The sequence below is a fragment of the Bidens hawaiensis genome, unplaced genomic scaffold (assembly GCF_021521415.1).
Source record: "Bidens hawaiensis isolate Kalapana, Puna unplaced genomic scaffold, B.hawaiensis_p1.1 tig00018965_1, whole genome shotgun sequence".
In the NCBI taxonomy this organism is placed as follows: domain Eukaryota; kingdom Viridiplantae; phylum Streptophyta; class Magnoliopsida; order Asterales; family Asteraceae; genus Bidens; species Bidens hawaiensis.
Window position 1 is genome coordinate 356,701 of NW_027492882.1, and position 72,089 is coordinate 428,789.

Consider the following 72,089-nt stretch of genomic DNA (forward strand, 5'->3'; position numbering starts at 1 on the left):
GGGAATCCCTCAATAGATGGACCGCTAGGGGCTCCGTCCGTCCAGACTCGTGGCCGGCTCGGGCTACCTTTAGCCATTGGGGGCCACGTACGAAGTATCCGGCGTTACTTAGTTGGTCGCTCAAAAAAAAAAATCAGTCAAGATATAAATCTAGATGTAAGATATTAATATCTAAATGAACTAGAAAAGGCATACGAAAACACGATTTATCAGATGTTAACTATTTTCGAACATATTTGAGGTCCAAAAATCTCCTAAACCAATGACTTAACCAAATCCAAGCTCAAATTCACCAAAAACTCGATCAAAATCCGAAGTGTATGATCTGAAAACCATAAAAAGTTGAGCCGAAATCTGTGATACCATTTGTAGATGCTCTAGATGAATCTCACAACTTTACCTGGATCAATCCGTGTTATTGGTTAGCGAAAATCACCAACAACACTCGGATTTCGGATCTTAGTTTGTAAAAATAAAATAGAGAAAAGGTGAAGTTGGGAAAGAACTTCTTTTATTTCTAAGAAAGTTGTTTTGTTGAGTTGTTTGGAAAAGTGGGTAAAGTGATCCTTTTATGGGGTCTACATTTCTTCAAAGTTTACATTTTTATCATACAAAATAAACGTATCGCGTACGTAATATATCGACTAAAAGCAAACTAAAAGACATACACAACCCAAAGAGCATTCTCATCCAACCCTCATTTAATATGAGGGGTGTTTTTATAATTTAGAGAGTGATTCGGGTGTTGTGAGTGAAGAGTTTTTATATTTTAGAAAAATTAGTGATTTTTCTGTATATTTTAAAAGTTACTGTTCACCTCCTATAATTTTTTAATATATTTTGAAAGTGGTTGTGAGTGAAGGAAAGATAAAATTTAATGATAAAAAGGTATAAAATGTATTATTTAATTGAAATAAAGAAAGAAAATATAATAAGTTTTAGTATAATTTTTAGTTTAGGGATAAAGGATGAAATGAGAATGCTATAATAGTAATATAGAATATTGGCCATAAAGTTATCCAACAAAACACTTAAACAAAGAAAGTCACAAACAAAGGTTAGTTCTTACCACGTACCCTTCTCAATTCTCGAAGCTCTTCCTTACACAAGGAAACAAAAAAAAAACTCAAAAGGTCTTGATATAAACCAAGATGCAGAATGTGCAGGGTTCCACCAAGCCACTCCTAACCAAACATCACCATAAAATCGAAGCCCTCACCAGAAAATCGAGACCCGCATATGAAACTACCTGTAAATCGGAAAAAAATGAGGTAGACCCAGCTTCACCATTGACGATTTGTTTCAGATCTGAAACATGGTGGCCCGCAATTTGAGTTTCGTTTTCAGACCTTCATCTTCATCTCGTGAGTTGGTCCTTGATGATTGTTGTTTGCTGTTTTGGGGCCGTCGAGGTTCTTCATAGAAGAACGCTTATTCGTTTTGTCGGACATGATGTCAAGAGATACCAAACGTTGTTCCAGCAACGTATCATTCTTTGCTTCGCACTGGACTGCGACAATCGACACCGGCCGCCTCATCGCTCTACCACTATTGCTGCTGCTGCTGCCACCACTGCTACCACCACCACCGCCGCCGCCGCCGCCGCCACCTTCTATCTTTGTATCTTTTTTCTGTCGACGACGGGTGGCGGATGCGGTGGTGAAAATGGACGGAGGTGGCGGGAGGTTGGTGTTCGGAGATGACTGAAGGTAGATGTTTGGAGGTGATACAGTGAAGGCTTGGGTGATCGGAGGAGGTGGCTAGAGGTGTATAAAATGGGAAGAAAAGATACAACACTCTTGATACATGGCAAAATAATGAAAAAGGAACAGTAGGAAAGGACATGTACATATGCATATGTAAAATGTAAATCATACACAACTTCAAGTGTTGCGCGGTTTGTGATCATTTAACGTAAACTAGCTGGTTTACCCGCGCTTCGTGGCGCGGGCATGCAATTGCGATTATTGGGGCGTGTTACACGCCATGCAATTGCGATTATTAGTACGTGTTATCGACTCATTGTGTTACATATCCCAACAAACACTCCAGCCCATTTTGCAATAATTACTCATCTTTAGTTGTTAATTAAACAAGAAAGTTTCCAGATGCAATAAAAGTAGCTCTCTCTGTGAAAAAAATAAAAATAAAAAAATAACCTCTGTAACTGATTCAGCTAGCAAATTTTAAAATAGGTTTCATATGGCTTAAAACTTTAAATTGATGCATATTTAACTAATTTCAAAGTCTACAAACTTTGCTATCAACTTAACATTTAGTAGCATAAAACTCTCATCAAACAACCAAGACGGAAAACATATTCTGAAATATAAATATCGTTCCCCGTTTTTCGGTCTGGACTCCGTCAATAGCATCCGGTGAGGCAGGCGTCGCCGCCATAAAACAGCCGGCAACGCCCGTTTGTTTGTTTCTGTTTCTAGAGCCCACCCTTTGTTCCTCTTCTCTCTCTAGATTTAGCCACAGACCCAGCAGCACCTATAACCTCGCCGGAGGGGTGGACAAATACAGGGAGAAGCTTAAAGATTAGAAAAAGAAGTGAGAGAAAGAGACATGAGTAAAAGACAGTTTAACAACAGCGGGCAAGACATGTGCTTTATGTACTTGTAACTCATGCTTAAAAATCTGTAGCAGTAGAATAGGAATGTTATGTGAGTACCAGAATCTTCGCAATTAATATAATTAGCCACAACTTCCGGTTAAGGTAATAGTAAACATACTTGACTCTTACCAACCATCAAATATTGTGGCATAAAAACACAAATTGCAAAAGTAATATTGAATTGCCAATGAACGGTATTCCAAATTTTAGTTGCTAATTGCTATAAGCATCCCAAAGCGAAAAATATAGCAAATTCCGTAACTTAGGAATCATGAGCATATCAAAATTCTTTAGACGATTCCATCTATAAAAGCTTTGCTAATAAAACAGATAATAACTCAAATCAAATAATGGGTGTTAAATTTACAACATCAATTTTAAAAACGATAATGGTTGTTTCCAGAAAGAACCGTATCTTATTTTTAAAAAAACATTTGTGGGAATAAGCAGACTTGCAAAAGCTCCAAGCAAAAACAGTTCAAATAATGACCTGCTTCCAGGGACGGATATATATGGAAAGTGGGTGGTTCTTCAGAACCACCCGAGTTTCGAAATAATAGTGTACTTTTATATAGAAAACACTATAAGAAGCACCTTTTAAATTAGGAAGAAACCACTTAAAACTCAAATATAAGTGCTAGTCTAGTGGTAAATTAGGAAGAAACCACTTGGTTTTGTAATTGTGAGGTTGTGAGTTCGATCCAATTTTGAAGCAATTTTTTTGAACTTATTTTTTTAATTAAAGCCTTATGTGTTTCAATTTAGGGTTTTTAAGTTTTAAAACCCATTACAATACAGCCGTCGCTGCCTCTCTTTCTCTCTAGACTCATGCACACAGGTCACAGCCACCGCCGCTAGCCCCCTGGCCCTCTCTTTTTCCAGCCATCCACACGTCCACACTCCATACAGCTCCTTCCTTCAGCCTTCTACTCTTCCTCAAACTCAAAGCTTGAATACTCCCACTTTGAAGGTATGTTCACATTCATTTGCTGTTAAATATGCTAATTACTTGTTTTTGTTAATTGTTTTTTATATTGTTAGTTGTTAAATTTAGTTTTAATTTCTTAGTTTCTTAGTTTTTATGAACCATTGAACCTTGGATCATCATCTTCAAGTAGTAAACCGTCAAAAATAAATTTGGATGATCTTCCATGGGATCCTTTCGAAAGGCAACAAATTTCATCTTATCACCCAAGTCAAAAAGATGAAATTAGACGGACATATCTACTTAGAGGTCTTTTATTATTTTATTGTATTCTTATTGCGTAATGAACTTTGTCATCGAACCGACCCGAACCTCAAACCAACCCGAAACTTTTTTATACCCGACTCTATGAAATTGAATCATCTATAAGTAGTGCACCACCCGAAAATAATTCCTGGATCCGCCACTGCCTGCTTCCATACCAAAGCTGGCCCGTACTAAACATATATAAACTAGTTTTATACCCGTCCGATGGACGGGGTGTTTTATTGTCATAATGGTGTAAGTTTTTTTCTTACATTCTAAACGAAAAATATATGTAAAATCAACGTACAACTTAATTAAGTAACGAGTACAAGAAAAGTTAGACTACACTAACAAACCATTCCAACCACCATGTCTTGCATAATATTCATTCATGTCTGCTACATACATCTTGCTACATAAAAAGTTTAAATATAACATAAATGAACTTATTGTGAAAAAACAAACACAAAGCATGCATATGAACTTACCTACTCCACATAACACTATTATCATTCAGTCATTTGTACTCAAAACTATTTTCTTAGAACCCCAAAGAGCAGGATGCATGCCTCCCTTATCCCACAATTTTAAAACAAAAAAAATTAAGTTTTAATAGCATGTAACATGAATTATATTCTATAAATGGTGGAAAATATGAAGTCATCATTCACAGTTTCACAGTGAGAAAATGATACAACCTGCATTCATGTGAGCTCTGTCATTATCTCAAAAACATCAAATGTGCCGAATAAATATATTTTAACCTAGTAGGGTTGGGTATTCAAAGTTGTAAAAAGTTTATTTTGAGTGCATACAAGATCCTAGATCGTTTTATTTGATAAGGGTTCAAGCGGGTCAACCCAACCCTATCCATTTCAACGTTTACTTAGCAATGACACACATAATCAATTCCAACTTGTAGCATTCATTTTCATATGGATTGAGCCCAAATTGAGTGTTTAACCCCAGATTTAAACAAATTTCCAGTAAAGTACCTGGATATAATTAATTGCTTTTACTCTTATATACACCTTTCACTTTTTGGTAAATTTGACCAAAATGAAAAATATTATCTACTTATAATGAGTTATTATCCTCTTATACTAGTTAACTCTAAAAACAGAACTCATCGGTGAAGGGAATCCATCCATTAATGTAACTGAATGAAATTTAAAATTAAAACTAAAGAACAAAATGAATCAAGTACTTTAAATAGGATTAAATTATCAAAGATAACCTGTCGTCATGTATACCTGATGTGCTAAAACTAGTTATTAATTTATTTACTAAAATATGCTAATGTAGAAACTAAGTAATAATTCTACTCTTAAACTTAACTAAAACTACTATCCGGAAACTGTACCGGTCGACTCTAGTACAATAAGTCCGGATATCGACTCTATAGACTCTTTAAATTACGTAAACTAACTAATTAGACTCCACTGACTGACACGACTATTTATTTATATTATTTAAGGGGGTTTTTATTAAAATTACGAAAATTAAACCATTATTAAAACTAATTAAGAAAAGACAAGTAAATTAAACAAAAGTTAATTAAGTGGATTTAAATCAGATGATGATGAAAAACCACCTAGGCTAGAATCCCCTAAGTTGCAGTTAATCAATTAATCGAGAAATATTTGTTATGAAACCGGGATCGTAAAATAAACACTTAAAAGTAAACCCAAACAGGACCCCTGACCCTTTCTCAAGAAGACACCAATGGGTTCTAATAAGTTTTAAAGCAAACCAGTTTTAAATATTAGACTTCCTTACGATCACCTAATTAATTATAAACAAGTACCTTTATGTGAAATCCCACTTTAGAGCGCGAAAATCAAAGGTAATTTAATATATTCAATTGACTCGATAAACAAAGTTGACCAATCAAACGCAGACGGAGTCCTTACGAAGAACTAAATCTAGCAATCTTAATCAATAAAGATCTATCAATAATCTATCACCTTACGGCTATTTAGGTTAACAACACACTTAGGTTTATTTGATTAATTATAATTATTCCTATGATTTTATTGCAATTTAATCATAAACTAGTCAAAAACACACAATAGTTGACCTATCAACAACCTATTATATGACAGACAATCACCAAGGAAACCGTGGAATAATAAAACTCATCAAGTAACCCTAAGCACACATATGCATCAATTAAATATAATCAAACTCTTTATTGATTCATAAAACCATAACGCAAAATAAATCCCAATCAAAATCAAATGTTTAATGAAGGTTCATCATAAGTCTAGGCAGTCTATAACGTTTAGCATAGCATCGGAAAATCAAACAAAATAAACATAAAAGAAATCACGGTGAAAAACAATATAAATGAAAGATTAAAGGTGATAAAACCCTTAGTCTTCGTTGTTGATCAAGTAGCACCTCACCGGTTGATTCCTTGCCTTCAAAACCGTCAAATTATGCAATCCTAAGCTCCAAGAAACTCCAAATTCGGCCGGTGGTTGAAGTGTATTTTCAGGTTTAAGGTTAAGGGTGTTAATATAGTGTTCTGAGCCCAAAATAACCTGAAATTCGTGGAATATTCTGGAAAGTAGCCTCCTCGTGCTGTGGGGCTAGGTATGGCACCCCTGGTTGCGTGGTGTGGCTTACTCTTTTTGTTCAGGTTCAATTGCTGGACTTGTCCGGTTCAATCCTAGTTTGTTCTGGTTCAATCCTGATTCGTCCCGTTCTTTGTTTTAGCTCATTTGATCTTGTTTTCCGCCCTTTTCAACCACGTTCAACTCCCAAAACCTATATAAGACAAATATGTTAGTAGTGTACAAATTCTTAATAAAAACGTACAAAAACTAATAAAATATTATATTAAATATATAAGGAAATATATATATTTATCATTATATCAATACCCAAGTCATGTTACAACCAAATATAATATCCCAATCGGCTCCATGCATAACTTGATATATTTTAATGTCATTAAATGGTTAAATGAAAAGATTACCTTTATTTCAGTAAAATGATGCAACATCAATATGTAAGATGTTAACAGCATAAGTACCTTACTAGCTTGAATCTTTTCAAATTTCCTGACCACCCGAGTCATTACCTGATCATCATTAAATCCCATCGATGTACCAGGGTAAGTGGTAAAGGTTGTGAGTTGTAGACACAAAGTTCCATAAACTATATAATTTGTGAAGAAAGTTGAATCCTACCCAAAATCCTTTGAACTAACAATTGCTCAGCAGTTATAAGGGCTAGAAGCCTTCCATATACATATTCATTATTCACCTGATTGCTTCCATAAACTATCAAAACCCCAATTACAACTGATCCAAAATAACACACATGCATTATATATATATATATAGTATAAAAGAGAATGTTGGTGCCACAAAGTTTCTATTTTGATAAACTTTTGTTTTAGTATATAATAGATAGTTTCCACTTATAAAATAACTTGACTTCTAGCATGTTGGTTGTGTGAGGATGTTCTTATGTCTAACGTGGTTTGCTACCCAAGTTCAAATCTTTGCAATGGGAAATGGTTGTTATTGCTTGTTTAAATATCTTTTTTTTTATTATTTTGCTAAGTTCAATTTGGTAGGTCATGTGTGTTGTGTATACCTTTTTTTTATTTTTTATTTTTGTTTTAGTTATGGTAACGCAACGAACATGACGGAAACTGACTAAATTTGTTTAGACTCGCCGCCTCAACACCCAGGATCAACAGCGCCCAGGTTTTACAAAGACCGAGTTTTACCGACCGATGCTATGCCCATAAAGCACGTAACTGAAATCGCCTTAATTCGCGTCGACTTACAAATTCAACGCTCGGGATTGACAACACTTGAGTTTTACCACTGTTCGAGTTTGCCCCGCGCAACGCGATGGTAAAACACTAGTTTATTAATAATTTTAGCATATGAGAAGGATTAGGGCTTACAATCTTAAGGGAAAAAACCATTTTCATGAACAATCCATCCTGTAAGAAGCGACACAAAAAAATAAAAAAATAAAAAAAGAAAGAAATAATACTGATATTAGTTAGTAATTTCCAGTTCAATCATTATATATCCTAAAATGAATCTCGTAATTAGGCTAGAACTAATCTAATACAACTAAACCTTATCAAATATCTTATCAAAAACAAAGAAAGAGCAATACATTAGATATATGAGAAGGACGGTAAAGAGAGAGAAGCAAGATGAAACATGGTCCAACAACAACTGACTAAAGAAAATACAACATGACACGCGTTTTATGACAGAAGGAAGACAACATCCTATGCAAATGGTACAAAGCTGTAACCACATAGTACAACCAATGATCCACGTGTTACAATACCTTATGCAGCCAGCCTCCCGATATTGGGAAATGTAAATATATAAATATGCAAGCAAAGAAAAATATGTACAAATAGTGTTTATGTAAAAGTTGTTTAAAAAATGATATGGTTTCGAGGGTTGTTATAAAAATGGTGTAACCATTGTTTCAAATCACGGACTGGCTATTTTCTCTATGAACATGTCATATGAGTATTTCAGAATACAATACTTTTGATAAAAATAAGGTAAACTGTGGTTTGAAACCATGGATTGCATCAAAAAATTAAACCTAATACCACTTCTAATTGTGTGGTGGTATTGTTAATCAAGCCGTGGTTTTAAACCATGGTTTGACCCTTTTCTTTTATATTTTAAATGATGATAAGTATATATGATCAAATGTGATTTTTTTTTGGTGTTTTGATTTTAATCAAACCGTGGTTTCAAACCAAGGTTTGATTTATCATAAAGTATCACAAGTGAAAATACTAAATTAAATTCGAGAAGGAAGAAAAAAAAACCTTGGTTCAAAACCAAGGGTTGATTAAAAAAAATTACACATGAACGTATATACTTATCGGCATTTGACGCAAGTACCCGATTGGAACATTTGGCGGTATCTTAGTGGTTGACTTTATTTTGTTTTTATGTTTTTTTGTCTTTTTTTCCTAATACACCGACCAACTGCCAATTTTGTTTTTATTTTATAGTTGCGGTACCGTAACGAACATGATGAAAAACGACCTAATTTGCGCTAGGTCACCACGTTTTGCTTTAGTTCCAATATCATAACAAACGCATCAAAAACCGACCAAATGCCAAATTTAATTTTGTTTTTATTTGTTTTATTGTGTTGTAGTTCTGGTACCGTAATAAACTTGATGGAGACTGACCAAATTTGCAAAGACTCAACCAGGAATAACAACTGTCAGGTTTACCAATGGCCGAGTTTTACCGCCCGACGCCACCCGATTGGTCTGCCTCAATATTTTTTGTTTTGTTTTTAGTTTTAGTTCTGATACCATAACGTGCATGTAACCAAAACTGACCAAGTTCGCGTCGATTTACCGCCTCAGCGTCCGGCACCGATAATGCTTGAGTTTTACCACTGCACGGGTTTTACTGACATGCTATTGCGCCGAGTGAAAATACTAGTTTAAAAAATAAAAGATTTAAAAGGTCAAACCGTGGTTTCAAGACACGGTTTGACTAGCAAAACCACCACACAGTTGGAAGTGGTATTAGGTTTAACATTTTGATGCAATCCATGGTTTCAAACCACGGCTTGCCTTATTTTAATCAAAAGTATTATTTTCTGAATACCCATGTGACGCGTACATATAGAAATTAGCCAAACCATGGTTTCAAACCACGGTTACACCATTTTTATAACAACCCTCAAAACCATACTGTTTTTTAAATAACTTTTGTATAAACACCATTTGTAAAAAATTTTTCCAAGAAAATCAACCGGCTTATATATATGAAAAAGGCTAAAATTGCCAATCTATGAATACACAATGGCCATGCTCAAGTGGAAGGTTGAAATTGCCACAACTATATATACACAATGCTCATGCTAAGTGAAACTATTATAGTAGTATGTTTAGTAAAACAGTCCCACCTAGAGGCCTATAAACCCATCTTTAAGCTCAAATCATTTTGCCATTTTCTTAAAATCATTGCACATGTTTACTAGTCACAAAAGCATTAATGATACATTTATATTTATGAAAATAAAGTTCGAATTATTAACAAACATGCATGATTGTTGCTGTTTGCTGATGCAATCGTTACTTTTAAAATATATGTTAAAGAAACATGATTTAGATCTCTAAATTGTTTATGAAGCTAGGTATTAGATCAATTTCTTATCAGAAAAAACATTCTTTTCTACATAATTTCATACATTCATGATAAAAAGCAAATTCAGCAATGCCATGGAGAAATAAACAAGGAAAAAAAATATTTGCTACATATTATTCTATTAATGACTAGGCACGCTAACTTTATATGGCTTCTCTTCCTCTCTTCATCTTACTAACGCTTACCATGACGGCAACGTGTATCTTGTCCATGGTCTCCTCAGCAAACATGAAAAGCTTTTGTCTCCATTGCTTCTTCAGCACCAAAACTACAATAACACCCAAAACCTTGTTGCAAAACCACATGCTATGTCCACATAAAACCACACCTTGTTAGGCTTATCAGTTGCTTCTTATATATTCTTGGCAATTGCGGTTGGGTTTTCATGATTGGAGAAACTCTTTGTCAATGGAGCCGTACATGGACCCACCAATGCATGAAGTGCAGTTAACTCTGTAGATATTTCTCCGACAAGTTTATTGTTTGAAATGTCTATGCTTAAGACAAGTTCCAGCGTTTTCTCAACACCTTTCTGTAACATCCCGAAATTTTCATATTTATTTTGGACTAAAAATGTCAACTTTGAAAATTGAAGGATTAAAAATATTCTTAAAACAAGTAATGAGAAATAAAAATGAGTTAAGAAAAATAAGACATTTCATGTTAAAAAAGTAAGAAAAGCCATCCCATATGGAAAAATGGAAGAAAGGGGAAGCATTCCACATGGGTATAAATAGGAAAGAAAACTTTCATCCCACATGGAAAGGAGGAAGAAAAAGGAAGCTTTTTATTAGAAAAGGAGTTTCCATAATAATATTCTTATGTGGTTAACCACTCTCCATAGTCCTAGAGGAGGGTGCGAAGTACCCTACGCGAACGCGCACGGACACGGACTCGGGGCGATGGGTGTAATTTGGCATTTTGATGCTTTAGTATTTTTGGATAGTACAAGGACTGAAAATGAAAATATGCATTTTCCTTCCTTTGCGCTATGTGAACGGATCGGATTTCAAGTCTTCGCGCTACGCGAAAGAAAAAAATAATATTAACCGACATTAAGCGTCTTCTCGCTACGCGAAGTACCGAGATATGGTTTCTTCGCGCTAAGCAAAGAACTTATTGTGCATGCATGACACGTGGCAACACATGGCGACACGTGGCAAGCCGTCTGTTGACTTAGCAATCATTATGGCGGTTCGCATCGCGCCAACGTCCAGAACATTTGTCCTTCGCGCTACGCGTAGGAGCAGAAACTTGCTATAAACAGGAAGGCGTACGACACTTTCCAAATTCACACCAATCACATCATGCTCACATGTTTAGCATTGTTTTGCGTGCTCGGTTCTTATAGTACGTGCCAAGCCCTAAGGTTCCGATGATTTAAGCCTCAATACGCGATAGAGAGTAGAAGTACTGCCTGCAAAAACTTAGGTATATAAACTCCGAATACCCGTATAAGGTAGGGGTTTTGCTTAAGTTATTATTTTATTATTATTTGATATGGCTTAGACCAGAGTCAGGGGTATAGCCCAAACCTTGATCATAAATATGTTTACAAAAGCTTTATACATACAAAGGTTATAGCTAAATTAATGTTTCTTTATAATTAAGCAACATAAGCTTTTACATACAAGATGAGATAGACAAGTATAGTTTTTGCACAATTAAGAAACATTATATGCAGGAGATATAGCTGACATTTATGTTTCTTCATGATTAAAAAAACATAGGATTTTACATATAAAGATTATAGTCATTTAATGTTTCTTCTTAAAGAAACCTATCAATAGATGTTCCTTCATGAAGAAGAAACTCAGCACACGATTTGTAAATAAATGGAAAGACTACATGGGTCTAAATAGTTTATTCAAACAAATAATCAGTCAAGGTTTAAAGCTATCAAAACCAGACTAAAGGTCTGTAGCTGGATCAAGAGACGATTCGAATAATTATACAAACCTATTTTATGATAGGTCAATCATCATTCATTTACAAAGGTTTCAAACGAGATCACCACATCATTTAGTAAATACAATCACATGTTAATACGTTAAACCTTTTACAGTCAGTCATTAAGATAAACGGGTTGCTTATCTAAACAAGTCAGTCAAATGTTTATATGAGATTACGTGATCTCTAAATTTAACGGATTACGTGATCCCTAAGTTACAAGTAAGAAAATAAAAGCAACTCAGACCGAGTACATATGTGTCTGGATCCAAACATATATATTTAGCCTATCAATCAAGGCTAGGTGGTCATAGGCTAGCAGTCATAGCAAAAGTTCTCCAATGGGCATTAGTTCTTGGAGAACCATAATTGTGTGTGTATGGCAAGTGGCACAAGTTCCCAGAAATAAGAGACGTTTCTGCTGAATTTGTTCAAGAAAACTATCTTGTCAGTCAAAGATTTTATAAATGTTTTACAGTCAACGATTCACCAGCATATCGCTGACGTATTTTCCCCACATTACAGGAAAGCAAGTATAATACAGATAGCAAGGAATAAGAGTCATTCATGGAGTTAGATGCTCGCTTATGGAGATAGTTAAGTTTTTAATAATGAAAATATTGAAATCAAGATTTAATAAGGTTTGCAAATCAACTACTATTATCCAATAAATTTTCAAAATAAATTAATATTTTATTTTAACCAAAGACTTCCGCTAATAACCCGCAGCTCTGATATATTTACAAAAAAATGTACCAACTAACGGATGTCACGCCCAAGCCCTAAGTCGGGGTGTGACACTTTCATTTCCTGAGTCACCGCGTACTTAGAACTTCTAGGTCAACCATCAGGAGAGCTAGCCACACCATACAATTCTCCTAGACACCAAGGGATGGTTCGTGTTAAATTGTTGTGTGCAACATCCAAAATTTGAAGTTATACATTTTTACACAGAGATCGAGGAATTCCTCCAGTGAAGTAATTTCTATGTAACCTGAAAACAAACAACATACTTTCTTTTTCACCAATCCATTCTGGTATTTTTTCCGCTTGAATACATTATTACCCAAATCTAAGAACATTAATGCACTTAAATTACAAATTTCTTGAGGAAGCTCGCTACTCAATTTATTTTCATTCAAGTGTAACCATGACAATGTGGAAGTTGGCCCTATAAAACTTGGAATGACGCCACTCAGTCCATTTGAACTTAGCAACGGGAAATTCAACCTTTGCATATTCCTAAGACATTTGGGAATATTTCATGTTAACCTATTTTTAGAAAGATAAAGATATTCCAAATCTATCCTCGTACACAATGACCATGGAATCGACTCATTGAAAAAGTTATTTTGCAGATGCAGTTACGGTTGATTTTAAAAATCACCAAAACCAATACAAGGTCTCCTGCCATGAACGTTGATTAAAGGTCTACTAAGGTTGTTATTAGAGAGATCCAAGGAACAGATGATGGCTAACTTTTGCAACCATGTGGGTAGAGGTCCTGAAATGTTTGCATGAGACAAGTCTAATTCATCAAGTTTCCTTTGATTTCGAAGCCACGTTGGAAATCTACTTGCAAGATTGCAAGAGCTAAGATCAACAGTGATCAACTGGAATGGAGGCAGCCACTCACATGAAAAGTTGAATGCCAACTTACTATTAGAAGCTGCATTCAAGTCATTCAACATCAAAAGTTTAGTAAATGAGCTTCAAAGTATTACAAGAGACATCAAGAGACGAAGTTTGGAGAGTTGACCAATTGAAATCGGAAGTGCCCCACTAAAGAAATTTGAAGACACTAAAATGATTCTAATGAAACAAGTCTTCCTATAGATTCCGGTATTGAACAAATCAAACAATTAAAAGAAAAGGTCAAATTTTATAAGTTTTCCAGGCAATGTTAATGGCACATGTTAAGTCGCTTTTATGTAAATCTAATACTTGTAATAATCTTAATCTTCCTAGAGATTCGGTTATAAAACCCATTAACTTGTTACGAGATAAATACAAACCTCTTAAATTGTCCATTCTTCAAAATGTACCATTTAAACTCCTAGCTAAATCCAAACTTTCCTATCATATTGGGAGCATTGCAATGTGTTTAATGGGGAGCCAATAGATTCCCTTAGAAACAAATTTGAAGGTGAAAGAGTGAAAAGATGTATATTTTCCATTAACTTCATACAATACTTATACATAAAATTACAACTAAAATTAAGGAACCAATTATGGAGAGAATAACTCATTTACAAAAATAAATCTAACTCACTTTGGTCAACATAATTTGAATTTTAAATTTTCATTTTTGGTGCCTGTTACCCCCTTCAAGCGAACAGGTAGGGTTCGAATACGAAGCTTTGCACGGAAGCGCTCGAAAAAAGGTCTCAGTAAACTTTTGGTGAAAATATCAGCTACCTGGAGCGTGGTAGGAACAAACTTGGTGTGTAAACGACCCGCGGAAACCAATTCTCTGATGAAATGATAGTCAATATCAATGTGTTTTGCTCGTTTGTGTGATACGGGATTTTGACTTAGAAATAAAGCACTCTTGTTGTCACATAGCAGAGTTGGTCTATCGGGCGGTAAAGCATGCAATTCTCGTAAAAGATGCGTTAGCCAAATGATTTCAGCTGCCGTGTTTGCCATAGCCCGATATTCAGATTCACAGCTTGAACGAGCAACCGTAGGTTGTTTCTTCGCACTCCACGATACTAAGTTTCCTCCCAAGTAAATAGAGTAGCCATAGGTGGATCGTCTTGTTTCAATACATCGAGCCTAGTCGGCATCGGAATATCCAATTAAAGATGTTTTAATGGGGCGATCGAATGTTAGACCGTAGGATAAGGTACCTTTGACATAACAAAGAATACGTTTGACGAGATGAAAATGAGCGGTGGTGGGATTTTGAAGAAATTGGCTAGCTTGGTTTACCGCATATGAGAGATCCGGTCTCGTGATGGTAAGGTATTGAAGAGCCCTTACTAGTGAATGATATAGAGTGGGATCATGGAACGGTGTACCGGATGAGGTGAAGGTGTCGGTGGTGGTAAGGGGTGTTGAGACTGGTTTAGAATCAAGATGACCTGTTCGAGATGACTTCAAGTCCCAGAAAATAGTTTAATGTGCCCAAATCCTTTATCTTGAATTCTTTATTTAAACGACCAGCAATAACAGTTTGATTGTTTCCGGTAATGATTATATCATCTATATAAACAAGTAGATATATTAACACCATATCAGTTTTGTAAATGAACAAGGAGGGGTCGGCTCGGATGCAAATGAAACCGAGAGCCACAAGGAATTCGCTTAACCATTGAAACCAAGCCCTTGGTGCTTGTTTAAGCCCATATAATGCACGGTTTAGGCGACAAACATGATTCGGGAATCTCGGGTCGATAAAACCCGACGGTTGTTCCATATAGACGGTTTCATTTAAGTAACCGTTTAAAAAAGCATTGTTGACATCGAGTTGTCAAAGTTGCCAATTATATATAGTGGCAAGACTAAGAACCACACGAATAGTAGATGCCTTGACAACCGGACTAAAGGTGTGGGAGAAGTCGAGACCGGGAATTTGAGTAAAACCTTGTGCAACTAGGCGAGCTTTGTAACGATCAAGCGAACCATCGGCTTTGTATTTGATCCTATAGATCCATTTTGAGCCAACCACATTGGATTTAATGGGACGTTTTACGAGATCCCATGTATTGTTGTTGCGAAGCGCGGTTAGTTCGTCATTCATTGCCGTTACCCAGTTGGAATTTTTTGATGCGATTTTATTGCCCTTTGGAATATGGATGGTGAATAAGGCATAATGTAGGTGATTAGACGATAGATAGGATAGATCCAACAAAGTGGCGTGTTTTGTAAATACCAAATTTAGATCTTGTATTCATATGATGAGTAGAGTTATTAGGTAGAGGTTGTGATGATGTAGGAATGGTAGTGGATGAGATTGTGGGGCTTGAGAGGGTGAGACGGAAGACATAGGGGAATTTGGTTGGGTATTGATGGTGGTTGGGCTTGGGTTGGGGATGGAAGGAGATGATGTTGGGCTGATGGAATTTATTGGGCTTGTAGGATGAATGGAATGTTCTTCTGGAGTTTGAGTTTGTGGAGATGGGGCTGAGTTTTGATAGGAGTCATCTAGGCAAAGTTTGCAAGGTTGAGATGATGCCTTTGAAGTGGGAATTTGGGACGTAGGCTGCAATGATGGTTCTGGAGATGGAATTGAGTCATCAAAGTTGGAAAAAAGTAGTTTTACTTCGTCAACCGGTGGTACGACACCGGAAAAAGGATAGGTATCTTCATCAAATTTGGAATGACGAGTCATGTACACTTGAGAGGTATTTGGATCGAGACATCGATAACCTTTGTATTTTGGGCTGTAGCCGATGAATATGCAAGGAGCACTTCTAGGGGAGAGTTTACGTTTCGTGTAGTCTCGAAGATATGGAAACAACCGAAGACTCGGAAATTGGAGTAGGATGGTGGTTGGTGAAAAATTAATTCAAAAGGGGATTTATTATCAAGAAGAGGTGTCGGTAGGTGATTTATAATGAAAATGGCTGAAGTAAAGGCATCAAGCCATAACTTAGCCGGTGCATGAGCATTAAACATCATGGCTAGACCCGTTACGGTTATGTGACGGTGTTTGCGTTCGGCCTGACCGTTTTGTTGAGGTGTATGTGGGCATGATAATCTATGAAAAATTCCATGTTGTTGGAAAAGATTTTGTATGCGATTATTGGTAAATTCCGTACCACCATCGCTTTGGAAAACTTTGACATTTGTTGTGTATTGATTTTGAACAAAGTTTTGGAATGTGACAAGTATATTGTAGAAATCCGTTTTAAATTTTAACGGGTAAAACCACATAAAACGTGAGAAATCATCTGCAAATATAACATAGTATAAATAACCATCCGTAGGAGGGATTGGTGCGGGACCCCAAAGATCACAATGAATCAAATCCAAAACATGGGATGATTTTTTAGTATCATCAATACATGGCAAATGGTGAGCTTTAGAAAGTTCACATGACGAACATAAACCCGGTTGGGTAATAAAGAAGTAACATGCAATTGTCCATGTTTACTTAAAGTAGAAATAACATCAAATGAAACATGGCCCAAACGGCTATGCCATTTATTAAACGAAGCACGAAGATGTGGAGCAACGAGGGACTTGTGAATTTGGGAGAGGACATAAAATCCATTTTCACAAGTGCCACTAGCGAGTACCGCTGTCGTTTTTCGATCCTGAATGTGAAAGAAGGTATTAGAAAACAAAACATCGACAGGTGAATTATTAGTTAATCTACTGACCGATAGTAGATTTTTTGTTAATTAGGAACAACAAGGACGTTATGTAAAGGAATATTTATTGAGAGTTGTGTTACCAATTTTGGTAACCGGTAGTGATTGACCATTATCAAAGGTAACACGAGTATTACCCGTGTCGGTGTGAGATTCGGCAAGGCCATCCGTGGATCGGAGCATGTGAGCCGTGGCACTCGAGTCTGCTGTCCAATCCGGGTTAATTGCACATTGAGCATGGAAGGCATGGGCGAGATTAGCATCTAAAGGTGTTGCTCGCTGAGCATAAGTGGCCAGATCTAGACATGCGCTCGCATAGTGGCCATCCTTTCTGCATAGTTGGCAGTGAGGTGGTCGGCGGTTGTTGATGGCACGTCCCCGACCCGATGAGGAACCACGAAAACGACCAGAAGAAGGGCCACGGTTGTTTGATTCACGATTGGTTTTGAGGAGTGTGTGAACCGATTTGTGTGGGCTGAAAAAGCGGCTTGCGGGGTGGCTTGGGTGTTTAGGGTTTGAAGGAATAGTTCGTGATTTTCCGCTTGGTCAAGAATGTCACGAAAAGGAGGTGCCAGACGAACCATGCGTTGGGCAGTGGAAAAATTTTCAAAGGTGGAACCAAGTCCACAAAGAAATGAGTGCCGTTTGTCTTCATCGGTGACAAAATGACCGATTGCAGCGAGTTGATCACATATCATTTTGAATTTACGGCCATAGTCTGACACAGTGGAATTTCCCTTTTGCAACTGACGAAGGGAATCCCGGAGTGTGTGCATTCGTTCAATAGAGCAGTGGCTATATGCATGCCCAAGAGCCTGCCATACTTGATGAGCAGAGGTTTGACCTATAGCTTCGGCCATGGCTTCTTCGGTGAGAGTCGAGTGTAGGAGTAAAATGACTCGTTGCTCACCTTCTTTCCAGATAGGAAACTCTAGGTTAGGGACGGTTTTACCGTCGTCTGCAGTAATAGTGGCCGGAGGTTCGGATTTGGAACCATCAATGTGGTGAAGAAGGTTGAGATAGGAGATTATTGGATAAACTTGGTTTTTCCAATAGAGATAGTTTGAAGAAGATAGCTTGAGTGGTATGAGATAGAGGAGGGCGTGGAGGGGAGTGGCGGTGGTGAAATCAAGATTAGGGCCGGCCATTGAAATAAACAGAGAGCTTTAGGATCTCTGGCTCTATACCATGAAAGAGTGAAAAGATGTATATTTTCCATTAACTTCATACAATACTTATACATAGAATTACAACTAAAATTAAGGAACAAATTATGGAGAGAATAACTCATTTACAAAAATAAATCTAACTAACTTTGCTCAACATAATTTGACTTTTAAATTTTCATTTTTGGTGCATGTTAGAAGGCACACTCAATTTCTCTAGATTCCCACATCCACGACGTGCCTATAGTGATTATAAGAAAGGTCAAGTTATAGAAGGCTAGGCATAAATGGAACAGATGAATTCAAAACGCTACTAGAAAGGTTAATGATTCGTAGGGAAATTTCCATAGGAAGACATTTTTTCTAAGATCTAAGTGTCGGATGTTAGAAATTAAGGCTAGTGAAGTTATGATGAGTATGAGATAGATGGGCCTCTTTTAGGTTACATGATGAGAAATGAAGCTATGACAAAGAAGGGATCATGCTAAGAAAGTTTGCAAGGTTCCATGTGAGACTATGATTAACGGATGAAAGATCTAGGGATTGTAAGGATTCCATGTTTAAAAACAGGGAGGAAGTTGGCCTTCGAAAGAATTAGAGATAAGATCTAGATGTCTAATTTTGGAAAGTGTAGTGCTCCGGTTACAAAGAAGACCAAGATCTGAATTGACAAGATCACACTTTGACAAACGTAACTCTTTCAACGAAGGAATCATATAAAACACCATATTAAGGTTTTTCGCTCCACTAAGACTATCAGATGTGGAAGCCGCACTGCCGCTCAATGGCTGACATGGCTAGCGGCGCCGCCGGACAACACTGCCCCTCCATTCTTGGTGTCGCTCAGCAGTGAACTTTGTGTTGAAATTTCCCCGATGAGAATGCCGCTGAATTTGAAGATTATATATATATATATATATATATATATATATATATATATATATGGGGTAAGGATCCTAAGAGAACCATTGGCAAATTGAGAATTTTGAGAACCATTTTGGACCACTAAAAAAACCCTCTAAAAAATATTAAAACAAAAATTATAAAACAAACAAAACCGAAAAGTTTAAAAAAGTAAAAAAACCAAAATTCTTATATTTCATTCCGGTTTCATTAAAAAAAACCGATTTTTTTTTAATTCGTATTATACCTATACACATATGTATACTTTCATTTAATCTCTAGTTACGTAATATACACATATGTACATTATCATTTACCTTAAATTATATATATGTGTATAGGAAAAAACATGTGTGTACATATTATACATATATGTATAATAAAAAAAACCGATTTTTTTTTCTTTTTAATTCGTATTATACCTATACACATATGTATACTTTCATTTAATCTCTAGTTATGTAATGTACACATATGTACATTATCATTTACCTTAAATTATACATATGTGTATAGGAAAAAAACATGTGTGTACATATATGTACATATTATACATATATGTATATGTATAATTTAGCTAAATTGAGAATTTTTTTTCTTTTTTTTAGAAACCGGGATGATAAATAAGAACTTTGGTTTTTTTATTTTTGTGTTTTTATTTTGTTTTATGATATTTTTTTATTTTTGGGTTTTTTTGTGGTTTAAAATGGTTCTCATAGTTCTCAATTCCCAAAAAGTTTTCACATGATCCTGATCCTGATCCTATATATATATATATATATATATATATATATATATATTTAAAACAAGTATTATTAATTTGATAAAGAAATTGTTACTGGTTGAATAGTCTTCGTGGAGATGGAGAAAGATGAGGAAAATGCTAGGTTTTTTTTTTAAGCAGATGGGCTTGAATCTTTTATATAAATAAAAGAAGTGGGCTTCAACCTTCCAAGTAAATAAAACAAGTGGACTTTTGAGACGTACGCGGTTGAACTCTCTTAGCTATATATTACTTATTTTATTAGTTGCAAATCAACATTTTTTATATTTATTAGCTATAAATCAATATTTTTAGTTCATTGGTTGGTAATATGTTAAATTATAATTTAATTTTAGTTATATAAATATTATTATTTTATTTAAAAAAGGAGTGAAGTGATGAATTGATAAATTGGTGACCATTTCCTTAATGCTATGGAAGAGAGTAGAATGGAGTGTGGTATGATGTAGCGCTGACATGACGTACAATAGAAAGTAAAAAGGCATCCATACCATATAGTCTAAGAGGCACATAACCGAAATCAAGATACTCAGGCGATGAAAGACCAAAAATCCATGCCATATCATGTACCTCGAATGAGTTGGCATTGAAGTCAAGCTTCTTTAAATTAGAAAGATTTCCAATGTGGAGGAATAATACCTAAGAATTGTGCTAGAGAAAGATTGAGGTATCTTAGTTGCTTCAAGGATCCAATGAACTTAGGGATCAGGCTATCTTGAAAATCATTCCCACTCAAGTCCAACTCCGTAACTCTCCCAAAGAGGTGCTCCCCTTGTTACTAAGTAGTCATCACCACCAAAAAGATAAGCTCTTAGACTAAGACTGACAACATTTTTAGTGACATCATCACATTCACACATGACTCTTTCCCAGCTGCAACAATCGTCGCTAACCCATGATGACAACATATCATAGGAATCTGTGACACTGTCTTTGAACTTGAGAAGAGCTAGTCGCTCGTGCTCAAAGCAAGACAAACAAGTGTTTATTGCTGCAACCAAATAAATAGTTATAAAAATGAGGTAGAGCCCCAAACCCCACTTACTCCCCGTTATTCAGCCTAGAACTCACTAAAAAGGATGTAGTTCATTTAATTATATATCCATAAATGATGAGAAACGTGTTGTTATTGAAGACTTGGAAGTCAGTTCGGCCATTGGTATTCACAAACATGTTTTCATTTCACATAATTTGTTCTTTTTTTTGTTTTATGTTTACATTTATATTTATAACAAATACAAATTGATACGGAATGCAATGCTTCCACCTTCCCGCTTTTTTTTTTTGTGTTTACATTTATAATAAACTAGTTTTTCAACCGCGCGTTGGACCAGATAGGTCGATAAAACTTGAACGGTGGTAAAACCCAAGCGTTGTTGGTTTCAAACGTTGAGCTGGTAAATCAACGCGAATTCGGTCTGTTTCAGTGATGTGCATTATTGTACTGGTTCTCGTGCGGAAGCACGGGCTCTTCCCTTAAAAGTAAAAAAAAAAAACTAAAAAAGAGAAGAAATAAAATAATAAAATCAGCATTGTGAGTGACACGCTTGAACTTGGATTGCAAATGTTGAACATGATCCTCAGACTATGTTAACAACTCCTATTTCTAATTAAAGAAAAACTAATTAAAATAATCAAAAATAAGAATTGTGATAGCAAAGTTCTCTTTTATACTTATTAGATAATATGAATTGATATGGAATGCAATGCAATGTTTTCAAACAGGCATTAGTATTTTTAAAAATTTTCACATATGGTCTAATGTATTAATTAAGTTTGACTATTTTTAAACGGCGTCCTAGTGTCCTACGGTTTGTATGAAATGAAAGTTTGTGAACAAATTATGCTTTAAAACTTATACATGAAGTTAATAACACGGTATTAGCTCATGCATTTAATACGAGTATATAACTTTTCAATCAAGAGTTGTTTTTTCCTATGTTTACTATATTATTGCTTCTATAATATATGATTGTTTATTGGATTACATCGAAACAGAAGGCAAGCGGGCAACAAGCTGCGCCGCTACCCCTCAGAAGAACATTTATTACTGTGATTGATAATATGATAGAGTTAAAAGAGTTTATGAAGATAATCCATGGATCATGCTTTTAAACAGTCCGGGTTTCTTCGACTGAAATCACTAAAAGGTAAACGTGGTTTCATTTGCCTTGGCATAACGAAACTTGGTTATATAATATACCAAATGATATTCATAGTTCCGACCAAAACATTTTATTTCAAGTATATACACGTTATATAATATACATGATTTATTGTAAGTATAAATGGTATATGATATATTTCTTTTAGTGTTATTCGTGTGTGAGAACCCCAATGGCCCACCTTAAAATTGGTGTTAAGCCCCCATTGCCCATATTAAAAAAATTCTTGGGTTCGTCACCGGCAGGTATACTTGACTGGTTTTTGGGCGGGCATGAGGTTGTGATTATCTAAACTCGTACAAAACCCTTCATCCCTAGGAAGAATAGAGAGAAAAATTTACTTAAGTATAATAGTAATAATAATAAAGGGAAAATTTGAAGTATTTTTATCGTTCTTGTAACCGTTAGAATCGACAAATATAGTTAAAATTGTATTGACATATACAATCACGATACATTTTTTTAGAACATATATCGACTTCCTTGTGTTTAGGCTATTGCACTCTCCAAATTTGGAGAGTCTCGTTGCCTTACTCTGGCTAGACTATGTTGTTTTTAACTAGGTCCACGCTGATTTCAGAGTTTGGCTTGGGCGTTCCCCGGGAAACCATACCGCCGGCTGCCAATTGACAATCGTTGTGCCGCCATAAAAGCATTACTCTCTAGCGTAATACAGGGTGGGACGAAAATCCAGGAGGGCTTAGGATTCGAACTGACAACCTTGCATAAGGCCTAACACAAATCCTTCATTGCCATAATCCACCAAAGTAAATATGGCAACAATATTGAATCAGAACCATAGAACTTGCCCGCTGTTCATCTAGAGAGTGAAATAGTTTCTCGTATCAATTAAGTAATTACTAAAAAAATTGGAAATGTTCTGCTGCACATATAGCATTTGTAGGGGATTAAAAGTCGCTGTACTAAACATGACATGATTATACACACGGGGAAACTAAATGTATGTATTAATAAACCCCAAGTGACAAATGTCTTACGTATATAAAATCTTGATAGCATTAATAAAATGAAAAATATGCATTGATGATATAGATGTAAATTACTTGATCTATATAGCTTTTCTTCCTCTCTTCATCTTGTTAATTTTTACCATGACTATAACGTGTATCTTATCCATGGTCTTCTCAGCAAACACGAAAAGCTTATGCCTCCACTGTTTCTTCCACACCAAAACTGTAATGACACCCCAAAATCCAGTTGCAAAACCACACATTAAGTCTACATAAAACCATACCTTGTTCGGCTCATCAGCTGCTTCATATTTGTTCTTGGACATTGTGGTTGGGTCTTCAGGATCAGAGCAATTATTAGGCAATGGAGTCCCACATAGATATTTGTTTCCGGCATATATTGATGGATCGATAAGGGTCTGCAATTGAGTTGTAGGTTCCCAGCCGGATCTACACGAGATATCGCGTTCTACGTAGGTGCGGAATCCCTACGTAAGACGTTACGAGTATAGAAAACAATACGAGCTAACACACGATACGATAACCAAACACACGTTGTATTCCAACCGTAAACACGTGATACTATGATCACTGGATACAAAACTCTCTGACTCGAATACACAAACTCTTAATCTATTTCGAATAAGCCGTAACAGACATCTTATATAGACACGACAACTTCGCCTGGTATGTTCAGGCGAAGTTGTCCCTAACTTCGCTTGTCTAACAAGTTCGCCCATATAAGCGAACTTGTTAGTAACTTCACTTACATACAAAACTCAAATCTAACTAACACGATTACAGACACTCGACACTGAACTACTGACATCATGCACCAACAGACTCCCCCTTGGCAGTAGCTTCATCTCTTTAGCTTCAAACACGTGTCTTGTAATCTTCAATCTTCTATCTTCAAGCATGCACTCCTTCTCGAACACAAACCGAAACAACTCTTTGATATTTCCTCACTTTGTCTTTCCAAGCAGGAATATAAAATATCTTCTTGTCATTCAACACATGCAAATAAGCTTGCGATAAGTTTACCAAGTGCATCGGATCGTACACTCTAAGCAGCTCTTGTTCATCTTCGTCTTCCATCACTGCCTCAGCTGTCTCACAATCTACAAACCACCACTTCAGGTCTTTAAGCAAATCCTTGGGCATTAGCTTCATCGGTACTTCTTTCAAACACCGGATCGGTTTATACTTCATAATCATCCAAGGCTTTCCATCAGCTCTCAAACCTCTATCCTTGTCTTTAACAAGTTTTCCCTTTTGTGGCTTCAACAGCTCAAATTTCTTCTTTTTTATACTCTCTTTTCACACAATTTTCCCAATGACTCTAGCCATATTATCGTCACTTCTGTTTATCAATCCCAATCTGGCTAAGTCTTTCACTTCACATTCTGGCAGTGTATTCAACGATCTTAACATCCTTCTAAAGTAATGAACACCGTCATACCTTTTAATCACGAAGAGCCTCAACTGCTCATCATATATCCAGCATATAATCCCTTTCTTCGCTTCAGCATAACCTTTAATGTTGTAACTCTTCTTAAACATTGTAGGGACCGTCGGTTTCTTCGTTTTGACGAACCACTGAGCATAGCCTTCCTTCCACCTAGGCTGCTCTTCCCATTCAGACTCATCATTCCCAATCTGTTGACTCATATCTACGTTCTCGACTTGCGGTATCTCATGCTCCACATTCTCCTCTACTATCTCTCCCTCTTCTATCTCTGTATCCATCACAATCTCTTCACCAATCTTCTCTATCACATCACTCGGTAGTACATCATCATCATCACCAACCAAAACATCATCCATCTCCTCTAAGTCCACCACCACCACATCATCACCACCAGCTGCAGTTGTCGACTCCCCCTGAGTTGTGGAAGTTCCAAGAGCTTGATCAGTTCTTGGCAACTCACCACCTGCATCTTTCGATGCATTGGGATCATCGTCTCTATCATTTCGTCTCTTGGTCCTCAACTCGTCGCCTTTACAGCTCGTCTCCCCCTGAGATGCCAAGAACTCCTTGAAAGCATATATGATTTTTCCATGTTGTATCAGCAGGGACGACTGCATCTGATTCTCTGTAACTAGGCGCTGAATAGCCTGGGTCTGGATAAGATTAATCCTTGACTGCTCTACCACGACCCGTTCCAGTGCTGCTATTCGTTCTGAGTCTGATAGGGTTGCATCGAAATCGAACCTCATATGCGATAAATCGTGAGTGTACTGAGGAGGGATTTTCGATGTCACCGGGACCTCAGAAGTAGAAATAGACGTAACCGCAGGTGGTATCGTCACCGATAGCCCTGCAGTGGCCACAACAGTCGACTCTATAAATTGTGCCACGACCTCCGATGGAGTAACGGTCGGAGGCGGCAATGAAACGATCTCAGGAGTCGAAAGTTGGAAGGTAGTGGGTGGGAGGCCAAAAGTAGACGAGGCAGCCACCACGGGAACACCCGTAGCGCTTGGCCTTGTAACCTGTAGTGATGAGGGAACCATTGTCATACCGGATAGTGCTGGTGGAGTGAAACGTACCACCCTAGAGCTCTCACCGGCTCCTGATCCTGCACCTATCCGTTCCCTTCTTGACCTCCGGATCAACTGTTGTACCTCTTCCTCATAATCAGACTCGCTATCATCAACAGTTCTCTTTCTCTTCCCATGTAGTCTTTCTCGAGTTACCATAATCCTTCTTGCCTCTGCCACTTCATCATCAGAATCTGAGCCAGCTACCGTTGTAGCTGCCCTAGTAACATTCACAGTCGAAGCACGTTCAACCGGGACCTGTACGATTTCCTCTGGATCCACCCGATCCATATCAAAGAAGCCTTGACCACCAAATTCTGCATCAAGGTCCACGTTCTCCTCCGGTGACACAACAGGAGCAGCAGGTATAGCTTGAGGTGCTCCTGCCTGTTGTGGTGCCGGGTCCCTAAACTCGTCCCCTCGAGCAGGCACATACCCCGGGTTGATCAAGTACCCAAAGAGTGGAGTATGTCGAGGACGGAGCTCAGGTTTGCTCCTCGCACTGGAGGATCTACATTGGGCGAAGATCCGTTTGTTCACACTCTCAACGTATCGGATCGGACGGCGCTGAGGAAGCGTTGGAGCAACATGATTCAAGATCATTTGTACGAATCTTGGGTACATGATGAATCGCTCACGCGCCATCGCTCTTCTTTGACGATCAATCTCATAAAAGACCATCCGACAGAGCAGTCATCGCTGACTGCATGGTCGCGCCCATGCCATCAGTGCCCGCCTTTCTCCCTGACATGCAAACGATCATAACATGCATGAGAAAGCGCCACTGGTCAAGTAAAAAGCCTTTCCTCCTCTGCGTATCCCCCAAGGGACCAGAGTATCCCATCCTCAAAATCGCTCCATCACGGAAAGGAGCTACAAACTATGTTGGGTCATCCTTTGTTTCATTCCCAAATCGTAAAGCCGCCCGGATTTGTTCAGAAGAGAACTGAACAATCTGATTGTTGACTGTTGCGCGCATCACCGGGGGCTCGACTCTACAGTCGTATTCCACTGTCTGCCAGAAATCCTCAATATTGGGCAAGGATATTGGCAGAGTTGTTGTAATCGCGTGGAATATCCTCGAGCGAAAAAGAAATGTGATGATTTCGCGGAAATCATCAACTCCGCTCGCCTCCGGGTCTAATGTTATGTACTTGTTGTGACCCGGGAAGAACTGTCTCTGGTTATCACCTCCGTCATCACCGCCTGCACCACCTGCTCCAGCAACAGCAGCCATATCTGCAACAAACAGGTTAAGTTAGATAAACGTCAAAGCGAATCACAAGTTTGTCTGTTACCATGAGCGAAGTTGTGATCAATTCTGTATAGGCGAAGTTAAAGGTGAGGCGAAGTTGGGAAACAACTTCGCTTCAACTTGAACTTCGTCTGATAATAGTTAAGTAAAATGGTCCAGGCGAAGTTACTGATAACTTTGCCTAATCACAACATCGCCTCATAAATTGTTTCAAAATCAATAATCAGGCGAAGTTAAACCTCAGGCGAAGTTACGGATAACTTCGCCTAAACTGTAACTTCGCCGAATTTGAATCGGCAACAGTTAGGGATTTTGAACGACGTGTAGATGATGATTTCGGAGATCGAGGACTCCGAAAAACATGATTTTACGAAGTTTTAGACGTTCAAGTAGTTTACTATCACGTAAAAACAAGTTTGAAATCGGGTGTTTAAGGTTTCAAAAGACGAGGTCGAGAATCGAGTCGAAACGACCGATGATTTACCTCAATAGACAATGATAATATGATAATCGAACCCTACACACCTTGAATATGATTTGAATCGAAGTAAGGTTAAACACAGAAGATCGAGAAAAACTGATCGATAAGTTCGCTTAGGTTGACAGAGAGTAAGTTCGCTGGTTTTTGGAAAATAATAAACTGTTTGACCTTAAAACTTCTTTATATAGGGTCAATTATATAGGGTCAAAGTTAGTACAGGCGAAGTTATTGATAACTTCGCCTATTCCAGGCGAAGTTATGAACAAGTTCGTTTGTATTTACAAAACAAACCCCTACACTTTTAACAATTTTCAATAAAGTTTTAAAAAGATCCTTTAAAGCGTTAAATGATACGATCAAGACCAAGTAACCAGGTATAAAATCAAACAATTACAAAAGTAACAAAAATTTGAAAAATTAAAGTACACGGGATCAAATTTCAGTCTCGACAGGGACTACCATGTTTTAGAAAAGATCCGAACAGGAATCATACTAATTTCGTGACTGTCACACAGATCCGTGTTCAGCTGAATTATGACATAAAGAAACAGGTTGTAAGCAGGTAATCTACTTAAAATGGTTTTCATTGTTTCTGTTATACGAGTTAGGTTCAATTAAGCTCAAAACTTAAGTGGGCAACAACTCAAAGATTATGATGCCTCCTATCTATTCTCAAGGCGTATTTGGCTTTCCCCAAGTCACCCCGAATTGACCTCGACCCGTAGTGTCTGATTAAGTAGTAATTACTCTTTGATCTTAGACTCTGTTTCCCGTTCACCTTCTTGTGTCTTGATTGATAATCATTATCATTATGAACTCTAGAATTTTTTTTTTAACTAACATGTATATACACAACTTCAAGTAGAAAATAACTGCAAGTCCCGAATCTGGATCACTGCAGCGTCTTGACACGCTATCTTCACGGGAATCAGAACACTCACGGGCTCGTGTATGACTGGGTAATCGCTTTTCTGCCTATCATTCGGAAAGATATGTATGAAGACATGCACAACTCTTAAAGAGTTTCCACATAAAATCGAGTAGATTTAGTTAGTATCACTTCTACTTTTACGCACCATAAAAAGCTACCATGACATACAATGACTGTTCTAAAGTCTTTTAGGCCTAATAAATTCACTAGTTAAGCACACAGAATCAGTATATCTATCATTTTCCAAGGTTGGATCAATTTTCTGTTAATCATAGTAAAGTAACTTCTTACGAAGTAGTAGACTTGAAAAATAATTTCATTTCCCGAAAAGAAAAAATTTTAACATCAATCGCCCCGACCAAATCAAAGTCTTCAGGTGAACGGCTATCCCGAAGATCCAATGGATCAGCTGGACCGACCACATACTAGTATGTGTCCTTCTAACTAAGTATGATCGACTGATTTTCAGCGAAAGAATGAAAACACATCATAAACCGCCCCGGTCACTTTCAGTCATCTGGTTAATGGCTATCCTCATATTCTACAAGTAGAAATGAGGACCAAACATATCCGAAGATATGTCCTTCAAACTAAGGCAACCGACATAATTCTAAGCGATAGTGACGTTTTTTTTTATTTTTAAACACAAACATATGACATGGTTACTCGGGATTGATCATCCCATTCAGCTCAACAAGGTTTTGAAATCTAGTTTTGTCAAACGCTTTCGTGAACAAGTCAGCGAAATTATCTAACGTGTCAACCTTTTCGAGCTCAATCAGCTTCTTCTCAGCACAATCCCGTATAAAATGATGACGTATGTCAATATGTTTAGTTTTACTGTGCTTCACGGGATTGTTAGTTACTTAGATAGCAGCAGTGTTATCAATGCAAATAGGAGTAAGTGAGAAATTCAGACCATAATCGCGCAACTGTTGTTGAATCCAAAGAACCTGGGAGCAGCAGTTGGATGCTGCCATGTATTCTGCTTCACAGGTTGAAATTGCGACTGAGGTCTGCTTCTTGCATTGCCACGACACTAGTCTGCCACCAAGAAACTGACATCCACCAGTTGTAGACTTCCGACTCTGATTGCACCCTCCATAATCAGAATCTGTGTAAGCGACTAGCTCCAAGTCTCCTCCTCTCGAGTACCACAACCCCAGCTTCGGCTTCCCTTTAAGATACCGCAGTATCCTCTTCGCACCCTTCAAATGAGATTCTTTTGGGTTTGCCTGAAAGCGTGCACAAAGACAAACAGCAAACATTATATCAGGCCTAGAAGCAGTTAAGTACATTAAAGAACCTATAATAGCCCGATATTGGGTTGGGTCCACGTCTGCATCGTTATCTGAATCAGCACCCAATTTGTGATTGACGCAGACCGGAGTATCATATGGAGTGCTGTCCTCCATCTTGAAGCGTTTGAGAACATCATGTACATACTTCGTCTGATGAATGAACATCCCATCTTTCCTCTGATCAACCTGCAATCCTAAAAAGAAGGTTAGTTCACCCATAGCACTCATTTCAAATCTCTTCTTCATGACGGCCTCAAACTCCTGTCACATGGCGACCTTTGATGCAGCAAGATAATGTCGTCCACGTAGACTTGCACCAGCAGAAAGTCGCTACCCTTTCTCTTGAAGAACAATGTGCTATCAATTTTACCTCTTTCAAACTCATTCTCAAGCAAGTAATATAATAAGGTTGAATACCAGGCACGAGGTGCCTGATGTAGTCCATACAACGCTTTACTTAGCTTGTACACGTGATCGGGAAAGTCAGGGTCAGGAAAACCCGGAGGTTGCTCAACATACACAACCTCGTCGACTTTACCGTTTAGGAACGCACTCTTCACATCCAACTGAAAAACCTTCATCTCCTTATGAGCAGCAAATGCCAAAAACAGCCAAATGGCTTCCAATCTTGCCACAGGAGCAAACACCTCATTGTAATCAATCCCCTCTTGTTGATTAAAGCCTTTAACAACCAGCCTCGCCTTGTTTCTGATGACAATCCCTTTCTCATCTCTCTTACATTTGAAGACCCATTTCGTGCCAATCGCATGCACATTTCTTGGTTTTGTGACCAAGTTCCATACTTCCATTTTCTTAAACTGAGCTAACTCTTCTTGCATGGCTTCGACCCACGAGCTGTCCTTAAGAGCCATTTGATAGTTCTTTGGTTCAATCTGGCTGATAAAGCAGGTGTACAAGCACTCGTTGATTATGCCTGATTCTTTAATGCTTGTGTAAACACAGGTGTGCTCATTCAAGCTTTGTTTTGTTTGTACACCGGCGGACAGATCACCTATCACATTCTCCAAATGATGATCTTTGTGAATTCTCGTAGTCGGAACCGAACTGACATTCAGATTATCTTCCAATTTCGAAGATAACTCATCAATGGGTGATTGATGTTGAGAGTGAAACGGATTGATGAATTCCTCTTCAGTAGAGGCAGCAGGGTATTGATAGCATTTGACGAGGAAGGCTGCCATTCATCATACTGTGGTCGTTGCACCAAAGTGTCTTCCTCATCGCATATCATCTTCGTAGCAATTCTTTCCTCAACTTCTGCAAAATCCAAATAAGGTATGTTAAAAGATTTAAAGAGTCTATCATAGTCGAAAACCCCAGCGGGTCCCGAGCTTGGTTTTGGTGATTTGTAACTTGTGATATCAGTGTTACACACCACCTCAACCTTGCTGTTCGATGTATTAAAGACCCGTCTGTTGGGAGTCCCAACAACGTATCCGACTAAGATTCCTTTGTCGGCTACTTCACCAAATTTAGAATTGGTCTTTAATATCGAACATGGGGACCCGAATGGTTCAAGACCACTCAGGTTTGGCTTTCTCCCATGCATAAGTTCATAACAGGTTTTATTTAATCTTTTAACAGTTAACACTCTATTAAGGATATAACAGGCTGTAGCAACAGCTTCAGCCCAGAACACCACGGGAAGTTTCGAATCAGCCAGCATGGTTCTGGCTCCTTCAATTAAGGTTCTGTTCTTCCTCTCATCCACTCCATTTTGTTGCGGTGTATACGGTGCGCTGTATTGGTGTTCTATCCCCTTTTGTAAGCAGAAGATCTCCATCTCATAGTTCTTGAACTCAGTTCCATTGTCACTCCTGATGAATTTAACCCGTTTCCCCATGATATTCTCAACCTTGGTAATTAAATTCTTTACCATCTGCACTGTTTCATCCTTTGACTTCAGGAATATACCCAGGAATATCGAGAGAAATCATCAGTGATCACCAAGCAATACGATGTTCCTCCTAGACTTCTTACATTCACGGGACCGAAGAGATCCATGTGAAGTAATTCTAGGGTACTGACAATTGAATTGACATTCTTGGTGTGATGGGATTTCTTGTGTTGCTTTCCCTTTTTGCATGATAAACATTTGTCTTCAAAGTTGAAATTCTTCAAGGGAACACCCAACACAAGCCCATTTTTGACAAGGTAGTTCATTTTCCGAAGATGAATGTGCCCCATTCTCCTATGCCACAACTCGGACTCCGATTCAGTCGCTTTTGACAGAAGACACGATTCTTCTGTGGCCATCTCAGTCGATCTCATTTCTATGATATACGTATTCTTCACTCTTGGAGCCTTCATAACAATCCAATCCTCTGGTATCTTAAAACCAGAATACAACACAATCGCTTCATTCTTTGTAAAATGTACGGTGTAGTCTTTGTCACAAATCTGCGAAACACTCAGCAGATTGTGCTTCAGTTCTTCAACAAAATTTACTTTCTCCAAAGTCATCTTTCCATTCGACACTGTCCCTATTCCTGTAATCCTTCCACCGCTCTCTCCTGCGAAACTCACCCTTCCTCCTTGAACAGGTTTCAAGTCGTGTAACAATTTTTTGTTACCCGTCATGTGCCGGGAACAGCCGCTATCCACAACCCATTGATTGTTGGCAGCCCTGTTCAACTGTTCCTGCACGATTAAAGCAGATGATTAAAATCTGGGGACCCAAGACCGATTGGTCTTGGGTCGATACATTCCGTACCTTGGCTGTCCAAAGTTAGTATCATAATAATTTCTGTGAGTCCTAACAGGATACCTTCTTGTGGATTGACTATGAGGCCATCCAAACCTTCGTGAATTAAAAGAATTATTACTTAAGGTTTGGTTATTAGCAGTGTAAAACTGAAATCTATTTTTTTGAAAACCTGAATTAGTCCATTTTCTGAAATTTGATGGGTTTTCATTTTTACCATTATATTGATTACCGTTAGTTCTTTTCTCAGATTTTGAAGTCCTCACACATCTGAATTTCTGCTTCAGAGGGCAATCAGCAACAAGGTGTCCTATTTGATTACATCTAAAACAACTCCTGTGTTCAATTTTCTTATCAATAGTTGTCTTTGATGTTGAGGCTGTATTACTGCCCGTTTGTCTCACATATGGTGGGACATACGGGTTTAGTGGAGACTTCTTTTCAGGTGTTTTATTTTTCTCTCCACTTTTCGGTAATACTTCCTCTTGTTTTGTCTCACACGAACCAGAGGACTTGTCTGAGTTAGATGAGACAGTACTCGGAGCAGAAATCTTAACACTTGCAACAGGCTTACTAACTTCTGGTTCTTTAGTAGTAACTTGAACTGGAACTGTCTGACCATAGTCAACATCGAAAGATTTCTGATTACTAGGGTCATAATTATAATTATGATTGAAAGGTGGTGGAACTTCATGATAACCAATTCCTCCCCTTTTTGGGGAACCTTGATCACTAACGAGGTGATCAAGTATAGCGGTGGAATTTCTGAATTTCTCAAGTTTCCTGTTTAGTTCCACCACTCTCACCTGATGATCAGCTATCTGTTTATCCCTTTCAGCTATTAGTTTGGTTTTTTCTTCTAGAACCTCATAGCTAAGATCAATCACTTGAATTTTTTCAGCAAGCTTTGCTTTAAGACTTTTAATATCTTTCTCACTAGCTTTAATTTTTACTTTGTAACTATTTTCTCTAGCTTTAGTGAAATGATGATCTTCTTTTAAAGTTTTAAATTGCGCATCCAAACTAACAAACTGATCAGTTATAGTTGTCAGTTGTTCAGACAGATGTTCACACTTAGTACAAGGGAGTTCGGTACTTACCTCAGAGAGCTGGTCTGCTACATCTGCCATGTAAGCCTCATTTTCGCCAGTTCCTTTCTCACTATCTGCAGTTTCGATTTTTGCCAAATTGGCCTGTTCAAATACTTTTTCAACATGCAGATTCCAGTTATACTCCTCATTCTGTCTGGAAATCATGGCTCTATAGTCATTACCACTACCACTTTGCTGTGTAGATCTGTTTTGACTGCGTTCTACACGTTAATTTTTGCATTCTTTTGCAAAGTGGCCATTCTGCTGACAGTTGTAACAGCGTACCTTCGACTTATCAAACCCTGGCCTCTCTCCGACAAACTTCCTGCTAGTCTTCTTCATTAACCTCTTCACCCTTCTGACAATCATAGCCATCTGCCACTGCAGATCCATCTCCTCCAGATCATCAGCATCGATCTGATCATAGTCTTCATCCAAAATTGCAGGATCAACAATCTTACCCTGAATGTAGTTCTCATACGAAGCAATAAAGGATGCATAGAGAGCAAACTGCTGTTCAGCAGATTTAATACTCATTGGCATCTTTGAGTAGTTGTTGTTTGACACACTTGGGGAAAAACTACTCTTGGTCGCTTGAGGTTGAGAAGCATTTGATCCTCCAGCTACAAAGCACACATCACCGTTCATGTTGAGAGATACATGTCCCTCATGTGTTGAGCTCGCGCCTGACTCTCCCTTAGAGTAATAAGCAGATAATTCAGTTTTCGAACTTGATCCAGAGTTAACCTTTGCACCATACATACCCGGATCTTGAACCTGATCGGTAGGTGTCTCCTTTCGTACCATGTTCAGTTCAAATGTTCTTAGCTTGTTAACTGCTGTCTCCAGGTCATAGTCAGCAAAGTCTTTATATTCTCTCATCAACACAGTATACATCTCCCATTTTGGTGGGAGAGCATCAAGAAGCTTTTCAACTATCTCATCTTCTTTGTAAGCAATTGAATAGTTGCTGAGTTCAGTCATCAGATGATAATATCTAGTGATGATATCATCAAGTGATTCATTTTTCAGATACTTGAAGACCGAGAATTGGGTTTTTAGAAGTTTAATTTTCGATGCACGGATTCCCACATTGCCCTCAAACCGGTTCTCAAGTGCTTCTCAAAGCTCTCTAGCAGTTTTATACTTTCGGAAGGTGTGAAGTATCTCTTGTGAAAGAGCCATTGTAATTGCTGCATGAGCTTTGCTTTCTGCCTCATACATTTTCTTCTCCTCTTCTTCCATCACTTTGTATTTCTTGATCTGATCACGACCCTCATACTCAGCAGTAGGTGGAATGTAACCATCTTGTATGCACACCCACATCTTGGCATCTTGATACTTGACATATTGTTCAAAACGATCTTTCCACGCTACATAATCAGTTTTCTTAAGCATCTTAGGTGCTTTTGTAGCCGAACCCGCTTCTACTTCCATCTTTACCAGTTCAGTAATGTTTATCGAAGACATCTTTCTCAAAACTCAAAGAAATCCGAAAATCAAAAATTTATTTTCAAACAGCACTGTAGGCGAAGTTGTGGATAACTTCGCTTAAAACTTAACTTCACGTGAATTTGTAACTTCGCTTACTTTCTTAAATTCGCCGGATTGGCGAACTTGAGAATAACTTCGCTTAAGTTGAGCGAACTTGGGAGGTAGGCGAAGTTGTGGGTAACTTCGCTTGAGGTAAGCGAACTTGAAGAGGTAGGTGAAGTTGTGGATAACTTCGCTTAACCTTATATCTTCGCCGAAACCCTACTAACAGTGACGGCAACTTCGCCTGATGAACACGAACTTTCTGCAGATTAGATTTCTGGGTTTTTCGAGGTTTGTGAAGGTGTTATAGGTTGTTTAAGATTGTAGGAGGAGAGTATAGCACAAAAGCTCAGAAAACTCGTCTCGCGAATAGTCGAACGTAACGATTTCTATACCCGCGTGATAATCCCGAACCACACAATCGAGCAAAAGCTCTGATACCAATTGTAGGTTCCCAGCCGGATCTACACGAGATATCGCGTTCTACGTAGGTGCGGAATCCCTACGTAAGACGTTACGAGTATAGAAAACAATACGAGCTAACACACGATACGATAACCAAACACACGTTGTATTCCAACCGTAAACACGTGATACTATGATCACTGGATACAAAACTCTCTGACTCGAATACACAAACTCTTAATCTATTTCGAATAAGCCGTAACAGACATCTTATATAGCCACGACAACTTCGCCTGGTATGTTCAGGCGAAGTTGTCCCTAACTTCGCTTGTCTAACAAGTTCGCCCATATAAGCGAACTTGTTAGTAACTTCGCTTACATACAAAACTCAAATCTAACTAACACGATTACAGACACTCGACACTGAACTACTGACATCATGCACCAACATGAGTTCCTGTTGGAATTCTTCCTGACAAGTTGTTGTTTGACAAATTCAAATGGCTCAAAAGATTCAAAGACACAATGCTTGGAGGGATCAACCCGCTCAACTCGTTTCCTGAGAAATCGAGCGACGTTAACGCTTTCATGTTCCCAATGTCGTCTGGAATGCCTCCCATTAGATGATTATTAGAAATATTCAGACCCATGAGTGCACAAAGTGCAGTTAACTCTGTAGGTAATTCTCCGACAAGTTTATTGTTTGACAGGTCCATGTTAATAACAAGTTGCCATGTTCTCGTGTATTCAAGAGAACTGCCTTTCATTTCCTGAACCACTACCTCCTCCGTGTCAGCAAATGTCAGTGGCACATGTTCATTATAATAAATCATGCCTTGCAATTTCCCTAAACAATGAGGGATGGTTCCTGCTAAATTGTTGTGTGCAACATCCAAAATTCGAACATTTTCATTTGAGCACAAAGAACGAGGAATTTCCCCCGTGAAGCTATTTTTGCGTAGCCTCAAAACACGCAATGATTTAAGTTTCTCTCCGATCCATTCTGGTATTTCTCCACATAATGCATTATCATCGAAATCTAAAACCATTAACTCGCTTAAATTCCAGAAATCTTGAGGAAGCTCACCATTAAAGTTATTGTCATTCAAGTGTAACATTCTCAGTGATGAAAGATTCATGATAAAACTTGGAATTACGCCACTCAGCCCATTTGAGCTTAGCATCATGACATACAAGTTTCGCATATTCTTAAGACAACTGGGAATTTTCCCAGTTAACTTATTTTTGGAAAGATTAAGTTCATTTAAATGTTTCCACTTGCACAATAACCTTGGAATTGACCCATTAAAAACATTATTGTTCAGAGATAATAACGGGTAACTAATACCATGTTCAGTTCCCACACTAGGAAGGTTGGTAATGCGTCCGCTCAGGTTGTTGTGAGAGAGATTTATGAAACGAATAATGGGCATCTTCCGCAACCATGTGGGCAGAGGTCCCGAAATGTAAGCATTAGACAAGTCTAGGCTAGTAAGTTTCCTCTGATTTCGAAGCCACTGTGGAAATCTGTTTACAATCTTGCAATAACTAAGATTTATAGCTATCAACTGGAAAGGAGGCAGCCACTCACATGAAATATTAAATACCAACTTAGTGTTAGAAGCTACATATAGGGACTTCAACATTGAAAGATTATTAAAATGGGCTTAAGAAACCACTCCTTCCAAAGAATTGTCAGAGACATCAAAATCTTGGAGTTTAGTGAGTTGCCCAATCGAAACAGGAATAGTCCCACTTAAGAAATTTGAAGACACTAAAAATGACTCTAATGAAACAAGTCTTCCTATAGATGTTGGGATGGGGCCTGTCAACTTGTTTTTCTCCAAAGACAAATGTGTTAAAGTTGCTAATCTTCCCCATGATTCTGGAATTGAACCATTGAGGTCATTGAAAGAAAGGTCAAGTTTTGTAAGTTTCCCACGGAAGGTCGGAACGTGACCCGCTAACTTATTATGAGCTAGATTTAATGTTCGTAATGATCTCAATCTTCCCAGAGATTTTGGAATTGAGTTGGTGAAGAGGTTAACAGATAGATCTAATACTTGTAGTAATCTTAATTTTCCCAATGATTCTGGAATGATGCCCGTTAATTGGTTAGAAGATAGATCTAAATTCTTCCTAGGGATTCTGGAAATGTGCCATTTAAACTTGAACTTAAGAACAACATTTCAAAAGCATATTGGGCACATTCTGATCGGTTTGTTGTTTGGTCAGTCAATTCCATATTAAACGCGTTGTGTATTAAACTCACTTGTTTCACATGACACTGTCTCCATATTCCCACATCCTCAAACTTCTTAAATTCATTACTAGAAAGGTCAAGCTCTAGAAGGTTCCGCATAATAGGAACCGATGAGTTCAAACAGCTAGCAGAAATGTCAAGGACTCGTAGGGAAGTCATGTTTGTTAAAACGAACGGAAATCTACATGGGAAGAAGTTGTGGCTAAGATCCAAGTGTTGGATGTTTGAAAGTGTGGTGAAATTAATATGAGAATGAGATAGATGTGTCTCTTCTAGGTTACAGTTTGACAAATGGAGTTCTAATAAAGAAGGGACCATGCTGATCAAATTCGCAAAGTTCCATGTCATGCTAAGATTAAATAGTGAAAGATCTAGGAATTTTAGAGATGTCATGTTTTGAAGAAAGTGAGGGAGTACACCTTTGAAGGAATTGTCGCTAAGATCAACGTATTTGATGTTGGAAATTGTTGTGCTTGAATTACGAAGTGAGCCAAGATCGACATCTGAAAGACCACATGTTGAAAAACTTAACACTTATAATGAAGGAATCATGTAGATCATGATATCAAGGTTTTTTGCTCCATTAAGATTCACATAACTCAAGTCAAGATGTTTGAGTGACGAAAGGCCATTAATCCACACCATATCATATGCCACCAGCTGCTCTTGGTGATAATGGTTTGAACTAAGATCAAGAATCTTTAAATTAGAAAGATTTCCAATGTGATGAGGAATAATACTAGAAAACTGTGCATGCGAGAGATTGAGGTAAATCAATTGTTTCAAGGATCCAATGAACTCAGGGATCGAGCTTCCTCGAAAATGATTCCCACTCAAGTTCAAGTATTTTAGACGCCTTAACTCTTCTAAAGAAGTGCTCACCTTATTACTAACTAAGGGGGCATAATCATCAAAAAGCTCAGCTCCAATATAAAGACTTTCAACATTGCCAGTGACACCATTACACATGACTCTTTCCCAGCGGCAACAATCATTGCCAGCCCATGATGACAACACATCATAATCATCTGTTACACTATGCTTGAACTTGAGAAGAGCCAATCGCTCATGCTCAAAGCAAGCCGTTGTGATATTTCTACTTCGAGAACCCACACAGGTCTTTGTAATTACAAATAAGGTCATAGTTAAAAAAATGAAATGAAGCTTCAAACCCCAGTGATTCCCCATTATTAAACCCCACAACTTTGTTTAAGCCATGTGAAGTGTAAAAGAATATAGAAACATATTGCCATGGAAGACTTGGAAGTCAATGCGTCAATTTGTGTCCAGTTGTCCACAAATACATTATTGTCAGGGCCTCTTCTGGTTTGTATTTTCCTTCACACAAGACTTTGAAAAATTCAACAAAGTCCGCTGGATATACTAAAGAACATGAATTGACCTAAAATATATCTCCAAACATATGAATTTAATATATAATTTTCTGAATCATTTATAAAACTTTTTAAAACTACTTAAAAGTCATTTAACTAATTATACTGGGTTTTAAAAAAACAAAACCCCAAATCTAGAACTAGAATACACGGGAATCCAACTAACTCTGGCCTGAAATCCGGGCATGACCCGACCTGACCCGCTTCCCCTTTCTTTGCTGTTCAAGTCGCACATTGTGATACATGAAAAAGCACGTTGATGTGAGGTCGTTTTTAAGGAGATAAAAAGCCAGAAATTGAGATGTATGTATTGTATATAACATTATTAAGTGAAAATATATATAATAATATGTAGGAAACCGTTCATAAAAAATAAACTAAAATTGGATATTTTATTAACAATAATCCATATTACAATACAAGTGCACGAAAGAAAATACAATCAGAAACTAGATTACAAAAAAGACTAGAAAGAAATAGCAATATGAGCAACAAGGTGACTGAGGCACGTGTAAAACACGTTTCCGTTAAAATAGATTTTTGGGCCACCTAGGTGAACCCGTCTGTTTCCCAGGGTACAACAGCCTAAGCAGATTGTACTGCCGGGATTAACCTAGCACCTGAACTATACCTGAAACAAAAGCGCGCAAAATCGAAAAGTCGGGAAATACTTTTGGTTGTGTGTGAGATTGCATGAACAATTTTTGTTTTCTCTCTACGAAACCAAAATGGCCTAAGGCCTATGGTAGTATATATACATGATCCATGTCCTAACCAAAAGTCTTAAGTTAATACACCATTAACTCTAAGAGTTAAGTTGAATTTGAATGCACCACTTATGAGACTTTAATAATTCAATTAACTCTTGCAACCTATTGATTTCCCATTCATATAATTACATTTAGTAATAATAATTATTATACAATATAATTAAATTACTAAATTTCCAACAATCCCCCACATGAATGGAGATCGATCCGTACGCCCAAGTGTCAAATATAGTTATAGCAGTTGAGTGTTGCAGGAGAAGTAGGTGTTCCCTTTGAACCCTCCTTTGTGAAATATACTTTGTCTCCTAGCGGTTAGTAGACGCGATGTCCTTGAACCAACCCCTTTTGACGTAGATGTTATTACGTTTCACACAACACACTCCCTTGTCTGGCTAACCCCTCATTGTCGTGTTCGTTATGGTCATGGAATACTAGCCTGGTTCTGCGAGAGCTCTAGGATTTGCGCGCCCCACAAATCCATTCGAAGCGACCCACTTCTCTCTCACATAGGTGATTTTTTTTTCTTTTCTTTCTTTTTTTTTTCAAATCATTAAAAGCGTTATGCTTAACCTCCTTTGATATCACTATTCATTATCGGAATGGACTAGGAAGTATACTACTCCCTTTATATGTTGAGGTACTCCCCCACAGTGACCTTAGTTTGTACAGTTAGGTTGTCCTATTGAACCTAGATCATGGGATCTCCAATCTTCTAAGATAGGTTTTCCTTTGTAGAAACTTACTCCATGGGCTTTAGTCCCATTCCTCTCGAAGACTTATATACGACCTCTCTGCTTAAGCCTTTTGTAAGCGGACCCGCAATGTTATCCCTTGACTTCACGTAGTCAATAGTGATAACTCCCATTGAGAGAAGTTGTCGTATAGTGTTATGTCTACAGCGTATGTGTCTAGATTTGCCATTATACATTGCACTTTGAGCTCTTCCAATTGCCAACTGGCAGTCACAGTGTATGCAAATAGCCGTAACAAGTTTTGGCCATCTTGGAATATATTCCAAATATTGGCGTAACCATTCCGCCTCTTCACCAGCTTTGTCTGATGTAATGAACTCAGATTCCATCGTAGATCTAGCTATAAGCGTTTTCTTGAAAGATTTCCAAGATATAGCAGATCCTCCAAGGGTAAATACATAACCACTTGTGGATTTGGAATCTTTCATGTCGGATATCCAGTTAGCATCACTGTATCCTTCTACAACAGGCCATAATGCAGTCCTTAACTCCTTGTGTATCTTAAATATCTTAATAGTCTTATCATACACTTCCAATGTTCAGAGCTAGGATTACTAGTATATCTACATAGCCTGCTTACAGCATATGCTAAATCCAGCCGGGTACAAGACATAAGATACATAAGACTACCAATTATCCTTGAATACTCCAACTGAGCAACACCCTCACCTCTATTCTTTGATAAATGTTGGCTAGTATCAATCGGAGTTTGAGTTATACTCGTGTCTCCCGCATTGAACTTTTCAAGGTTTTTTTCTACATAATGAGATTGACTTAACACAAGACCACTTTAGGTTCTAGTGATCTTAACTCCAAGAATCACATCGGCTAAACCCAAGTCTTTCATGTCAAATCTCTCTTTAAGCATATCTTTAGTAGATTTGATCATCTTATCATCACTCCCTATGATAAGCATATCATCCACATACAGGCATAAAATCACATAACCTCTAGATGTGTCTTTCACATAGACACACTTGCCGCACTCATTTATTTTGAAACCATTTCCAACATGGCTTGGTCAAACTTTTGGTGCCATTGTTTTGGAGCTTGCTTCAAACCATATAGGGACTTGACGAGTTTGCAAACTTTACCCTCCTGGCCAGGAGTTGAAAAACCCTCAGGTTATTCCATATATATTTCTTCGTCTAATTCCCTATTAAGAAATGCAGTTTTTACATCCATTTGATGTATTTCCAAATTTCTCAAAGCAACAACTACAAGCACCAACCTTATAGAGGTTATTCGAGTAATATGTGAGTATGTATCAAAATAGTCTAGACCTTCCTTCTATCTAAACCCTTTGATTACTAACCTTGCCTTGTACTTATCAATGGAACCATCAGTTTTCATTTTCTTTTTGAATATCCAACGATATCCAAGTGGTTTACAACCCGGTGGAAGATCCACTAGTTCCCAAGTATGATTCTGCAAGATAGAATCAATTTCATTTTTAATGGATTCTTTCCATTGTGGTCCTTCTGAAGAGTTGACCGCCTCTTGATAGGATTGGGGCTCACCCTCAACCATGTAAGTAAGAAAATCAGATCCAAAGGATTTCTCAGTCCTTTGCCTTTTACTTCTTCTTGGCTCAACCTCCTCGGGCTCAGATTGCTCTTGAGTTTCATCTTGAACAATCTCATCAACAGGTGTGGATGAACTAGCACACGTTGATGAACCAGCATGTGTAGATGAGCTAGCATGTGTGTTTTCCAAACATGGAAACACATCTTCAAAGAATGACGCATTCCTTGATTCCATTATAGTATTTTTGTGTATATTCGGGATTCTTTGATTCATGAACAAGAAACCGATATGCACTAGTATGATGAGCATAGCCTATAAACACACAATCCACGGTTTTGGGTCCTATCTTTTGAGCCTTTGGTTGCGGTATGATCACTTTTGCTAGGCAGCCCCACACTTTCAAATATTTATAAGATGGTTTTCTACCTGTCCATAATTCATAAGGAGTTACATCCTTATTCTTGAAAGCTATTTTGTTCAAAAGATAATTAGCCGATAAAACGGCTTCCCCCTACATGTCCGAGCTTAACCCGGAACCTAGCAACAACGCATTCATTATTTCTTTTAAGGTATGATTCTTACGTTCGGATATGCCATTAGATTGTGGGGAGTATGGTGGGGTACGCTCATGAACAATCCCACTTTGTGTGCATAGATCTGCAAATGGTGCAACATATTCACCACCTCTATCGCTTCTTACAATTTTTATTTTTCTGTTTAGTTGGTTTTCAACTTCATTTTTATACAAGACAAACTTGTTTATGGCTTCATCTTTACTTTGAGTAGGTATACATAACAATACCTTGTACAATCATCAATAAAAGTGATGAAATACTTATTTCCTCCTCTTGTAGGAACTGATTTTAGATCACAAACATCGGTGTGTATCATGTCAATGGGCTCGGTTATTCGTTCTACCGATTTAAATGATGATCTTGTTTCTTTAGCTTCAACACATGTTTTACATTTAGTTTTTGAATTGAAAGTAATAGAAGGTATGTAATTTAGTTTAGTCAAACGGCGTAATGAATTATAGTTAACATGACCTAAACGACCATGCCACACATTAAAAGACTCATTCAAGTAAGCAGAAGTAGTAGCCTTTTCATTCATATTATTCTTGGTCACAGCCAGTACATTTAACTTAAACATCCCATTAAGGGCATAGCCCTTTCCAACAAACACACCATTCTTAGTTAACACAAACTTATCACTTTCAAAAACTAAACGAAAGCCAAACTTATTTAGTAACCATCCGGACACAAGACTCTTGCGCAAATCGGGAACATAAAGCACGTTGCTAAGAGTGAGCTCCTTCCCCGAAGCCCACTTCAAAATCACCTCACCTTCACCTTTGATATCTGCTGTAGCCGAGTTCCCCATGTAGAGTTTTTCATCTCCTACAACCTCCTTAAACTTGCTAAAGAGGGTCTTGTCCGGGCACACATGACGAGTAGCTCCGGTGTCGATCCACCACCCCTTAGGGTGGTTTGACACTAAGTTTACCCATCCATCATAGCAGTAAGATCAGTGATCATAGCTACAAGTTTCTCATCTTCATCAATTATGTTTGCCCTCTCTTTTTTGGGTTTGTTGCATCGATCAACACGGTGACCAAATTCTTCACAATTATAACACTTTCCCTTGAAAACCGAAAACTTTTTCTTCACACCACCCTTTCTAGGCCCAAGATCAAACTTACCCTTGCCTTTGCCATACGGTTTGTGGTTCTTGTTGCCTTTGTACCCCCTTGACGATTGACCATGTTCAACCATGTTTGCCTTTGCAAAAACTTCCACTTGAGTTCCATTTAATGCTACCCTATTGTCCTCTTCAATTCGAAGACGGACAACTAAGTCCTCAACGGTCATCTCTTTTCGCTTGTGTTTAAGATAATTCTTAAAATCTACCCAACTAGGAGACAATTTTTCAATCATGGCAGCCACTTGGAATGTCTCACTAAAAGTCATTCCTTCAGAAATCATATCGCCAATTAAGATTTGTAAGTCTTGAACTTGACAGGTTTTAGAATCAATCATCTTAAAGTCCAAAAACCGGGCCACTCCATATTTCTTTGTACCCGCATCTTCAGTTTTGTACTTATGTTCCAAAGTTTCCCATAATTCTTTGGCATTTGATATTTTGCAATACACATTGTACAATTCATCAACAAGGCCATTCAACACATAGTTGCGGCAAAGATACTCGGAGTGCTTCCAAGCATCAAGAGCACTCGCAGCTTGAATGCTCGCATCCTCCTCTAGTTGAGGGGGAGACTCGGTCAAAAACCTCACAAGGTTCAAAGTGGTTAGGTAAAACATCATCTTTGGTTGCCAACTTTTGAAATTCACACCAGAAAGTTTTCCTTGTTTTTCAGCGTGGTTAGCAACAGTTTGGGCTACGTGGGTACCAACCAATGGTCCCATGGTGGAAGAAGTTGATCTAATAGTAGTGGATCCCATGGACACAGTAGTGGAGGATGCAATAGTACTCGTCATTTCTGGAACAAGAGTAAATAATTAGGTTTACTAAAAACCAAAATAATGAAATCAAGTTTGCAAATGCATATTTCTTGCATACATAGACACACGAACAGATTTATAAAAGCATTTTTCAAATAGCATGAACCACACAAAATGTAAGATTGATATACATCCAAGCATGTATAATAATTTAACCATATTTCATGAACCCTTTGATAAGAGAATCACTGGTGTAGCAAAATAAAATAATAATAAAATGGACCTTATTGGCACTTAGAAGATAAAAGAAGAATCCATAACAAACAAAACAAAATAAAAGAAAATATATCTAACAACTAATATTAGGAAAACAAAAAAAAAATTAATAAAACAGTTTACTAAAAACCAACATAAAAAAAAATGTTCACCACATAACAAACTTTATAAATATGCAAACGGTGGCACTAACTAAAAAGATTTATCCTTTCTCTATCTAAATACAATGAACGGTTAATTTTTTATTTTTTTGTGTTATATAAAAAAATCTGTTTTAAGCTTGTAGGAAACCGTTCATAAAAAAAAAACTAAAATTGGACATTTTATTAACAATAATCCATATTACAATACAAGTACACGAAAGAAAATACAATCAGAAACTAGATTACAAAAAAGACTAGAAAGAAATAGCAATATGAGCAACAAGGTGACTGAGGCATGCGTAAAACACGTTTCCGTTAAAACAGATTTTCGGGCCACCCAGGTGAACCCGTCTGTTTCCCAGGGTACAACAGCCTAAGCAGATTGTACTGCCGGGATTAACCTAGCACCTGAACTATACCTGAAACAAGAGCGCGCAAAATTGAAAAGTCAGGAAATACTTTTGGTTGTGTGTGAGATTCCATGAACAATTTTGTTTTCTCTCTACCAAACCAAAATGCCCAAGGCCTATGGTAGTATATATACATGATTCATGTCCCAACCAAAAGCCTTGAGTTAATACACCATTAACTCTAAGAGTTAAGTTGAATTTGAATGCACCACTTATGAGACTTTAATAATTCAATTAACTCTTGTAACCTATTAATTTTCCATTCATATAATTACATTTAGTAATAATAATTATTATACAATAATTATATTACTAAATTTCCAACATAATATAGCAAGGAACATTACTCAAATTTGGACTCTTTAAATCCGTTTTTCGTATCATGAAATCGATTAAAGAAACCTCATTTGCAAAACTTTTGTTCATTTTGCACAAAAGAAAAAGAAAAAAAAAAGAAAATGTAAATCAACATGCATTTAAATTTATCTAATACTTTTATGCTTAAACTATGTGTAGTGGGCTAACGCTCAAATCCACATCAGTAAGCATGGTTGCCAAACACCATTAAAGATGGGACACAGAGGAGTGGAGGTGTGGAGCGTGAGTATGATAACGAGGGTGAGAATATGTTGTATGTATATGCGTGTTGATTTCGTTCTTAGACCAATAAAAAATCATTCTTACACATAGTTTTACGAAGTTTCTATAATCTGAACAAAGTGTTATCAAGTCAACCAATCCTATTTACCCAGAAACTAAAGATACTAAATAGCTGTTGCGGCTTGTAATTTATAACTTGATATTCAATCCAATGAATCCATCCTTTGGATTCCACAACTATTGAGAGTTACTTGTGGTTAATTATGGTGGTGGGTAGGGATGAGTGTTAATTTGCGGTACCGGTGCCGACAGGTACTAAGTTTTGAGTTTTCGGTACTAGTAGTTCCCGGAGTTTGCACGAAATACCGGTACTGAACCGAACATTTCGGTAGCAGTATCGGTACCAAATATTTCAAATTTTCGAAACCGGGATTCTCGGGATCAGTACAAGTACCATCCAGAGCTCAAATAACTTATTTAAAAACTTAATTAAACAAAATAATAATAGTTAATACTATTAATTTTATCATTTAAATAATTAAGTATCATGCAATTTATTGATTTTCTTAAATTTACTATTTATTAAAATCATGTTAGCTAGGATGGACGGGACTGGTTCCCCAACCCCCTCCCGAATTTCACTTGGTTCCACACACATGGAGTGGTGTTCCCTGCAGCGCAGACAAAATTGCATCCCCACCCAAGCAATAGCCACTAAAATTGAGTTCATCCATGATCTTTTAAAAAGGGTACAAGTTTGGTTCGGCTTGTAATGGAGCATTTTAGATTGTTTGATCAATTCTTTAGTTCTGATTCTTTTTCATGTTCTTTTTCCTCTTTCGTCTCTAATTATTAGATCTAATTCCCCTTTTATTTATTTATATATTTATTTATTTTTCTTGTCATGCCATCAGATTTCTTCAAGAAAGAAACTCTTTGTAGTACTAGTTTTGAAACTGAATTAACACTTTGTCCATTACATTTCAGTACTATGTTTGAATAGAAAAGACCCGTGAATCTGTCAGCTCCTAGATAAGAAGTAGCAGTCTTTAACGTGCTGCATAATTGTATTTACCAAGTAAAATTAAAATTTTCAGATAGAAACTTCTCTTTTTAAGGTAACAAACCAAGATTTCATTAAATTCAAAACAATTACAATAAAGTGGCAGGCAAACGGGTAACAAGCAATCATGTAGGTCCCTATTTGGTTGGATCTAACAACGTCTTTGGATCAACCTAACTTAGTGCTAGCGGAAATCACACTAAGCAACCAAGAGGTCTAGGATCTTGATATTATGTTCGGTAGAAAGAGAGAAAGAGAGAGAGACGAGAGAAGGAAAGCGTGTGTAATGTGTTTTTGGCAAAAGGCTGTTTTTCTCATGGCATGCTCCCTATTTATAGGGAGGCATGCATGAGAAGCATGATTTATATTCACTAATGCCCAATGGGCTTCTTTACAATGGACCGTGGCCCAATACATAAAAAATGACCAATCAGCCCCAAATACATAATCGAACCAATACAAAAGACTAAAACATACAAAACGGGACCAACAATCTCCCTCTAGTCTTTAGTATTGGAACACGTCGGTGTCGTAGACGAGAAGTTCTTCATCTGTTAGTGGAAGTTCAACAAGTCTGCGCACGACCTTGTTGAAGGCTTCAACTATCAGATCGGTATTTTGACGTCCCGAGTCCTCGACGGTCCCGAATGGCTTATTGTAGAGCTTCTTCACATCCTCAATGTGTAGACCCATAAGCTCATGCTCGTCAAATACTCGAATCTCGTGCATATCACGGCAATGTAAGACGGCCTCACCGGTTTTATTGTCAAACTCCCAATCTGTGAAGTCTCGGAGAGTGTTGGGAAGATAGGGCTCGCCATGATAAATCTCGTGACAGTATTTCGGTGCCCTGTATCTCCACATAGTGCGTGGCTCTCCGGTAGCTGGGTCTATCTCTTTTAGGTTCTTGTATTTTCGACCCTTGTTTGGCTCAAAATCTTTGTAGTCCATCCTTGATTGACGATGGAGATAGTCTGGTACCCAGCTCTCTAACGTACTCCCAACTGCACCATGGCCTAGAGCTTGTCGGAGATAATTAAAGTCGAGCTCTGGTAGCGATTTCAGCTCATGGTGGTTGAGATAGATCAGATCTCCGCTGTATCTCCTAATGGCCCAACAGTTGTTTTGCTTATCATACTTCGCGTAGACAATGAGTGAATCGTCATGATAAGGATAGTTGAGCACACGGGCACACGCACGACTTGACACAATGTGCGTCTTTCTTTTCTTCTTTGGTGGTTCCTGTGTCAAGTCGTCAGAAGGATTGGAGACGGGATCAGTAGCTGGAGTTTCTGAAGCTTGAACTTTAGCAGGAGGAGTGTCTGGGTTGGGTGAGTAGTTGATGTAGTCATCTTCAACCCTCGCCTCTGTATTCTGATCAATAAGTTGCTCCAAGTTCTTTCCTGCTTCGATAAAGTCATCCATAGCACCTGCAAAGTCATCAGGAAATAAATCTTTATACATGTCAGTAATCTGTGTGTCGTGTTCCCTGACTTTGCCAGCCGAGTCGTGAGCAGCAGGGTCTTGAACGTCATGTTGAGCTGGTGGAGGTGATTGAGTATTATCTCCACCTCCACCTCTTGCTGCCCCGGCCCCTCCATCTCCACCGGCTCTACCTTCATCATCATTATCGTCATCTTCATCAAAGCTATCATGATTTCGTCATCGTCATCATCTTCTTCCTCATCATCATCTTCTTCATCACCATCATCATCACCATCATATCCACCACCAACACCGCTAGACTAGCCGCCCTGTTGTACTAACCGAGCAACAGTCGCCTCTCCTTCAGATACTACAGCCTGAACTCCTCGCATGGTCACAGATGGACCTACGGTAGGCTGTGAACCACCGATTTGAGAAGTCTCACCACACCTTCTCCAAGTCCCAAACACTGCGTCAAGCCTGTAACGATTCCGACGAAACCAAGTATACCCTAACCGGTAGACAATAGTTACGTTATATTTAATGTCGGGTACATGAGTTACCACAGTAATTATACGAGAATACATGGTTCACTTTATTGATTGTACGTGAATATATAATTCATCGTATTGAATATGCGATCAATCGATCAATAGTTATTGAAACCCGAACGAATCGAGGGTTCAATTATAGACGATATCTATAATATTTAGTGATGTTTACGAAGTATTAAAGCTTCGGGATAAGTGAATTAAAGCACAGAAAAAGAATTTTCGATTTAATGTACGTCGGTACGTAAAACGAAACCTTTAATACCAAACCGAGCAAGAGACGATCGATCAAGCCGAAAAAGATGCGCAATAATTAATAATATGATGTTTTAAGTTAATAAATGTCATGGTTTAAGTTTTTAAAGTTTTTAAATCGGTTTAATATAAATTTCATTTTTTAGGCCGAAAACGACCGTTTTAACCTCGTTTTAAGCCGAATTAAACATTTAACCGAAAAACGAACTGAACCAGATTATCCAAAACATTATCCGGATTCTCAATATCCAAGTTTGTGGCTAAGAATGAAAGCGTGGGTCCCACCCCACCCCCTCTTGAAACCGATCGGACCTTAAGGGGTTATCCCCAAGTCCTTATTTCTTTTTTTACACAACAATTCAACATCTATCTTCTTCCTCTCCACAAGATGATCTAAAACCGAGATTTTGTAGCAAGAAAACAAGGTAAAGAATCGAGTTAATCACGTTTCCATATTCGTTTCTTGAGTTTATTTGCAAGAAAATGAGGTTTCAAAGATGAAAACCGATTCTTGCATGATCAAGTGATGTATACGGGTTATACAAGGGATCTTGGACCAAGAAAGGAGTTAAACGAACCAAGAACGAATTTTTACGGTTTAAACTTTAGTTTTGAAACAATAACCGAAACAATAGTGTAAGAGGCTTGATCGTGAGTGTAACTTGCTTGGTATTGTGGTATGTTGGTTGTAGGTTCTATATTTAGTGGTAGATAAGGCGGAAAGACGAGTTTGTAGCTTGTAGTGGCGGAAAACAAAAGGTATATTCGGTTATGTTCGGTTTTGGAGTTTATGGACAGATTGTTGATGGTTTAGAGTTGGGTCATGAAATTTTACAGGGATGTTCTACACATGAAAATAAGAGTTCTGTGAAATTTTGGTAATTTTTGGACAAAGGATAAATATTTGGTGAATTTAATGCTCGGTTTTGGCTAAAAATGGTGAATAATAGTTAAATATCATGAAAAATTCTGGACAATTGCAGATAAGCTTTTTATAACATTTATAAGTCTCACACAAAATTTTAGGTCAGTTGGAGAAGTCTAAGTAGGCTTTTCGATTAAACGAGTTCTAGGGTCTTCTAGCTTGGTTTTAGTGAAAATGGCATGTAAAAGAAGATTTTGGTTCTGGAAAAATTACAGGGGACTATGTGGATGGCAGGGGACATCCAGGAAAAAATTGGGATTTTTCTAAGGTCGTTTGGTATTTACGACATATTTAGTGTTTAAATGGTGTTTAAAAATAGATAAATAAATTTTAAATATAAAAATTAATTCTGGAAATATTTTTATAAAATTCCCCACTGTCAAAAAGTGATTTGGGCAAAATTTCAAGATCCGAGACAAAACGGATAATTATTTGTGCAAAAACAAACTTTTAAAGTTTAAAACGCGTAAACCGGTAAAGTTCGTCTAAACGAACTGACTGGTGTATAAAAACCCTAAAAATGAACTATATTCATATAATTGAGTTAAACAAGTAAAAATGAATCATGCAAAAATAATTCTGATGATTTGGGTATTTTTAACCGATTTAACAGTTTCCGGTACGCCAAAGACGGAAACGGGTCCTGCGGCCAATCGGGGCGTCTAAACCGAGCTCTAATTTCACAACTTAAATTAAATTATCAGTCAACCACTATTTTCGGGTCGTGTGTGACCAAACTCATTTTTGAAACGTAAAAACGGATAACCGTGCTAGGCACGCAAAACGGGGAAACGAACTAATATAAATTTTGACCACTGAACTCTAAACGATATCACAATCTGAGTCCGGAGAAGTGTTTCTGGGTTAACATTGCCCCCGGAATGGGTACAGTACTGGGTTAACAGTGTCCCCAGATGTACCGGTTAACACGGTTAAAGTTATATTAATAATGAGTGTATAGTAACGATCGTAGGGATCATATTACAGATTGGACGTGTTAACTGATAATGATTGTTGTTACCTGCTTGCATGTGCTAAGGTGAGTTTCACGAGCCCCTTTTTCTGAATTGTTTTTAAATATTTTCTCGGGGCGGAAGCATGTTACTATTGAAATGTTTAAGTACATACTGAACGCATGGATTTGCGTGTATTTATAAATATTTGATTGTACGGGAATCGTACGGAATGGGTACAGTACTGGGTTAACAGTGTTCCCAGATGTCTCTAGAAGTGTTTCTGGGTTAACATTGCCCCCGGAATGGGTACAGTACTGGGTTAACAGTGTCCCCAGATGTCCAAAGAGGTGTTTCTGGGATAACATTGCCCCCGGAAAGGGTACAGTACTGGGTTAACAATGTTCCCAGATAATATTATATTATGATATTGATTCATCAAGGTTTACTCCAATTGTGAAACTCACCAACTATTCGTAGTTGACCCGTTTTCTCACATGCTTTTCAGGTACAATTAAGATGAAGTGATTGCTTACGTGCTAAGTGCTTGATGTGTGTAAGATTTGCGTGCGGGATGTTAGGATACATTATAATAAATAGAATTATGTTTCGTATTGTATGATGTGTGTATCACCTAGACGGTAATGAAATACAAGATAATGTAATTTGAAGTATATTAATGCATTCAGTTTTCTTTATGAACAATGTGGTTGATATCAGAGGTGTCTGTAGCATCCCGTTTACGTTTCCGCTGCGATTACGGGGTGTTACAAAGCCTATCCTCCAGACCATGAAATTCATCTTCTTGAATGCCCTTAAGGTCTGAGGCCGCCTGGTACTTACTTACCATCTCTTCATTTGTCTTGAGCTGTAGCTTATTCAGACGATCTTGTTCCTTGAACTTTTCTTGTATACCCTCCATCTCTGCCCTGAGTGAATCAAGAGAGACGGATGAAGCAAGCTGATTTTCCAAATTTGTAACTCTAGAGTTTGTGGCTTCATTTTCTACATCCCACCTTCTCGTCGCATCTTCGATCTTCTTGTGTACACTGGATCTGAGAGCACTGGCGCTTGGTAAGTCTCTTTCAAGTGTAGTCAGCCTGTCACCAAGTCTTGAATTATCTGTTCTTGGATTAGCGTTCTCAGAGGCCTCACGGTTCATTAGTGCTTGTAGATTCCGGATTCGGGTGTGGAAGGTGTTTGTCAATAATCTCTGATTCTCAGCAAGAGCATCGCTTGCTTCCTTTTGCTCTTCCAACACCCCAATCCTTTCCCTTAGAGCCGCTTTCTCTTCTTCATCCTCCAACGCCTTCTGTTTCATTTCCTTAATGAACTTGAGGAGCACAATCTCTTGTTCCGCCCTTTTGGCGTTGGATTCCTCCAGTGCGACGATCCTATCGAGGATAGGATCGGCGTATACTGGAGGTGTCGAAGACATCCCTCGAGAAATGGGTTTGGGTGAGATAATGGTGGATAGTGGGGTGGTGGACATTATGGGTGGTGAGGTTGTTGGTAAAGATAGGGTGATGGCTTGGGTAAGGATTGGTGAAGTTATAGTGGTGGGTGGTGTTGGTTGTGTTATAGATGGTGTGAAGGTTTGGGTTGGGGAAGTAGACGGTTTTGCTCCATAAGCTTGTTGTTTGTATTTGTGAGCTGAAAACTGATGAGGTGAATATGGATGAGGTTGGTTGGGTAGGTGGTGTTGATACTTGAGAAGGTTCGGGTTGGGTTTTTTGTTGTGGTGGTGAGTGTGGTAAGGATGGTATTTAGGGTAGGAATGTTGAAATAGGTTGGTCTGTTGGTGAAGTTTCAGGTGAGGATTCTGGTGAGTCATGGACTAGGGTCTTGGTTTTCTTGGCTTTGGTTTTCTTTCTGGTTTTTGGTGTCTTGTAGGCCGGGATTTGTATCTTGGTACGTCTAGTGTCTTGAGGGCTTGGGCTAGGGCTTCTTTGGTGATTTTTGGTTGGTCGAATGGTTTGTCTTGTGAGGGAGACTTGACAAGAAACTTGGTTGACTTCTGGGAGTCCCCAAGTTTCCTCAAGCGCTTCAGGGGTGGCTGGTCTTCTTCTTCCTCCCCAAGTTCTATAACTTTGCCCTTTTCAGCCTTCTTCTTCTTAAGATTGTGCTTGGCCTTTGTTCGATCCTCGGCTGGCTCATCACTGGAATCTTGTTCTGTCCGACCTCTGGCTCATCCTCCTCTTCACTATCATCAGATGCCTCATCCCCAGCAGGGTCTGTTTCCTCAAACAATCCAAATTTAGGACCCGGCCTTGGTCCTTGATACTGATGCCCCTTTCCTTTGGTGCTGAGCAACACACCAAAGATCGACAACTTGATCTCATTTACATGATATGGCTCAGGATGAGATTTCTTGTCTTTTGCTTTCTTTGATCCTGGTCTTGGAACATCTGGGATTAAATCATCCAGGAGCATCTGTACCAATCTCGGATACAAAAGCCATGTGGCTCCACTCCTAATATTCCCCAACATGCACAGGAATATTCTACGAGAATAATTGCGCTTCTCTTGAGCAGTTAAAGCATACATGATCCAGACGCAGTCTACACTCATGCTATCCAGCCCTCCACGTATATCAGCAAAGAAATGAATCACTATGTGGAAGAGAAATCTCCAGTATGGTGGGAGATGCTTCTTCTCAAGGCTTTTCCACTCGGTATCGTATCCCATCTGAGCAACAAATTCAATCAGCTTCTTTCTATCACCCTTCTCAAACTTGTAATCGGGCTGGTCATCAATCTTTAACACCCTTCTAATGTCATCTTCAGTAATAGTCAATTCCTTTCTTGCAACTGTTGTTGTAAACGATAGAGAATCATCGGCAACCTTGGCAAACGCCCGGAAGTCCAAGACACACTTGTAGTAAATGGCTGGGTCAGCAGATGTAGCATATGCAAGGGGTGATTGCTTGAGCCCCTTGACCATAGAGGTGAAAACTTTATCCTTCTTGAACAAATTGTGACCCTGAAATCATATCATAAGATCATGAAAATCATCATTAAAAATTAAAATAAACAAAGCAAATATGTTATACATATATATAAAAGCCTTAAGTGTATACATGTTTCATAATTTAATTAATTTTGTAGTTAATTAATTATGTATATTATATATGTTACCTAGTCCAATATACACAATACCGATATACACAATATTTAAGTTCAAAACAGTCCAAGTGTCCAAACAGTTCAAATTTTCAAAACAAATCAGTAACTGACATTGTTAAATTTTTCAACATTCACCAAGTGTGAGTTTTTCGCATGGAGAATAGTTTCGCTTCGCATAGGCATGCGAAGCGAAACAGAAATCATTTCGCTCGCATGGGCATGCGAAACGAAACAGAATGCCCTTTCGCTTCGCAAGGGTATGCGAAGCGAAAAACCTATTATGCGATAAAATCCCACTTGTCAATTTTTGTTTCCTTTTCCATCTATTGAAGTCGCCTAGCCCTGAATTGTGTTTCTGGAAAGTTTGAACCAAAAATCCTTTGGTTTTCCTGGTCAATTGAACCATTGAACACAACAGTTACCCCTAAATCTACAAACTTTACAAATTTAAAACTATAAGTAATTAACAATGATGATAGACAAAATCTAAATAACAGTTCATAATCCAAATATCAACACCATATATGAAGATCTGTTCTAGATCAAGTCGACGGTTCATATGAACCACCGCCTCAGTCATGGTGAACCCAGAAACATAAAGATGAAAGGATTGATGGTGTTCTGATGTTATACCGAGGGTGGATAATCTGGATTCAACAGCATAGTGGAGAATAATGAGGAGGATCGATGAAGAATTTGAAGAGATTTTAGGGTTTGAATGTTTGAAGATGAGAGAGAAGAGAGAGTAAAAGATAAAAGTGTTTGGTGAATAGTGAAAGATATTTTAGATTTCCCTTATATATAGGGTCAGCCTATCTCGTGATAAGGTCAAAACATCGCGAGTATTCACCAAAAATACATTCTCAGTCATCGGTCTTTAAAATAATTTCCATTTTCAATCCCTGAAAAACATTTACCCATCAAATCCGAGCACTTGTTTGTTTTTGCAAAATTTTCTTTTGTTGGTCCGTAACCTTTAACGTTTGCACGATCGATCTCTTTTGACAAAACAAATCACAATAAAAGAATACACTAAAAAATATAATTAAAGTTGAAAATAAAATAAAATAAGTAAATAAAATAAAATAAAATTAAAAATATTAAACTATACAGATACCTAATATTTTGGAAAACAAAAAAAATTAACTTAAAATACAGAAAATATAAAACATTTTAAAGTTAAAAACAATGATATTGAATTAATTTACATGGTTCTTTTCTTTAGTTAATTTACAAAGAACAATCACGACATGGAATCATATTGATTTGCAAGGCCCTAGATCGCGTTTCCATTTTGAAGTTATTGTGACACAAGTTCATCATTGACTGTAGATATTTTCCTCCTTTTTAACTTAACAAGTATTTTGATGCCAAAATGATACATTTGAAGTATAATTAGGCACGGTGCTTATGTGGTCCCCACTTAATCAGACATGTTACTGAGTCCATCATATCTCGGGCATACTTTGTATTAACATATCACCTCAACTTGACTTAAACCTTTCTTAGTTGATCACAGTACTCTTATTAACAAACTTGACTTATTGTACACTGTACACATGACCCTTTGTGCTTTGCACACTTGACTCGATCTAGAAAGATTAAAATAAAGCAGAAGTTCAAGCCATAACAATCAGGTCAGATAATACCATATTATCGCGCAGAGAAAGTCCAAGGCTTGAACAAAAGAAAGAAAATAAAACAAAGCAGAAGACTAAGGGCCTTAACAATCAGATCTTGTATGACTACAAACGTAGAAATTCCAAGGCTTGAGTCAAAAATAAATGAAGAAATAAAGCAGAAGTAAAATTCCTAGGACTGACTCCTTTTTTGACTCATTTTCTTTTGTTTTTCTGACTCTTTTGTTTTCTTTTTCTTGCTTTTCTTGACTTTTTACTTGACTCAATGAAAATTAAAATTGACACTGACTTTCATAAGACTACTATGATTAGGTAAAGAGAGGCTTGGGTATGACATGTATAGTTACATTTTTGCCTTCATGAATATGACTTTACGGAATCATGCAACCGCTTCATAATCGTATATCCACTAGTACCGGCAGGAATTTAGGTTTATATCATCTGACACTTACTTGTTTCTCAAGCCTACCTACACATCTTATGAATGACCTTGTAGCCTTTTTCTCTATTCTTTTAACGCGCTAGAATTATTACAAACCAATGTATTATCACTTTCCATGTGGTACGATCAATTCTTAATTGAAAATTTTAAATATCCGACTCCCTCTATGAAGGAGCTCCCTCTAAGCAGGATAATACTTTTTGAATTTTCAAAATTTTTCTTTATTAGGAGTAAAATATTTTTGTTAAGTCAAATGACTCATTTTAGTGTTTCTTGAAAGCATACTGAAAATATTTTTGGTGAGTTAAACTTAACTCAATTTTCTCCCTCTAAAATTGTGACATATTTGAAAAATATTTACAATTTTAAAACCTAAAAGATAAGGTTTACTCAAAAGAAATCATGCCCAATGACTCAACGAGAAACAAAAATCGAGCACGACTAAAAGCTTTAGTAAAGAGATCTGCAAATTTATAGTCAATATGGACCCTTTTTATATCGACAAGCTTACGATCATAACAATCACGAATAAAGTGTATTCGGATGTCAATGTGCTTTGTCTTTGAGTGCTGGACCGGGTTTTTAACAATTACAACGGCCGCCTCATTATCACATTTAATCGTTGATCCATAGAAATTAAAACTGTAATCCAGCAACTGATGCTGGATCCATATCACTTGAGAGCAGTAGCTGGATGCAGCAATGTACTCGGCTTCTGCTGTGGAGGTGGACACGGTGACTTGTTTCTTGCACTGCCATGAGATCAATCGATCTCCCAGAAATTGACATCCACCAGATGTAGACTTTCTGTCCAAGTTGCATCCCCCATAATCACTGTCGGTATAAGCATGAAGTTCCAAGGGAGATTCCTTTGGATACCAAAGACCCAAACGTGGTTTACCTTTCAAGTATTTAAAAATACGCTTGACAGCCGTCATGTAGGATTCTCTCGGGTCAGACTGATATCTGGCACACTGACAAACAGGGAACATGATGTCCGGTCAGATTGCAGTGAGATACATCAGGGAACCAATCATTCCTGTAAAGGTGTTGATCGACTGGTTTTCCCGATGGATCAGGAGCTAGAACAAGTCGCGTTGCGATTGGTGTCATGAATGATGATGAGTCCTTAAAACCAAATTTCTGAACAATGTCTTGAACGTACTTTTCTTGGTGAATCAAAGTCCCGTCCATCTTTTGCTCAAATTGTAAGCCTAGGAAGAAAGTCATCTCCCCTAAGGAACTCTACTCAAATCGCTGTTGCATAACCTCAGAGAACTCCTTGCACAGATCCTCATTCGTGGACCCGAAGATAATGTCATCAATATAAACTTGTACTAGAATCAAATCACTGTTGACCTTCTTGACAAAGAGGGTTTGATCGACTATTCCTCTCTTGTAACCATTCTTCACTAAATGATCAGCCAGTGTGGCATACCATGCACGAGGTGCTTGGTGAAGACCATATAGTGCTTTGTCAAGGCGGTAAACATGATCAGGATAAGTTGGATCCTCAAAACCTGGAGGTTGACTGACATAGATCTCTTCTTTTACTTTCCCGTATAAGAAAGCAGTCTTCACGTCCATTTGATACACTTTGAAGTTCATGTACGAGGCGTATGCTAGAAAGATGCGAATTGCTTCCAGTCTGGCCAACGGCGCATAGACCTCATCGTAATCAAGACCTTCACGTTGCCAAAAGCCTTGTACAACAAGCTGGGCTTTATTTCTAATGATCACCCCCTTGTCATCCTTTTTATTTCGGAACACCCATTTCGTTCCGATTAGCCTTTTATTTTCTGGTTCTTTACTAGCCTCCAAACATTCAGCTTCTTAAACTGTAACAGCTCTTCTTGCATGGCCTCTACCCAGGAGTTGTCTTTCAGTGCGACTTTGTAGTCCTTGGGTTCTACCTGTGAAATAAAACAAGAAAAAAGACATCTGTTAATGTTACCGGAAGTATTGCGTGTTTGGATGCTAGCGGACGGATATCCGATGATGTTCTCAGTCGGATGTCGACGATGAATTGGTAGCTGTGGAATTTGGTTGACATGCTCGACTGGTGTGGCCTCGAGTTGGATGGTCAGGCTGTGACAATCCTCGATTTCGGGTCAAATTGTATTTATTTTGTATTTGTTTTTATGTTATAAACCGACCCGATTTATATCCCGAACATTTCAAATATATAAAATATTGGATTTTATGTTACTAAAACATTCCCGCTTGTCTAATTTGAAAAACCCCTTTTACGGATTCGAAAACGGACATAAAACGCTCAAGATACATCAAAAACGAACTTCCGGACGCGAACTGACGTGCTGACTAGCAGCAGACCAGCAGCCCATTTTTTTATTTTTTATTTTTTTGTTGTTTTGTGACTTGTCTTGACCCCTCTTGCATGCAAACCTTGATATCACACCCCATGCTTGACCATTTCAACCCACTTTATATATACACCCCTATCCCCTTCATTAATCTTTGTTCATTCATCTCTTTCTCTTCCAATTCTCAAGCATTCAAAGGTGTTCTTCATATTTTTTTGGCAGTTTGACTTTCCAAAGTCAAACTGACCATAGTCTTACATTATAATCAACTTGTTAACACTTATTTATACTTGAAGATTGTTATACAACATATATATAATAGCACCCTTTGTACCTTCGGTGGGCATTTCTCCGGTCTCGGTCGGTTAAGTGTCCGGACCATAAGACAAAGCTACATGGAGGACTCGTAGTAGTCCTTGATTATATATATTTTCCGCATCTAACTATCAAACTAGTTATACTTGTTTAACTTCTGCTCATCTTAGTTTTATTTTACATTTTGAGTTCCATGGTTATGGGTTTGTAGAGACTAGCCTCGGTTATTCTGTAAATAGCTCCAAACCGGAAGCCGAACTCTTGTTTACTAGTTTGTTTAAATAGTTGTATAAACATGTTTTATGTAAGATTTGAGTTTCTAAAATCGTTTTAATTAGTTCCATGGTTATGGGTTTGTAGAATCTAACCTCGGTCTTATCCCGAAACAAGATCCGAACCAGAAACTGAACTTTGGTTTAAAGACTTTGTTGTTGACTTTTTGTATGTAAAACTTTGGTATTATTATTTATAAATTATTTTACAAGTTCTATGATGTTTGGACATGTGGTAACCATTCTTCGCCTTATTCCAAGATAAAAAAACCGAACCAAACCAAACTAAACCAAGTTTACTCGCTTAAGAAACACAAGTGTGTTTTTAACCATTAAAGCTTATATATTTCTTTAAAAATACTTTATAAACTGATTTAATTATTTTCACAAAGTACTCGGAATGTTGAATCCAACTTGATCCTATAACAAAGTTTGGACCGACTAAACCGAACACTCGATTAACGGACGTTGTTAGTTCTAAAAAAATAGAACTACATACTTGGTTAAGTCTCTTTAAGATTTATTGAGTTATCTCATACACTTATTATTTTGGGAAAGTTGACTTTGGGTTTGGTCAAGTCACCAAGACCCGAACCGACCACCCGAACACTCGTTAAAACCCGTTTTAGTATCTATATTATAAAGGGACTTGTTTTCTTGCATTTTTACCCACCTTATTACTTAACATAGGTTGAGTAAAATTAAGGGCTAGATACTTTAACCCGGTTTCGAGCAAACTTACATTTTTAAAGGACTATTATTATAATTTCTTATATATTTACATTTTAAACCTTAAACTTTAAATTGTTTATATTTCTTAACATTTATTTTCATTTAAAGACTTCCAAGACAACTTTTCTAATACAAGACTTCTTCTCCTTTAGGCTTCGTTCGTTAAACTCATCGTTCCGGTTAATCTTCAAATCATCAAATCTTTCAAGTTTATTACTTGAATGTGAGTACTTTCATCCCCTGTTTTCACTCTTTTATATTTTGGGGGTGACATTGCAAACTTATTCAAATCCAAATGATTTATACTTGAGTCTTAAACCACAAACTTTATTGTATACTTCACTTAAATAAATGCTCGATTTGGTGATTATATGCTTATATGCTTAAGTGCTAATGTGTTTACCGCTTTTGGATGGTTGATTCATAAATCCGAGTATATCTGGCATCCCCTTATAGAAAGGTGTCGTTAATGTATTCTTATTAACGATTTCATACAAAATCCGAGTATATTTGGCATCCCCTTATAGAAAGGTGTCGTTAATGTATTCTTATTAACGATTTCCTTTATCTAAATTGTTGCTATTATTTATTGTTTTGTATACAAGTTGTGGAATTTCATATTATATATTTATTGTTCAAAAACTATGAAATTGCTCACCAACCTTTGTGTTGACAAAATCTATTTATGCAATGTTACAGGTTTGACTTTAGGTTGACTCGAGGACTTGAAGAAAAAACAACGTTATCGAGACTATTAGGATATTAGCAAAACGAACAATATATTATTTACTATGATTTGAATTCGGTTATTGTATGAACAAGTTATGTGACTCTTTATGTTTTTATGAAGTTAAATGAGTTGATTAAATATTGTCACTTAATAGTGTCGTGTGCGATGAACAATCGGTTGCGCCCCGACGTTTCCGTCATGGTCGGGGTGTGACACAGGCTCTCTATGGGATAGAAGACAATGGTCGCAGGAACACTCGGTTGAGGATTAGTTCCATCTTCTTATGGTTCAACCAAATGTTCTACAACAATGGGACCTTCCCATAGGTAGTCATAAAATGGGACAGCAACACCTGGAACAGAAGTTGTGATGGTGTTATCAGAAGTTTCATTCGGACTTGGTTCAACCTGCACACTTGATGCATCAAACTCCATTACAGGACCTTGATTGTCTTCTTCTGAGTGAGGTGTGGGGACCGATCCCACCATACTTGGTTCGCAGGAGTAGGATCTGCTTGATCGACTTGAACATTTTGATTGTTGTCGGCTGACATATACGAATCAGAATCTGAATCAGTCGTGTCTTCAACAACTGGCATTTCAGTGGTGTCGGCAGAGCGCTACTCAACAACAACCGGGGCTTGTTGATTAGCCATTGGTTGTTCATATAGTATGGGCGCAGCAGTAGCTATGTCAACATGTCCAAGATCTTTCGAAATAGCATGCATCAGGATAGACTGATCATCATCAGGTTGAACTGATGGAGAAGCAACAGGGGAACATTTGGTACAACTAGTGTCATGTACATTCCACGAAATTGTTTGAACAATCCTTCATAATCAAACATCCAGTCCGGACCATTGTGTGCATCAGTAGGGTTTAAATCTTGTCAATCAATGTTGAAGGACTCCAAGATTACTCTTGATTTCTTGTTATACACGCGATAAGCATTTTTATCAGCAGAATAACCAACAAAGTAGCACTCATCCCCCTTTTCAGCAAACTTGGAGGTTGTTCCAACATTTGTTTGGAGTAAGGTACAGGGACATCCAAACGTTCTGAAGAAATTCACCCTTGGCTTCGTTCCATAGAAGACTTCATACGGAGTCTTGTTCAGAAGCACACGATTCTGGGTAAAGCAAGCAGCGTTAATAACTTCACCCCAGAAAATCAATGGTAGTTTGGAATATGAGAGCATTATTCTAGCGGCATCCACCAAAGTACGGTTTCTTCTCTCAGCCACCCCATTTTGTTCGGGAGTGTAAGGTGCGCTGAGTTGATGAACAATTCCCTTGTTTTGACATAATTCATTCACCACCTTGTTGCAGAATTCTATGCCGTTGTCACTTCTGATACATTTCACCTTCTTATCAGTTTGATTCTCAACCAACACGATAAACCTGAGAAGAAACTGTGACGTCTCGTCCTTGTGCCCTAACAGAAATGTCCAAATGAAACGCGAAAAGTCATCAGTAATAACCAGACAACAGGATTTTCGACCTATTGCCATTGGCTGAATCGGACCGAAAAGATCCATATGCAACAACTGAAAAGTGGAATTGATGGAATTGACAAGCTTGGGCCTATGAGGGAGTTTGTGCTGTTTGCATTTAAAGTAAGATAAACATTTTTCAGCACAGTGAAAAGATTTTACTGGCAAACCCCTCACATGGTCACCTTTAACCAACTTGTTCAAGTTCTTAAAGTTGATGTGACCCAACCGTCGATGCCATAATGATGAATCGTTTTCCGAGGCCTTTGACATCAAGCAAGAAGCAGAACGCATAGAATAATTGCTTCTCATGTCCAGAATGTAGGCATCGTTGTGCCTCGGAGTACGCATCATGATCCATTCTTCAGGGACTTTAAAACCTGGTTTCAGAATGAGACATTCATTTTCAATAAATAGAGTTGAAAATTTCTTATCACAGATTTGAGAGACGCTGAGCAGGTTGTATTTGAGCTGTTCCACCAGATTGACTTCATCGAATGTCAAAGTGTCATTCAAGACCTTCCCTTGTTTTGTTATCTCTCCTCCAATATCACCGGAAAAAGAAACGTGACCACCGTTGAATGGCTTGATATCGAACAACAGCGACTCGTCTCCTGTCATATGTCGGGTGTAGCCACTGTCTAAGTACCAAATACTGTTGACAGGCCGTCCAGGCTGTCCCTGCACACACGAAGAACCAGTTTGTGGAGGGTTTCCCGAGACACTCTTGTCTCGGGAAAGTTAAACACAAAATCACCAAGTTTAATTTTATGATTTCTGAAAATATAATCCTTTGGTGAATCGGAATCTGAAGAACAATCCCTCGAGGAACTTGAATTATGGTTTCTTCAGTTTTGGAAAAGTCTTTTGGATTGCCTTCGTTTTGGTTTAGGCTTAACCACAAAATCTTCTTGATTATCCTTTGAGAAAACCTTTGAAGAGCTCTTGGGCTTTTCAGCCTCAGAACCCTTTGCTAACCTCTTTCTTTCTCTTTGGGTTAGCCAAAATGGTTTCTTGGGTTTTTTGGTTCTTTTGGATCTTAAATTTATCTCACTGGCTGAAGTGTAAGTTTGGTTAGGCATTTTCTTGGTTTGAGCATTATGCCTAGGAAATGGCTGACCAAACTTACTGTTGAAGTCTCTTTGTTGTTTATGCCAGTTCTTGCAATGTCTTGCAAGATGAGACGGATTTCCATAAATGAAGCAACATTTTCTTTGGTTGCATTTATAGACATCTTGCTCACTGAAATATGTGGGATGAGGTTATGTAGTTTGGTTAACACGTTGGTGATTTCTATCTGACTGATAATTGTAAGCATGTGAATGATGAGTTGCAAAATAATTTGATTGCCTAGGTTTCTGTCGAGAGTACTAAAAGGCACTATCAAATTGATCATAATATTGAGAACTATCGTTATAATTTGTATTTTGAGAAAATGAAGTTTTCTTGGGTGACACGTATTTACATGGAGTGCTTGGTTTTTCATTTTCAAAACCAATTTTCACTTTTATTAAGTTCTCAATTTTATTATCAGTTGATGAGTAGCTTTGACTAGTCTGTTCATTAACCTTGACTTCAACGGTTTCATCAAATACAGTTTCACATTCTGAATCAGAAGAGGAACATTCACTTTCATTGCAAACATTTATACAACTTTCATCACTTGATGATTCACAAAATACATCCTTTGATCTAGAAATTAAACTTCCTATCATTGATTCACACACTTTGTTACAAATAGAATTGTTAATTGATTTTGTTAGACCCACACATGATTCAAAACGTGGTTCTAACTCTCCCTTTGGTTTACAACCCTGGTTAACCTTCCCACCACTTACATCACCTACTACATAAGACATGTTGACGTTAGACTTATCAGATGATGAAATTTGAGCTGTTGATGGAGAGGCCGCTGAAATAAATTTTACTGGTTTTGGTAGTTTACCAATACCATAGGCCATCTCTTCATCAGGAGAAGTATTATAGCTAAAATGGGGTAGGCAAGTGTAATTATCATTCATTAGTGGAGGCACCGCTGAATAATCACAACCTAGTCCTGTTTTAACTTTAGTACTTCTCTTAGCTCTGATAAGATCATCTAATTGTTCAGATGATGCTTCATATCTTCAACCTGTTTTTCCTTTTCTCGTTTATCAGAAAGATCAAGTTTCAACTTTTCAATCTCATCTTTTAGTTTATTTATTATGTCTTTATAATAGATGACATTGTGCTCTCCTTGAAAGATTTTAAGTTCAAGATTTTAAGCGGGGCGGGGCGTCGCCGATCGATACGAGATCCGCACGAGGTCTAGGAGTGCGGAATCCTCCTAAACTCGTTTATGGTGTAGAAGACGAAGAACACGATTACACACAAACACATACACGAACAAACACACGAACGGGATAAACACATCTGCAGATCTTTTATATAATAATCAAAACACTTACATACCCAACACGAAAACAAATGACACGGCCGACCCGAGGTGAGCTCTACCTCGGGTCGTCCCACACGACTCTCACTCTTGGTTTCTCTCTAGATAAATAAACTGTAACACAAAACTCTCAATTTCTGGATTCACAAACCTAAACAAGACACAGCCGATATATATAATCACAACTTCACGGGCTTGGGCTTGGGCCAGTAGGCGAAGTTGTTACAACTTCGCCTATGGCGAAGTTGTTCAAACTTCGTACTTCGTTTCGGCTGAACAGAATTGCATAGCGACGGTCACAAAACATGCACCAACAGACTCCCCTTTGACCGTTGCTCTCAACTCTAACAAACACAAAAGATCATCTGTTACAAAACATGCACCAACAGACTCCCTCTTAACTGATGATCTTCTGTTTGCTCTTCAACCAGCCGTGTCTGAAACTGTCATGTAGCTTCACAAATCTACCAATCACCCAGCGTCTTCCATATCAGATCTCCCCTTCAGTGTAAGCTTCTCCGACTAAATAGATTGAGGTCTTTGAAATGCATGCATCCCCGTGCCTAATTAATCATCTCAACCAATCATGTGAGTCCTTCTGACTTCACAACACGTGAAGTTCTTCTAACTTCACCAACACGTGAAGTTGGACTCCCTCCACAACTTCACCAACACGTCGGCATACGATAAGGTTTAATCTTCAACTACTCAACATCAAGTGATCAATTTCATCACAAAACCACCTTGACAGAATCTAACACACATGACCATTAATTAATCCGAAGCATCTTCAATCACCAGGGATAACGATCAAGAACATATAACACTTTAATTCCCGATTAAATCCAACTTGTTCCAGAATTTTCACTTTAATAAATAAGCATCACGTTTCAGGATCCAATTCTCGAACGCCTTGAAAATAACATAAATAATATGTTCTGACCGCAATCCAGTAATGACGAAAACCTTCAGTTCAATTTGACTTTCTTCAGTTGGTCAACCTCGAACAACAACAATTTCATTGCCCACAAACACCCAAATATGTGTCAATATCCAGTTTCAATCAATATCCCATTCACAAACTCAACTCCATATCTAGAGTTGACACGTATTTGTTCACACGTAAGACCCAGAGATAACAAGTTTCACTCGTTGACGGAACAACATCTCCGGTCTCACAATAATCGTGTACACCTGGCCATACAGACGAAAACTCCAAATTTTTTTTTTCTCGTTAACTTCACCTAAAGTCAACTTCGCCTGTCCATAACTTCGCCTGGCTATAACTTCGCCTGGCTAAAACTTCGCCTGTCAATAACTTCGCCTGTCCATAACATCGCCTGACTGATAAGCGAACTTGTGAGGTAGGCGAAGTTGTGAATAACTTCGCTAAACCTTATATCTTCGCCTAAACCCTAAAATTTAAGCGACAACTTCGCCTGAACCCCATAACTTCGCCTGTAGCAGCTGCTCGGCCAGAAACGCATCAAAAACGTGCCAAAAACACCAAAACGCAGATCTCGAACCATAGCATAAGAGCCTAAGGCTCTGATACCACTTGTAAGTCCCCCGCGGGGCGGGGCGTCGCCGATCGATACGAGATCCGCACGAGGTCTAGGAGTGCGGAATCCTCCTAAACTCGTTTATGGTGTAGAAGAAGAAGAACACGATTACACACAAACACATACACGAACGGGATAAACACATCTGCAGATTTTTTATATAATAATCAAAACACTTACACACCCAACACGAAAACAAATGACACGGCCGACCCGAGGTGAGCTCTACCTCGGGTCGTCCCACACGACTCTCACTCTTGGTTTCTCTCTAGACAAATAAACTGTAACACAAAACTCTCAATTTCTGGATTCACAAACCTAAACAAGACACAGCCGATATATATAATCACAACTTTACGGGCTTGGGCTTGGGCCAGTAGGCAAAGTTGTTACAACTTCGCCTAAGGCGAAGTTGTTATGACTTCGCCTATGGCGAAGTTGTTCAAACTTCGTACTTCGTTTCGGCTGAACAGAATTGCATAGCGACGATCACAAAACATGCACCAACAAACATATATCTTGTTAGCCTTTACATACTCAGCACTTTTTGACAGAGTTTTACATTTTCTTTCAAAACATCGTCCTGAAGATATCTATAATATGTAACTTTATTTACGCAAGCTTGAGAGCAAAGATTTCTTTTTACCTCATCAGATGGTGATGCATCAGAACTTGCAGCAGCAGATGAAGAGGCTTCATTGTTTGTGAGAGCCATGCCAGCCATGTTGAGAGGATTCTGCAGCTCTTGGAATTGATCATCCCAATCCACACCAACTTGGACCTCCGATTGGGAGACAAGGGCCTTTGAGTTTGAGCTTGAGTTGCCCTTGTGTTGATGACCTCCAATTCTTTGTGATGAGCTACTTGGTTTTTGCACCTCATGCCTTTTTCCTTCAGCCTTGCTGTTCTCTTCCTCTGTCACCTCAGTCACACGAATATCATTTGCAGCTTTTGATGGAGTCGTGCATTCTCGGGAGAAATGACCTATCTCACCACAATTGTAACATCGCAGCTTCGACTTGTCAAACCTAATCCTTTTTCTATCAGAATCATTGAAGCTATCTTTCCCGTATGTCTTCATGAAGTTTGTAGCTCTTTGCACCGCCATTGCCATTTGGTACTTGATATCCATCTTTTCAAGATCCTTTTGATTGATATCTCTTAAATCTCCAGCTTCAAACTGTGGTGGCAATAGATTTCCTTGCATCAACTCTTCATGGCTTGATAGAAAAGTGTGAACTATTGCGATGTTGGAGTCATTCAACATGGGTAGTGCTTCACAGAAACTTGAACGTTTGCTTGGTTGAGGTTTTGAAGATGAGGAAATTCTTTGAGCTTTTAAGGCTTGGGCAATTACACTGTCGACTGCCTTTTGAAACGAACTTGTATTGGAAGAATCTGATTGATTACTGGTTGAGATGAATGTTTTTGGTTGTGAAGGTACCTTGGGGAGTACTTGGGAGTGGTCACGGGATACACATTATGTTGAGCTTTGCTTATGAAAGCAGTTGGCATTGAGGAAGCAGAACTCACTCCAGCTTGATTTAGAGAACTTAGATGATTGTTCATTCTCATCTGCTCATTCATTTCAAATGACTTGATAGTGGATATCAAGTCAGTGTTTGACATCATATTTAGATTGGTAGTTCTCTTGATTGTGACTGTGTTGGTACTCCAGTTGTATGGCAATGAATTCATTAACTTGTGGTTGACCTCAGTATTTGCAATATTGACACTTACAGCCCTAATTCTTACCATCAACTTTTCAAATCTCTTTACCAACTCCAAAACAGCTTCACCATGACGATGATTAAACATATTGAACTCTTCCTTTAAAAGGGCCTTCTTGTTTTCCCTAATTTCGGCATTGCCCTCAACTTTTTCAACAAGTGCTTCCCACAGACCCTTGGCACTTGTGTGTTCACGAAGAGTTTTAGTGATTTCATTTGAAAGGAAAACAGTCAATTTGAGATAGGCTTTCTTATCTTGCGCCAACAGGTCCCTGTCTGCTTGATCATAGTTTTCTGAAGCCTTAAGTTGTTCCCCAGCATCAGTGCGAGTCACGGGAACATGAGGACCTTGTTCAAAACATCTCATCAAATCAGTCTCAGTCAATGAGATATAATTCATAAATCTCCATTTGAAATCTGCAAAGTTATTATCCAAGGTCATATATTTTGGTGGCTTTGTAGGTGTTCCCACTTGGTTTTCCAACAACAGATACCCCTTCAACAATTCAGAATCCGTGCTTGTCATGATTTTAGAAGTCTCAAACACTTAGCAAACTTTAAATAGCTTAAATTTTGAAAACAGTTAACTTTTTCGTATAAAACACTTTCTCAAGCGAAGCGAAAAAGTTCAGGTAAGCGAAGCGAAAAACTTCTGATGAACAGTAATTCGATGCGGAAAATTGTTATGCGAAGCGAAATGTGAACAGTGAAGCAAAGCGAAAAAGTTATATGCGAAGAAAAATTTTCAAGCGAAGCGAAATTGTTTCAAGCGAAGCGAAAAACTCCTTGATGCGAAAAAGTTCAGTTTTCTAGAAGTAATCTTTCTTGGAATCTGTACCACCTAACTATCAGTACTAGGTCAAAGGTTGGTACAATGATTTTTATGCCATGAGAAGCGAAATTTTTTACTTGTTAATTTCAGCATTTTTAAACCCGCAAACACTAACTTTAATGCTTTTATAGCAAAAACTTTTGGATCTAGAACTTGAATATGAACTATCTTTACCAAGAACACCTTCTAGGACATTTTATGAAGATTTTGCCGATTCTTTATGTATTTTTTTTTTGTTTTTGTGGTGTTTGTGAACTTTTCTTGCAAGAACGCTTATTTTCTTCTTCTCAAGATCAAAACCCAAGGTTGTGATCCAGAAAACCCTCAACTAGTGAGCCAAAGCTCTGATACCAATTGTAGGTCCCTATTCTGTTGTGTGTGGTCACTCTTCTCACCTTGCAAGACATTGCAAGCACTGGTTCAAGCAACAGCTTTATATTCAAAGGCGACTTAGTCAGTCCCCAAAAGGAGCTTTTAGTAGCCCTGATTCAAGGACTGATCAAGCTGATAGTGAACCTAGTTAAATGGATGTGAGATCTAAAGTAAATAAAGTAAAACACAAAAAGAAACCTTTTTGGAAAACCAAGAAGGATAAAAGAAAAAAGGATCCTAAGACTGTAAAGTCTGAAGATTCACCAAAAACAGTTTTAAAATCAAGAAAAGAAAAGTCCAAAATTTCCAAAACCAAGGAACAAGTTTTTGCTTGGATTCCTAAGGACTGTTCTTCATAAAGTGAGGCTTCACCAAGAAATAAATGGTTTTCAGGAAACAAAATCAAGTTTGGTCGATTTACGGTTGACCTTCCCGGGACAAAAGTATCCCGGGAACCCATGTCTATTTGAAAGCTTAGTGCATGCAGGGTCAATCAAGGAGGACTATCAATAGTATTAGGTACTTAGATAGTGATTGCACCCGGCATATGATGGGAGACGAACCCTTGCTATTTGATGCTAAACCATTTGATGGCGGATTCGATTCTTTCATAAGCGACATGGGAGGACAAACTTCATGGAAGGGAAGCCTTGTTTAAATGGTTCAACAACAACTTTTCGAGCGTTTCTCAAACCAATCTCGTCCAAGTGCTTCTCTCAAGTGATGGATCCAGCATCAGCTGTTGGGTCTCGGTTTGAATCTCTTCGACTTTTTCATACAATGTGATAATGCTTGCTTAAGATAGTCCATATGACAACAACTTTGCTGACATTTTCACTAAAGCCATCGATCATACCTGATTTGAATTTCTGGTCGAAGCATTCGGCAAGATCAATTTTGATTAAAACAACCTATCTATCTTTATGTATATAAAATTGTAAATATTTTCAAATATGTCACAATTTTAGAGGGGGAAAATGAGTTAAGTTTAACTCACCAAAAAGATTTTCAATTCATCTTAAGAAAAGTAAAAACAAATCATTTGATTTACCAATAAGATTACTTTTAATAAAATCTAAAAGGAATTCTCCCGTTTAGAGGGAGCTCCTGCTTAGAGGGAGTCGGATAATTAAAATTTTCAAATTTTGAGAAATCTGATCCGACCCTTTGGAAAGTGATAGTACGTTGGTATGTAATGGTTCTAGCGCGTTAAAAGAGTAGAACAAAAGGCTACAAGATCATTCATAGATGTGTAGGTAGGCTTGACAAACAAGTAAGTGTCAGGTGATATAAACTTAAACTAATGTCGTTGCTAGTGGCTATAAGTTTAAGAAGAGGTTGCATGATTCCATGAAGTCATATTCATGAAGGCAAAAATGTAACCATACATGTCATACCCAAGCCTCTCTTTACCTAATCACAGTAGTCTTATGAAAGTCAGTGTCAATTTTAATTTTCATTGAGTCAAGAAAAGAGTCTAGTAAAAAGTCAAGAAAAGCGAGAAAAAGAAAACAAAAGAGTCAGAAAAACAAAAGAAAATGAGTCAGAAAAGGAGTCAGTCCTAGGAATTTTAACTTCTGCTTTATTTCTTCATTTATTTTCAACTCAAGCCTTGGACTTTCTACGTTTGTAGTCATACAAGATCTGATTGTTAAGGCCCTGAGTCTTCTGCTTTGTTTTATTTTCTTTCTTTTTTTTAAGCCTTGGACTTTCTCTGCGCGATAATATGGTATTATCCGACCTGATTGTTATAGCCTGAACTTCTGCTTTATTTTAATCTTTCTAGATCGAGTCAAGTGTGCAAAGCACAAAGAGTCATGTGTACAGTGTACAATAAGTCAAGTTTGTTAATAATAGTACTGTGATCAACTAAGAAAGGTTTAAGTCAAGTTGAGGTGATATGTTAACACAAAGTAAGCCTGAGATATGATGGAATCAGTAACATGTCTGATTAAATGGGGACCACATAAGCACCATGCCAAATTGTACTTTAAACGTATCACTTTGGCTTCAAAACACTTGTCAGGTTAAACAAATGGACGATATCTACAGTCGGTGATGAAATTGTGACATAATAATATCAAAATGGAAATGCGATCAGGCTTTGCAAATCAATATGATTCAATGATGTGATCTTTCTAACAAAAATATTAAAATCGTTAGAAAATTCTGTAAAATTATTGATATATAATATTAATTTCATCTTTACTCCTATCTTTTATTGTTTATTTTGATTTTGTTTTATTTATGTTTCAACTTCAAAACATTATGTATATATTTTCACTATTTTAAAATATATGAAAATGCCAAAAAGATTTTAAGTTTTTATTACGTTCATACATATTTTATTAAACCTTGTTTTATTCAAAATAATATGTTTTGTTGTTAAGATCGTCCATGCAATGTTTGTTGGAAACCTAGGACTTAAACAAATCACTTACAAGTTAAGGGACTGAAATTGGGAGTGCCTGTGAACGAATTCTTCTTTGACCCTCAAGAGGGTCTGTGAACGAATCTTGTAGGTCCTGTAGTGGGTGGATCTAACAACGTGTCTTGGATCAACTAAACATAGTGCTAGCGGAAATCACACTAAGTCACCTAAGAGGTCTCGGTTCTTGAATTTGTTATTTGCGATTGAAAAAGAAAGAGAAAGAGAAAAAGTTTGAGGAATTGCCAAAAGTCTTAGTTTCTCATGGCATGCACCCTATATATAGGGATGCATGCATGAGAAGCATATTTCATATACACTAAGGCCCAATGGGC

At 37.8% G+C, this 72,089-nt stretch overlaps 1 pseudogene; it reads right to left on the reverse strand.

Moving 5' to 3' along the window:
* Nucleotides 1-23,385: 23,385 nt before the first annotated feature.
* Nucleotides 23,386-39,007, reverse strand: LOC143557453 (uncharacterized; annotated as a pseudogene).
* Between the last annotated feature and the right edge of the window lie 33,082 nt (nucleotides 39,008-72,089).